Source organism: Mesoplodon mirus, assembly GCF_964341445.2.
Source record: "Mesoplodon mirus genome assembly, chromosome: 7".
In the NCBI taxonomy this organism is placed as follows: Eukaryota; Metazoa; Chordata; class Mammalia; order Artiodactyla; family Ziphiidae; genus Mesoplodon; species Mesoplodon mirus.
Window position 1 is genome coordinate 7316102 of NC_138983.1, and position 68568 is coordinate 7384669.

Below are 68568 nucleotides of genomic sequence, written 5' to 3' on the forward strand. Positions count from 1 at the left end.
TGACAAACAAAGCTGCTATGAATATCTCAGTATAAGTCTTGTGTGGACATATATCTCCATTTCTCCTGGGTAAGTATGATCCATGTGTTTATATGACATTCTGGAGAAAGCTAAACTCTAGGGATAGCTAAGGGAAGCTGTCAAGTAGCAGGTGAAGAGATGAGTCTTAAATCAGAAGCGAAATGTACAAAACAATTTAAATAAAAAAAAGCACAACCCCAAAGAAAAATTGGCAAAAGACCTCAACAAACAGGATATCCAGATGGTGGATACACACATAAAAGATGCTCAACCTCATCAGTGTGTGTGTGTGTGTTGCCAATTAAAACCACAAGATTTGGGGGTGATGGAAATAATGCCAATTAAAAAATGGGCAAAAGATGTGAATAGACATTTCCCCTCTAGGAAGATACATGGACGACAAATAAGCAGCTCCATAGCTTGCCTGTGGTGGCAGTGGTTACAAGGGTGTGTGAACGTGTTAAAACTCACTCTTACTGTAAATTATACCTCAATAAAGTTGACTAAATAATAAAGGAAAAAAACACAAGGAGATACCCCTCCTCACCCACCAGACTGGCTGAACGTTCAAGATGACAATACTGACTACTGGAGCAGCCAGCAGCCAGCCACGGCGGGTGAGCACCGAGCACAGCGCCTGCCTACGACCCGGCCTGTCAGCTCCTGGGCGCGTACCTGGGTGTGCACGCCGAGGACATGTGCAACACCGACCACGCAGCACTGTCTGCAACAGTCCCGAACTGGAGACCCAAGTGCCCATCCGCTATGGTATGGAAAAGTCAACAGTAATAAATTCACATGTGGGAACACCCGAGAGCCTCATGAAAGACCAAAGCACTGCCACCTGCAGTGGGGACGAGGACGGAGGTCACAGACACAGGGCTGAGCGCGAGACACCGGGAAGAACAGAACACACTGTGGGAACCCACTGCCCTAAGGCTCAAAACCAGGCAGAACGACTCTGGGGTGACACAAGTCAGGATGCGGAGGTCCCTTGGTGGGGGGCTGAGAGGGGCCTCAGGGGTCTTTCTTAATCTGAAAGGTGTTACATTGGTTTCTTTGGGGAAATTTGTTGAGATTAAGAGTTGGGGGGGGCTTCCCTGGTGGCGCAGTGGTTGAGAATCTGCCTGCTAATGCAGGGGACGCGGTTTCGAGCCCTGGTCTGGGAGGATCCCACATGCCGCGGAGCAACTAGGCCCGTGAGCCACAATTACTGAGCCTGCGCGTCTGGAGCCTGTGCTCCGCAACAAGAGAGGCCGCGATAGTGAGGAGGCCCGCGCACCGCAATGAGGAATGGTCCCCGCTTGCCACAACTGGAGAAAGCCCTCGCACAGAAACGAAGACCCAACACAGCCAAAAATAAATATAAATAAATTAATTAAAAGATTACTATTAAAAAAAAAAAAAGAGTTGGGGGGCTTCCCTAGTGGCGCAGTGGTTAAGAATCCGCCTGCCAATGCAGGGGACACAGGTTCGAGCCCTGGTCCGGGAAGATCCCACACGCCGAGGAGCAACTAAGCCCGTGCGCCACAACTACTAAGCCTGTGCTCTAGAGCCTGCGAGCCACAACTACTGAGCCCATGTGCCACAACTACTGAAGCCCGCGCGCCTAGAGCCCGTGCTCAACGAGAGAAGCCACCGCAATGAGAAGCCCGCGCACGGCAACGAAGAGTAGCCCCCTCTTGCTGCATCTAAAGAAAGCCTGCGCACGGCAACCAGGACCCAACGCAGCCAAAAATAAATAAATAGATTTATATGTTAAAAATAAGAAGAGCTGGGCACTTTTCTGCATGTATATTATAATTCAATAAAATGTTTACCTAAAAAAGAAGTCTACGGAATTCCTTGGCAGTCCAGTGGTTAGGACTCCGCACTTCCACTGCAGGGGGCATGGGTTTGATCCCTGATCGGGGAACTAAGAGTGATGTAGAAAACATGATGTCATCACCATAAAGGTTGGGATGGCCGAGTGTTCAAAGACGAGAGAGGGAAGAGCTAGGACAGGGAGAGAAGCCCCTTGCGAGGCCCTGGAAAGGGGGCCCAGCAGGGGAGACCTGGGGAGAAGGGCAGGAGGCGGGACGGGACTGCAGGGCCCAGGAGAGGAACCTGCAGGAGCGAGAGCAGGCACCCGGCAGCGGGTGTGGCAGGGCAGAGGCTGCTGGGGTTGGAGCAGTGGGGGCAGCAGTGGGAAAGCAGGCGCAGAGGGAGCAGCGGGAGAAGCCTGGCTGTGGCAACGACCGAGGGAGCCCGCGTGGGCTGGTCACACAGCACAGGGCAGCCCTCCACCAACCACTGTCCCACCACCTGGCCAGGCCTTCCGAACCCGCAAGGGTGGCTCCCGGTCAGCAGGAGCCGGCCCCCTGGTCCCCAGGCCCTCAGCAGCCCTCTCACCTCCCTGCCACCCAGCCTGGAGCCTCCAATAGTCTGGGACCCCCTGAGCCCACCCTCCCCGACCCCCACCCCCACCCCCGGTGCAGGCAACACCAACCACTACCTGCTTGGAGTAGATCTTGAGGAGCTTATTGACCGGCGTGCCCTCATTGTCCCCGTCGAACTCCAGCCACAGGACAGACTCCTCCTCCTCGGGAGAGGTGTGGTCCCATGACAGCTCCTGGAAGCGCAGGCCCAGCAGGACATGCTGGCCAGCGGGAGACACACAGCTTGGACTCCTCTGGGCAGAGGCCTGCTCCCCTGCCCCGTCCCACGCAGGCATCACCAGGAGGATACACCTGGCCAGGCTATTTACCTCCAAGGCTGAGCCTAAATTCAGGTGTCAGTTTCTCTCAGGAGAAGAAGCCCCGCTTCCATCAGACCCTCAAAGGAGGCTGTGGTCCAGGGAGGGCAAGACCCCCTAAACCACGCACTTATCAGAGGGTCAAGCTCCTGACAGCTGAGGCAGTGACTCGGGGGAAGGAAGGTGGGGAGGGGAGGCCTTGCCCCTGCGATCAGCTGGTTAGCATCTCAGCAGGATCTGGGCCTGGCATATTGGGGCACAGATGCCCAGGAAGGGCTGGGATCCCTCTCTGGGGACAACCAGAAGTCTCCCCCAAACTCCTCTGCTGGCTTAGCAGGGACCCCTGCCCAGGTGCAGAGAGGCCCACAGGGCAGGCTGCCGACACCACCTTCTATGCAGGCAGCCAAGACAACCAGCACCAAATGCGGGAGGCGGGGCAGGATGCAGCCAGCTAGGAGGGCTCCCAGTCGCAGGGCTTCTTTGGAAAACCACCAGCTAGTCTCCAGCCACTGGCCCGGCAGAGCAGCCAGGCCCTACCAGACTCTCTCCACCTGTCTCCAGCTGCAGCCTCCCCCTGTCCCGGCCACCACCTGCCTAGCAGGCTGGGCAGAAAAGCTGACCCACAGCAGACCCAGGAGAGCCCCCAGGATGACAGTGGAAGCCCCAGGGACATCTGAGGGAAGGAGGCCAGACAGGCCGCCCAGCCTGCTCCCAGGCCAACCAGAAGCCGAAGGGAACCAGGAAGGCCTGGGTAATGAGCCCACTCCCTTCCTCTCCAATGAGGCCCCCACCCCAGGTCCCACCCTGAGGAGCAGCAGGTACCTTCTCTCTGCTGTCAATGACATGCACGCCCTCCAGACTGATGGCCACAGACACTGGCTTTTGCCCGCCCCGGTGCAAAAAGCCCTGGGCTGGTTTGTCAATCTCGCCGTGGAAGAAGGCAGACCTGGGGAGGGAAAGTGGTGTTAGGCTGTCCCCTCCAGCAGTGAGAACAGATGGCCCAGGGTCTGGGTTCACCCACCAGGGAATGCTCTGGCGAGGCCCTGTCCCAGGCACCTGAGAAGCTTAAGCTGTTTGGGTGACGGAAGGTTAAATGGAAACCCACCCCAGGGGAGGGACAAACTGAGGGGGCGGTGAGAGGGAGGCTTCGCGGAGGTGGTGGCATCTGAGTTGATCAGGCAGGAGGAGGAACTGGGTGGCACAGCAAAGGGTGGGCACTGCAGGCAGAGGGGAGAGCATGAACCCGGGTGTGGGACAGAGCAAGTTACGTTCAGGGAACAGCCAGGAGCCCAAGGCCTCAGGGTCTGGGGGCTGTGGTTGCTGGAGGTTGGGAGAGCCCCGCTGCCCACCGTCCCCCAGGGGCTGCCCAGGCAGGGAAGCAGCTTCAGGAATCGACACCGAGAAAGGGAAAGGGTGCATCAGCCTTAGGACACCCACCCGCTGAGCTGTCCCCCCTCCATCCTGCCCTGCCACGGCCTCTTCCTCTCCTCTGGCTGCCCTGGGCCTTTGCCCACACGCCCCCTCACCCCTGGCTAAGCCAGAGCCCCAGTTAAATCCTGCAGCCCCGGGCTTCTCTGGTGGTGCAGTGGCTAAGAATCTGCCTGCCAATGCAGGGGACACAGGTTCGAGCCCTGGTCCAGGAAGATCCCACATGCCGCTGAGCAACAAAGCCCGTGCGCCGCAACTACTGAGCCTGCGCTCTAGAGCCCGCGAGCCACAACTACTGAGCCCGCGTGCTGCAACTATTGAAGCCCACGTGCCTAGAGCCTGTGCTCCGCGACAAGAGAAACCACTGCAATGAGAAGCCCACGCACCGCAACGAAGAGCAGCCCAGGCTCACTGCAACTAGAGAAAGCCTGCACACAGCAACGAAGACCCAACCCAGCCAAAAATAATTTAAAAATAAAACAAATTTATATAAAAAAAAAAAATCCTGCAGCCCCGAGGACAGCACTGGAGACAAGCACGCTCTACCTTCAGTTCCAAGAGCAGCCCTGAGCACGGCCCGGTGCTCCCACTCCAGGAAGACTCCCACAGGCTTGGTTCAGGGCTGGGACTCCTAATCTGCTGAGGAAACTGAAGCAACCCAAAGAGCGGCCACTTGCCTGCTAAAGCTAAAGACCTTTTGCCGCCCCACGCCCACACTGCTGCTCCGCCTCTGGGCCCCATCTCACAGCACAGCTCCTGAGGAGCTGGTTACACTCACTGATTCTTTTTCTCATTGTCCTCCACCCACTGCTTCCCCCAAGATGCTGGAGCCAAGGTCAACTATCAGCCACTGGGGACCTGTTGAACTTGACCTTGAAGCAGCAGCACCTGAGCGTCGGTCACTCCCACCTCCTCAACATCTCCTTTCGCGGGGCTGGTGTAGACCCTCCCGCTTTGCTGGCCGGGCTCCTTCTCTGCCTGGTCCACACTCACTTCCTGGGGCTCCTGGTTTCAAACAGCACCTGCACGCTGATGACTCACCCATTACCCAAGTCTAGACTCAGAAACCCAAATGCCCGCTAGGATCGCCACCTGGGTCGCTGGAGAGCGTCTCAAAATCAACACATCCAAGGACAAGCCCCCAACCTTCCCTGACCTGCCCCCCGCAACACACCATCCTGTCTCAGCTGATGACAATGCCACCCTGCAGCTGCTCAGGCAGAAACCCGGAGTCCTCTCTGCCTGCTCTCCTTCACCTCCTGTACTGCATGCACATCTTGCAAGTTCCTTCAACTCCACCCTCAAGGTCTCTGGAATCTGGCCGTGTCTCCCCTCCTGCGGTACCACCATGCGGCCTGAGCCACAGTACCCTGTGGAGTATGGTCACTGTCCTCACGGGCCATCCTGCTGCTCCCTTGCCCCCGTTCTCTGCTTCTACTGCTCGCTGTCTCTCTCGCCACTAGCACGGCCTCTTCACGGGCAGGGACGGCGGTCTCTTTTGTTTACTAAGGTGTCTCCAGCACCTAGAGGGTGCTGGCGCACAGCAGGCACACAAGAGCTATTGGCTAAACGTGCCTGCATGAATGAGAGCTGGCTGAGGGGGAGGTGGGCAGGTCCATGGACCACGTGGCTGCGGCAGGAGGAAGGAGAGGACCTGTCCGGTGTCCTAGCCCGTGATGGGGAAGGGGGAGGACGAGTGTCCAGCCTGGGACCCGTGGGGCCCAAGGTGCTGGTATCCGGACACACCTCGCGTGAAGACAGAGCTCAGCGGGAACGGAGATGGGCTCACGGGCCGCGAGGGAGGGACAGTGGGCCTGGGGCTGTGGCCACGGCCAGGGAGCCGCTCACCCGTAGAAGGGCAGCTCGTGGCACTTGAGGAGGTAGGCACGGTAGTGGGGGCTGAGGGAGGCCTCGTGCCCGCTCTCGCTGCCGGCCACCTCCTTCACCCTGCGGTAGGCGTTCAGCAGGCCCTGCTCGCCAGTTCCGGCCTTGGTCCCAAGGCCCCGGAGGGCAGCGAAGAGCCCGTGGCCCCGCTTACAGAGGTGGGCAGGGAGGAAGGAGTCCAGCTTCTCCCTGTGGAGGAAGGAAAACGGGGCCCGGCATGAGGACGGCTCCATGCCTGCGGGCTGGGGAGGCGCCGAGGTTCCCAGGGCGTGGGGAGGGCAGGGGGCGCCCTGCACACGGACCCCCAGAGAGCCCAGTGCCGAGATCCCTGCAGCATGAGAGGCCTGAAGAAGTCAGGAGACCGGGATGAGAGCTGAAACCAGGCCCACCCCAGAAGCAGACTGTGGCCAGAGAAAGGTTTCGATTTCTAAACTGGTGATTTTACAACCAAGAAATGGTCCAAGTGACCTAGAGCTATGAATGTTCTGTTCTGCCAAATAGGGAGGTAAAAAAGACCACCAACCTACAACTCATCAGCACAGGTTCACGAAGGTAAGGGAGTTTTCAATCACACACACCGAGTCGGGAAGCATCCTGGCATGACCGCACTGTTTTTCCCCCTCAGGCAGCCCCCTGACTCTGGCCAGGCACTGGCCCTTCCAGGTGGACTGCAGCCGGGGCCCAGCCTACGAGCAGTGAGCGCCTTCTCCAAGCCTACGTCTCCACGTTTAAATAAGGACACGGATCCCTACTCACATGGACGGGCACCGGCATGTGCCTGGCAGGTGGTGGGTGCCAAACAAATATGGCCGAGGTTGTCACTGTCACCGAAGAGGGGAGAGGTCCCCGCAGGGGCTTCTGGAGGACCAACACCCCAGGCCATGGGAAAGGATGGCTGGCCCTGCAGCAGGGCTGACGCAAGGAAGGACCCTGATGCCCGGAGAGGCCCAACTGCAGGGCGGCATGAGGAGGGGCATCCAGGGGGCTGCCCCCACTTCTCAGGTCTGCCGTAGGCACCTTCATCATCTGTCCCCCAACATCCCTGCTTCCAGCCACAGCGCCCACTCATCATTGGAAATCCCGCCTTCCCACTGTCAGTCCACAGCGTCTGTGCAGGCTCATGGCAGGTCCTAAGGGAGGATCTGGGCCTCAGCCAATCAGCACTCTGGCCACGCTGTCTCCTTTGGGTGGACCTGGGCCCAGTCACCAGATGAGTCTTAGGACTCTGGTCACGTGAGGGACGAGGTCTCTCCTTGCCAACGTGCAACTATTGTGGCCACCTGGGCACCACGAGGCAAGAGCCTGACTGAGAGCTGGCCCAGAGGACACAGGGCTGGGCGAGGAGAGTGAGGACAGGGTCTGGGGTTGGGGGTACCCAACCGGAGCCCCTGCACCTCAGTCACCCCAGACCCGTCCATTTCTTGACAAAGTCCCTCAGCTGGATTCGCTGTCACTTGCAATAGGACCAGACATGCCCATCACGAGAGCCAGGATTTCTAAGGCTGCCAGCCTCCAGCCAGCTCAGCTGGGATCACTCAGGCTCCACTGAGCCCAGGGTGGCCCCTGCTGGGCCCTGACACAGGGCCTGTGCATCCTCCCCCCTCAACACAACTGTACCCTGAAGGGCTGGTGTGGGTTAGAGCCCTGGGTCTAGGACAGGCTGTGTTCAAAGTTCATCTTCAAGGCTTCCCTGGTGGCGCAGTGGTTAAGAATCCACCTGCCAATGCAGGGGACACGGGTTCGAGCCCTGGTCCGGGAAGATCCCACATGCCGCAGAACAGCTGAGCCCGTGCGCCACAACTGCTGAGCCTGCGCTCTAGAGCCCACGAGCCACAACTACTGAGCCCGTGCGCCACAACTACTGAAGCCCGCGCGCCTTATAGCCAGCGCTCCGCAGCAAGAGAAGCCACCACAATGAGAAGCTTGTGCACCGCAAGGAAGAGTAGCCCCCGCTTGCCGCAAGTAGAGAAAGCCTGCGCGCAGCAACGAAGACCCAATGTAGCCAAAAATAAATAAAATAAATAAAATTTTTTTAAAAATTAAAAAAAAAAGACTACATAACTGTTACCAGTTTAAAAAAAAAAAAAAAGTTCGTCTTCTTTGGAAATATCTCTAAACCTCAAGATCATTGTCCGGAGGTCAGAGACAGCCTGGTCTGCTTCCAGGGTGACTCAATCGTCACGACCCCAGGCCCTGCCAATTCATACAGCAAAGAGCACTGCTTCTAGAGAGACAGGTAGGAAGCACAGAGCCGGCATACTGGAGCATCCAGGAAATGGGGCCTCGTCCCTGCAGTTCGAGACTAAGTGAGACTGTCACTGACAACTGGGACCCAGTATTTGGCCACTCCCTGGCTGCGACCCCCAAAAAGAACAAGCCCAACTCCCCCTGACCTCACACGGAGGCCAGGCTCCACCCTCACACACCCCTAGGGGTCCTCTCACGGACGTCACTTACCCCGTCTCCCACTGCCCAGGCCCCTCAGCCCAGAGCAGACCAGGAAAAGGAGGTTCGGAGAGGTGGGGTGACTCACCCAAGGTCACACAGCATCAGGGCCTCCTGACTCCAGGACCTGGCAAGACCACTTGTAACCAGGATTCCGAGGTCACCCTCCCCACCTCGGGGCCTTGCCTCAGGTCACGCTGGCCCTCACCTCAGGGCACAGGCAGTGGGCTGGCCAGGCTGGTAGGGCCCGAGCTGCACGCGGCACACCAGGGCGCCCAGGGCCTCGCAGTCCTCCACGTCGCATGGGTACCGAGCGGCCAGCACATTGCCCTTGGCCTCCTCGTAGAGCAGTCGCAGGACCTCTTTGTCGTGGATCTGCAGGCCGGTGTGGCAGGGAAGGGTGGCTCAGCTGGGAGGGGCACCAGTGTCCAGGGGTTAGGACAAGGGGAGGCTGGACACAGGACGCCAGACCTGGGTGGTACCGCCTGGGAATCCCTGCCTCACCTGGAGCTCCCGCCGTTTGGGGAAGAACACGTTCCTCCGGAACTGCAGGGAAGGCTCATCTGGGGAGAGAGGAGGGGGTCACCGGCTGGCCGCCCCATGCAGCCAGCTCTGCCCTCTCCCCGACTGGCCCAGTCTCCAGTCCCCAAGCCTCGTCCACCACCACTCAGAAAACCCCCGGGGCTGTCCAGAGATAGGGGGCGTGGCTCATCTCAAGCTGCCCACTGTCCCCCCAGCCCACCCCTCCTGGGCTCCTCTTAGGGATCCCTCCCTCCTCTGGGGGAGATGCCGGCCCTGCCTCTCAGCCAGGGCAGCTCCACCTGCCAGTGGAGGCCTGGCTGGGCCCGGGGTCCGTGCTCCAGACCCCGGTGGGCCCGAGACAGAGACGCACAGGCAGCGGCACTGACCCACGGCCACATCGTCGTCCGGAGCGTCGGTGAATCGCAGCAGCAGTTCCTGCCACTGGCGGCCTAGCTTGTAGGGCTGGTGCTTGGGCTTCAGCTGCACCTCTGCAGGACGAGAGGGGAAGCGGCCATGAAGCCCTGACCAGCGCGACTGCCACCCACTAACAACAATGCACTGATGACGCAGTCATGACCAATATTAACTGGAGTAGGTACAAAGTGTCCAGAGCCATTTCAAGTGGTTAAAGGCAACTGCCCTGCGATAACCCTCCCCTCATTTCATCCAATGAAAACGAGGCTCAGAGAAGTTAAGGTGCTTGTCCAAAATCACACAACAGGGACTTCCCTGGCAGTCCAGCGGTTAAGACGCCGCGCTTCCACTGCAGGGGGCGCGGGTTAGATCCCTGGTCTGGGAATTAAGATCCCGCATGCCGCAAGGCTCAGCCAAAGAAACAAACAAAAAAAACCCCAAACAAACAAAAAAACAAGCCACACAGCAAGTGAGAGGGGGTCAGGTTCCAGGCAGAGTCAGTCTCTGACTGTTCCCTACGGTGGCCAGGATGGGCTGGAGCCGAGAGGCTGTGGCAGACGGAAGGTGCTGGGGCCGTGAGGAAGCAGAGCCCAAAGCTGGTAACTGAGGCCCAAAGGCCCAAGGCGTTGTTCTGCCCTGCTCCCGGCCCTGCCTGGGCCTCTCCCCGGCTAGCCTCCACCCCAGCAACTCCCCCAGGGGCTCCGGGCTCCAGCTGATCTTCCATCCTGCAAGCTCCCTGCCTCAACGCCATGCCACCCAGCTGCCGCCAGAATCAGTGGCCCCACCAGGAAGCACTCCTGGCAACTTGCTCCTGGCAAGCCTTCCCAGCACACTTTAGACCGTGAGTCCCCTGAGGGCAGGGACACTTTCACTCCTGTTCCCCACGGGACCCCTACCATCTAGCTCTCTGCCCAGCACGAGATTGTGGGCGGGCTGCTCTGCACATACTTGCGAGACGAATGAGGTAACTAGCTAGCTGGGACCCCGGGACACTGTCCACGGTCCCCAGCCAGCCTCACCCCCTGAGCCCCAGCAGCTCAGAGGACTCCCGTTATCAGAAGAGGACTGTGCTGACCCTGCCGTCCCACGCTTTCAGATGGGGCCTTCCTGCCTGGAGGCTGTCACCCCAACGAGACTGACAGTCCCTGGAGCCCTGTTCCATGCAGAGTGACAATGGCATGGAGAAGGTCAAACCCTCCCAAACATCCAGCTTGAAGGGCGGCTCCGGCAGACGGCACCCCGTCCCTGGGGCATATGTCACCCACTCCGGGCGTGGCGCGGGACCAAGAGCTCTGAGGGCCCGAGTCAAAGCTGAAGTGGCCTTTCAGCCTTCCTGAACCCAGCCTGGGAACAAAGTGGGCGCTGACTCCGTGCTGGGGCCTCTGGGATGGGGCGGTGCCCCAGGGTGACCCACGGGCCACACAGGCAGCCCATTCACGTTCTGGTGAAGGGGGGAGCAGGAATGCGATGACGAGGGAGTGGGGGAGGAAATAAGCTTCCCCACTGCAGGCACAGGGAGCCCGAGGCAGGGCACAGGCCCCATGAAACCACCCCCAGCTTTCCAGAGACACAAGCCAAGGGGCCCGCAGTCCTGACCAACAGCCAGAAGGTTGAAGGAGGGGCAGCTGAGCTGGGTGGGGAGCGGCGGAAAGAGACCGATCAGCAGGAAGAGGGTGGGCGAGAGCAGCAGCTGGGCAGGAAGCTCCCACTAGAGGGTGGGGGTGGGGAGACAGGCACTCCCTCTCCTACCAAGCGGGCATACCCTCCCTCCAGGGCACAGGCACAAACTCCTAGGGGCCCAGGGACCAGGCACACCCTTCTTGCCCCTGTTCCTCTACAAGGGAGGAGAATGAGTGCAGGAAACATGCCTGGTCCTGGCACCAGCTGGGGCATCCTCTCCTGGCCCCTCTCCTGACCAAGCCAGCAGGCTAGCAGCCCTATTCTGAGGCCCCAGGGAGCTCCCCGTTTCCCCCACCTCATGTCCCCCAGGCCTGCGGGCTGGAGGGCTCCCACTGCCCTCACTCCTACTCCACCCGCCCGCCTTGGGATCTCAGCCTGAAAGGCCAGGACAGGGTGATCACGGGCCAGCAACCAGGCTGGAGGCCCCCTGCAGAGAAGCTGGGTTCCCACTCATCCTCCCCACCCTCAGGAAAAGTCCCATCCTCAGGGGTCGCTGCTTCCTGGGCCGGGTCCCACCTTCCTCCCTGCCTCCACGGAGCAGGATGTAGCTCAAGGAGGCTGGCTGGGGGCCACCCAGGCTTCCATTCTGATCTTGGTCCCACCACTCACTGGTCCCACGGCTCCAAACCTCAATTCTTCATCTGCGTGACCAGGCTGGGCCATGAGGATAAGGTGAAACTCTGCTTGCAAAATGCCAGCTCAGGCTGTGGCACAGACCACGTGCTTGGTGAACATGCGCCCCCCTCCCTCCCTGTTCGCCGCCCCCACTCCTCCTGATGTGCAGGCTCCAGCAGCACTGAGGCTGAGGGGTAGGCTTGGCCCCTCCTCTGCCTCCAGCACAAAGAAAGGAGAGGTGGGGGCAGAGGAGCCAGGCCACCTCTCAGGGCTCTGGGTCCTGAAAGCCATGGCCAGCTCCAGGACACAAACAAGTCCCACCTTCCCCTGATGTATAGCGGCCAGAGGTTCCAGAAGCTGCCCCTTCCTTCCCCACTGGTCAGCGCCCTTCCAGCCCTTCCCCCTGGGCTTCTCACTGCCAAGTCTTACCTAGCAGAGGGGAGACAAGCCAGAGCGCAAAGGCATCCAGGGCAACATCCGGGAGCTGCAGGACCTCACGGACGGCCTGATGCAGCTCGTGGGCAGTGACCGAGGGCAGGTTCTCCACGGCCAGGGGCACCATTGTGTCATCCGCCAGGTACACCAGCACGTCGGCTGCTGCAATGGAGGCCAGGCAGTGTCAGATGGGCCCACTGCCCAGGCATGCCAACCAGGCACCCTCCACTCCCCGCTCTGGGGCTGCAGCCCCCACCCTGCACCCCTTGGGGTGACCAAGGCTACATTCCAGAGGCAGAGCCCCAGCATCCCCTAAGGACCCCGTGAAGAGTGCTGTCTGTTAGGACTTACTGAAGACCCTCAAACCACCCAGAAACCCAGCAATTCCAGCCCAGGGACCAGCCTAGACCCACCCTAACCCCCAAAAGTTCAAATTAGGGCTGGCTGCTGCACCCACACACACTCCCCTGGCAGCCCCAAGGACTCTGGTGTGCTTCTCCCCCGAAGGAGAACATTCTACAGGTGGGACTGAAGCAGAGATAGATTGAACCCATCCTGAGGTTACCGTAGTTAGTAAATCAAGCAGGGAGGGAGAGAGCTATTATCCTTAAGCAAATCACTATCTCCCTCTGGCCCAAGCTAACATGGGGACAGAGGATTCTCAAGGCCACCCCAGGGTAAAGCCAGTTCCAGGGCTCAGCTTCCTTAGGACCCTTTAAGACTCAGGACTCAACACGATGGCCTTTCAGTGTTAAACAGAAGTACAATCCAAAAAGTTGAGTGTTCCCTTGTGACAGCCTGTGGGATGCCTATTTGGAGCCTGGAGCCAAAAGGAGACCCTTGAAAGAGCAGCCAGATTCAAATCTCCATCACTGGAACCACAGGTACCATGAAGAAGCACTCAGCTTCGAGGCCAATATACTCGGGTTCCAATCCTGCCTGGCCTCTGGCTAGTTGACTGATTTCAGTAAGTCAGTGTGTCAAATACCTCAGGTGCAAAGTACAGCTAATACCATCCCTCCCCCCGCCACACACAGCTTCTGTGAATCAAATAAGATGAAGCCTGTGAAATGCAAAGGTACCGTTTATTACTAACACAAATGAAGGTGCTTTTTGGATCCCCAGTCTGTCCTGCTCTAACAGCTACTCCCTTGAGAGATCATAAAATAATGTCCAGGAGGCTGAAATTCAAAGGGAAATCTGGGACAGTGAAGGCTCCAGTATCCTGTCACTTAACCTCTCTAGGGCCCAATTTCCTTCCTATAAAATGTAGATAATGATCCCTGCTTTCAAAAGGCTATTTACCAAACAAAGAAAGTGAATGTGTCATTTTTCATTCATGAGATTTCGTTTGAATTTCATGGCTATCTAAGATTTTACAAGTGAGGAAATATTCAAGAAGGGTACCCAACTCAGCCAGTAGCCTAGTGGCAGAGCCCAGGTCCCCGGACTGACTTGTCACTTTTCTACACCTCAACAGACCTTATTTGTTAATTAATAAATAAGATTCTCTTCACTGAAAGAGATGACAAGGTCAGGGCCACTTCCTCAGGGCTGGGGCCCTAGGAGGGTACAGCGGGGAGAAGACTGGGGACAGGGACCCACCTCGCGCTCCCACGGAGGACACGCTGCTTCGATGGGACCGATCAGCGGGGCCGGGTTGCCCAGCACTGCCTTCTGTCCCGTCCATCTGCGGAGGGAAAGAGAAAAAGCAGCTACTGGAGAGTCCGGAGCCCTTCAAGCTCTCACTGAGTAAGGAAAGGGTCCCGAACTGATCTACGAAGGTGAACAACCAGGGCTGGAGGCACTGGTGTGCTGACTAGCGGGGTGAGGGGTGGGAGTCCCCAGTCAACTGGAGGCCGGGGCAGGTGGAAGGGGTCGGGGCCGTGGTGGTCAGAAGACGGGTCAAGTTCGGTTCGCCGGGGTGCCCAGGCACGGCACGGCGCACCCCTGTCCGGAGCGGGGGCCCGTGCAGGGCGTCGCCGCTCTCTCACCTCGCAGGGACGCAGCGCCCGCCGCCTCAGTCCAGGTTCCTGCCCTGACCCCGGCCGCCAGCTGCGGCCCCGGCCTCACCGCCCGCCGGCACTCTGAACCCCACTTCGGCTCCAGCTCCCGGGACTGCTACGCGGAAGCAGAGGCGGAGGAAGCGCCGCACACAGCCCCGCCTCTCCGGCCCGCAGGAGCCAATCGGAGCTCGGGGCCGCCGCGCACGCGCCCTGCCTGCCGCGCACGCGCTCCCGCCTCTCGGCCGCTCGCGCCGATCCCGGCCTCACGCCTCCACCTTCTTGTGGCTGCGTTGCGAAACTAGCTGGCCACCTACTCGAGTGACTGGGGCGCCAGTGGCCCACACAAACAAGGGTCCCGTCTGTTGGCCGGTAACAGGGTGTGGCCAAGGTTCAAGGAAATCGGGAATGGGGGCGCGAGCTCTGGTGCTCAAACGCGTGTGACTTTGGGCCGGTCCCCTCACCTGTAAAAGGGAGATGCTTCGTGGGTGCGTATCATGGAGCCACACCGTGCTGGGCGTTGGGTAAAGGTGACGCAAGCCGCCGCCTGTACTGCAGCGCCTCGAGGCCGTGAGGGGTGGTGATAGGCTCTCCGCGGTGGTCAGGGGACAGGGTCCCTGTTCCGGCTCATCCTGGACAAGACCCTTCGCCTCCGGGCCTCAGTTCCCTGCTGTGTAAAATGAAGAGGTTGTACTTGATGACCTCCAGAGATCCTCAAATTACATGTCAGAAATCCAGGCTGGGCACACCTGTTATTCCAGGGAGCAGTCACATGAGCCTTCACTATCTTGGACACACAGCCTGGGACACCTTGCGTCGTTCGCAGGCTGGGAGAGGCATTGGGGCCCCGAAGAAGCAGGTGTGAATCCACTTATCCCCAGGGTTATGTCACTAACATGTATGTCCTGGCAAAGCCAGTATGTGTGTGCCTGAGGCGTAGAGGTGCCTCAGAGAGAAAAACAGGTCCATACGGCGCCTTCCTAAGCCAGAGTAGCCAGAGGTTGTTCTAAGTGACAACAGTGGGCTGGGGGATCAGGAGGGTGGGGGGTGGGGGGGGAGGTAGAGGGCTCGCCCTGCCCTGATTCCAGCGCACTGGAAGGCAGCTCCAGCTCCTAACCCAGTCCAAGTTTCCTCAGTATTTGAAACAGCTCTTTGCCTGACCTGCGGGACCCACACTGCCCCCCAGTTGGCCCATTACATCATGTCTTCCTTCCCAGCATGACCTGAGGACTCAAGGAAGCTCAGACGTGAGCAGTGGGAATCGGCATCTCCCTCCAGGTTCTCAGCTCTGGGACAGGCCACGGTGGCTTGGTGGCCTCCCTAAACCAGCTGGACTGAAGTGTGAACACAGTTCAGTATGCTGAGTGCTTACTGGGTGTGTGGCCTGGGCTGGGGCAGGGGATGGAGGCCTGGGTGAGATGTGGCCCCTGCCCTCAGGGGTTTCACTGGGGAGTGGAGGGAGAGACGAGAGGGAAAGGAGCCCAGGAGAGATGCATGTTTATTTATTTAATTAAATATTTATTTATTTGGCTTTGCCGTGAGGCATGCGGGATCTAGTTCCTTGACCAGGGATGGAACGAGGGCCCCCTGCATTGGGAGCGTGGAGTCTTAACCACTGGACCACCAGGGAAGTCCCGAGAGATGCATGTTGAAAGCTACATAAGATGACAGAATTGCCTTAAGAGCTATAAAATGTCACAAGCAGGAAGAGCAGCATCCTCAGTTCCTGAGCACCTGCTGTATGCTGGGCCCTTTCCCGTGTGTTTCCTCATGTCATCCTCATGGACCTTGGGAGTGGAGATGAGAACAATAGTAGCTGCCATGGGACTTCCCTGGTGGCGAAGTGGTTGAGAGTCCGCCTGCCGGTGTAGGGGACACAGGTTCGAGCCCTGGTCCGGGAGGATCCCACATGCCGCGGAGCAACTGAGCCCGTGCGCCACAACTACGGAGCCTGCGCTCTAGAGCCCGCGAGCCACAACTACTGAGTCCACTCGCCTAGAGCCCGTGCTCCACAGCGAGAGAGGCCACCGCAGTGTGACGCCCGTGATCCACAGTGGGGAGTGGCCCCTGCTCTCTGCAGCTGGAGAGAGCCTGCGTGCAGCAACAGGGACCCATGCAGCCAAAAATAAAATTAAAAAAAAATAAAAATAAAAAAATAAAAAAAATAGTAGCTGCCATTTGCGGAGCATATACAATGTACCGGACCCTTTTCTAAGTGCTTTAGTCTTTATAACACACTAAGAGGTGAGTATTATATTTCCATTTTATGAGAAAACAGGATCAGAAAGGTTCAGTAACAAAATTTCCTTGCCGTTTTCAGCTCCTAGAGGCCACCCGCATCTCTTGGCATCTGGCCCCTTCCTTGCATCATCTAACCTGTCGATCCCGTTTCCTGGATCCTACTGCTCTGATTTTCCACCTCCCTGTCTAAGGACCCTTGTGATTTCATTGGGCCCACCAGATAATCCAGGATAATCTTCCCATATCAAGTTCCTTAACTTAATCATATCTGTAAAGTCCATGTTGCCATACAAGGTAACAGTCACACATTCTGGGCACTAGGACGTGGACATCTTTGTGGGGAGACCTTATTCGACCCACCGCAGATGGATGTACCAGTCTCAATGCATTTTCAAGTGTGGTGGTGGTGAGGAGACTGGAACCCAGATCCAGCGAGGAGCGGCGCTGGAAGAGATTCCTGAAGGCATTCCAGGTAACGGGAGGTGTGGGAGCATGGTTAGGACACCAGGGAAGCCCTGGGCCATCAGAGCACAGCAGGTGGGAAGGTGGCGTTGCACCTGGAGCGGGGGGGGAGCGGGCATGAACACCAGGGGTAGGGCTGTGGTGGGTTTAGCAGACAGGCCATTTTGGAGGTCGTGAGCTACAGAATGTCAAGATCAGGGCTCTTCTCCGGCAGACAGAGGGTCACGCTGGTGGAACTTGCTGGAGGATTGGAGAAGAGCTAGTCAGGGGTGGGGCTGCCCTTCTGCCAGTTCTGGGCAGTGGCAATGGGTCTCCCTTGAACTGGGGAGGTGTGGTGGGATTAGAGAGGAGAACCATAAACAAGACGAAAAGACAGAGAGGAGAGTGGGACCCATTCTGAAGTGACAGAAGGCCTTCAGAGCCAAGAGGCCTTAGACTCAGCAGTCTGCTGGGCTGGTCCTTTACTTTTGCAAACAGTAAAGGGCCACAGAGGGATTGCCCAGCATCACTCGGGAGAGAATGAGCTGCAGAGCTAGGATAACAGCCCAGCCCTCCGCGAGAGACCAGTACTCGGGAAGGTGTTTGGGGGCAGCCCTAGGGGCCCTGGGCAGCTCTAGCGGGAGGGGGTCAGAGATGGAACCCTGCTTCCTAGAACCTGTCCACCCGCGAGAATGTGGTGGGGGTGGACGTGTTCTGCTTGGGCAGCAACGGGAGAAGAGAAGCATCAGCAGGACTGGTCCTTGGGCATTTGATGGGAAACTAAGAGCTGTAAGAGATCTGGAGGGGCAGGTTGCGGGTATTTGGAGGACTTCACATTCTTTGGGGCCCTTTGGAGATGGGGACAGAGAATTGGAGACCCGGGGCTGGCTGCAGGACAGCTCACTAATGCTGTTCCCTCACTTGTCCACTCGTTCATTTCTCCTTCATTGCCTACGCTGTGCCACACACACATAGTTCTAAGCCTTTAAGATAACATTAGTGGACAAAACAGCCAGAGATCCCTGCTCAGACAGACAACAAGTTAATTGCATAGTGTGTCAGAAGGTGATGAGTGAAAGAAAAGGTTGGACCAGGGAAGGGACACCTGGAATGCTGGGCAGGTGGGGCAGATGGCAGTATTCAGCGAGCCAGTTAGGGCGGGCTCACCGCACAGGCGATGTCTGAGCCCAGGCAAGAGGAGGCCGACCGGAGGAGGGAGCAGCCAGTGTGAAGGCCTGGGGGCGGGAGCCTGTTGGAAGAAGAGAAGGAAGCCAGGGTGGCCGGAGGAAGTCAGAGAGTAGGGGTGGCACCTCGAGGCCACCTGGAGCCTAGGAAGGCTTTGGGTTTTTTGTTTTTTGGGGTTTTTTTTATGGCGACGCGTGGCTTGCGGGATCTTAGTTCCTCGAGTGGGGATGGAACCCGTGCCCCCTGCAGTGGAAGCGCGGAGTCTTAACCACTGGACCACCAGGGAAGTCCCTGGAAGGCTTTGGTTTTGAATCTGAACAGGATGGGGCCATTGCAGGGTGTGGAGCAGGGCAGAGACACGGTCTACTTCAGTTTCAACTGTGTCATCTGACTGCTGTGGAGGACAGACTGGAAGGGGAAGTGGGTGGGTGGGAGGGACAGGGTGGGGGCAGGGAGGCCAGCTGTGGACAGGAATCCAGGTGGAGGTGATGGTGGCTGTGGGCCAGGGCAGTAGCAGTGGAGGAGGTGAGGAGGGGTTGGACTCGGGATCTGTTTGGAAGGTAGCATGAACGCAGTTTCCTCACGGAATGGTGGTGAGGTTGAGAGAAAGGGAGGGGTCAAGGCAACTCCAGGGGTTGGTGACACGTTTGGGGACTTCACAGCTTTCTCTGGGCAGTGGTGCCCGAGCCCTGGATCTCCGTGCCCTTGAGAGAAGACCCCCTCCTCCTCAACCCCACCCCAGGCCCCAGCTTCCCAGCATTCCTGAGAATAGAAATCTGACGGAATATTTTATGGCTGTTGACGTGAAGAACGCGTTACATCTGTACGCCACCATTCTCTCCGCGTTTGCAGCCCAACGTGCAGTCAGCACCTTGCCTGCCTCCACGGGTCTGCCCCCTTGTCCTGCCCCATGTTCCGGTAGCACGTGTGCATCCCACCCGGCCACCACACCCCCACCACTGCTGTCTCCCGGGCCTTACGTCATAGGAATCAATGTGAGGTTGCCAGAGAAAGTCAGAAACATGGCCCTGGATGATGTCCTGAACGTGGACACTAACAAAAGAAATGCTCACATACTGAGGTGTGGGGAAGTCATGCTGGCTTATACCTGAGTTAACTTGAATTTGATGCTAACTGGAACAGCCTGTTTGTGGCCTATCAAACATACACTGAATGTCTGCTTTAATTATTAGAGAAAAGGGTACATTGACCAGAAGTAAAGAATGTCCACATTAAAAGTAAAGATTAGGGGGCTTCCCTGTTGGCGCAGTCGTTGAGAATCTGCCTGCCAATTCAGGGGATACAGGTTCGAGCCCTGGTCTGGGAAGATCCCACATGCCGCGGAGCAACTAGCCCCGTGAGCCACGGCCGCTGAGCCTGCAGGTCTGGAGCCTGTGCTCCACAACAAGAGAGGCCGCGATAGTGAGAGGCCCACGCACCGCGATGAGGAGTGGCCCCCACTTGCCGCAACTAGGGAAAGCCCTCACACAGAAATGAAGAGCCAACACAGCCATTAAAAAAAAAAAAAAAAAAAGGCAAAATTCCTTAAAAAAAAAAAAAAAGATTAGGGACTTCCCTGGTGGTCCAGTGGTTAAGACTCCACGCTCTCCATGCAGGGGGCCCGGGTTTGATACCTGGTCAGGGAACTAAATCTCGCATGCTGCAGTTAAGAGTTCACGTGCTGCAACTAAAAATCCTGCAGGCTGCAACTAAGACCTAGCACAGCCAAATAAATAAATAGATAGATAGATAGATAGATAAAAAGATTAAGTGCTTCTCTTCCTGGGACGCCAATGCTGGTGCTCCTTCAATGATAAATCTCACTTCCCAGGCGCCAAGGCCGTACTGACTCTCTGTGTATGTGCTGATCAGTTTTTTTGAAACCATGAAGGAATGTATCCCTGACTTGTTTGATGTTTTTTGTTCTGACAAGGCATAAAACTGTGCTGAAAACCATGCTTCTCCAGAGCAGTCCCTCAGAGTTATCTGAGAGACTGTCTTCCGGGCTATAGTCCTCAGTTTGGCTCAAATAAAACTCTTTTCAATTCCTGTTATACATTGTGTATTGATTATTTTCCTCAATAACACCTGGAAACCCCCTTTGATGACCTCCCAAGCCTCCCAAATGACATGGGAGCAGAGAACCTCGAAGTGTGTGCCTGGCCACAGATCACCCGGCTGCCCGGGGCTGCTGAGACTGGAACCCGGTTTAGAAGATGCCAAAGCCTGTGCCGCTTCCACTCCATGTACACTGCCGCCCTTCTGGGGCAGAGAAAGGTGACAGAGTAGGAAAAATAAAAGTACCAGACACTTCACGGAAAGCACAACAGGTGAGCAATCATCTGATTTATAAAAAGAGGCAACAAATTTTTTCTTAATTGAAGTATAGTTGATTTACAATGTTGTGTTAGTTTCTGGTGTACAGCAAAGTGGCAACAAATGTTTGAATGATACAAAATAGCATTTTCAAAACAAAGAGTAACTGTATTTAACCAAACTCAGCTCATAACAGAGCAAGAGGGTGAGTGGAATAATCATTCATGCCGGGGCTTCCCTGGTGGCGCAGTGGTTAAGAATCCACCTGCCAGTGCAGGGGACACGGGTTCGAGCCCTGGTCCGGGAAGATCCCACATGCCGCAGAGCAACTAAGCCCATGCACCACAACTACTGAGCCTGTGCTCTAGAGCCTGCAAGCCACGACTGCTGAGCCCGCGTGCCACAGCTACTGAAGCCTGCGCGCCTAGAGCCCATGCTCTGCAACAAGAGAAGCCACCGCAGTGAGAAGCCCGCACACCGCAACGAACAGTAGCTCCCGCTCACCACAACTAGAGAAAGCCCGTGCGCAGCAATGAAGATCCAACGCAGCCAAAAATAAATAAATTTATTTTTTAAAAAATCATTCATGCTATAACACTTGTTTAATGAACTGGCGACGGAGGAAGTTGGTCTAAGGAAGCAGAGAGGAAGGGAGGGATTCAGGTCCCTGTCCTGTCAGTTTGGGTTGTTGTCCGAAGAGAAGTGGGAAGTCATAGCCCGGTCACCGCCAGGCAGACAGACACACCACCCTTTGTACACCGAGTCCCCAGCCTCCCCCCAGGAAGAGGCATGGGGAGGGGAAGGCGAGGGAGGCTGTTTCTGACACACGCGGGGGAGTCAGTCGTAAACAACCCCTGGAGAAGGCGGCTTTGGGCCCCGGTGAGTCACTCCTCTCTGCTGGGCCTGCCTCCCCGTGGCCAGGCCCCACCGCCGCAGGCCTCGCTTGGGCCGGGCCGGACTGGCTCCTTAAACCCTGGCTGACTGAGGCAGCCCTGGAGGGGTCCCACCAGGGCCTGAGCCCAGCTGCCAGGCCTAGTCACACTGCGAGGCCATTGCTGGCCGGCAAGGGGGGTCAGGCCACCGTGGGCCATCCTCCCTGCCCTGTGAGGTTTCACGCTCCGTACAGCTCCAGGCCACCAGGCCGCCTGCGTTGGCTCCCTTCCCATCCTGGTCTTGGCACTGGGCCCTCACCAGGGTTAAACATTACTAGCAGATTATCAGTCCAGGGTCAGGGGGAGGGTGGAATTACACTTTCACCAGCGTGCCCTCTGCTGGAGCCACCAGTGCCCGTCCCTGCCAGACAAGGCCCGTGGAGGAGTTTGTGGCCGGCTGGTCTCTGGTGAGACAGTTTTCTTCCTTCTGTCATAGTAACCCCAATTACGGGTCATTTCCTGGGGAAGGTGGGTGACATAGGAGGAGCTGAAGCCAAAGTCCTGGTGGCCTTAGAACACCCAGAGCCAGCCATCCTGGAGCCTCCTGGGAGTTGCTGGAGAGGAGAGGAGAGGTGGGTGCTGCTGCCCAGTCCCCAGGCTGCCCCCCCAACAACCTGGATACCTGCCAAGTGCCCAGGTGCCGTGCTGAGCACTCTCCCAGACTCACCTGCATTGCCGGAGCCACTCTCCAGGGCTCAGAAAGGAAATTCACCTTTGACCTCACCTGCTGTCCTGCATTCCCCTTTGGGCCTCTGCCCTACCTGGCAACGTGCCCTGAGGCCAGCTGTGCTGTGGACCCAGTCCAGCGTCCGGGTGACATTTCTCTCTGGAGAAAGAGACATCCGAACCTGCCTCCCAGGGCTGTGACCTCACCGAAAGCTCAGGGACCAGCGTCCGCTATGTAGGGCAGGACCAGGAGGTGGGGAGACACTGGGGGCTGGGCCCTCCTCCCCTGGTGCCAGTAAGACTCTTCTAAGGGGGCCTCCCTGGTGGCGCAGTGGTTGAGAGTCCGCCTGCCAATGCAGGGGACGCGGGTTCGAGCCCTGGTCCGGGAATATCCCGCATGCCGCAGAGCAACTAAGCCCGTGTGCTGCAATTGCTGAGCCTGCGCTCTAGAGCCTGCGGGCCACAACTACTGAGCCCATGCACCACAACTACTGAAGCCCGCACATGTAGAGCCCGTGCTCCGCAACAAGAGAAGCCACCACAGTGAGAAACCCGTGCACTGCAAGGAAGAGTAGCCCCCACTCGCTGCAACTAGAGAAAGCCCGCGTGCAGCAACAAAGACCCAACACAGCCAAAAATAATTAATTAATTAAAAATAAATTAATTAAAAAAATAAAAGACTCCTCTAAGGGCTCCCAGCCCTGCACTGCCGGCTACAGGGCAGAGCGCTGGGAGGGCCGGTCCTGCATCAGGGCCCTGCCCTGGACAGCAGAAGGAGGGAGCAGAGCTGGCAGCGAGGCAGGAGCCCCGGAGTCCCCAGTCAGATAAGTCAGCAGGATGCCCGGGCAGTCAGGTCTGGGCGAGGACACTGGGCGTCTGGGGTTGGCTCCTCCCCTCTGCCTGCGCGCCCTCCAGGCAGGGCCAGGGTTCTCTCCGCTGTCCCCTGTCCCCACACCTTCCTAACCCAGTGCCTGGAGTGGAGAGGGTGCAAGGGGCAGCTGGCGTTTCTTTGGAGTCTGGCAGGCAAGCCCTGCCCCGCTTCCTCCTGCCTGAATCCCGCTCCCCTCTGGATACAAACTTGCTTCCTCGGCCTGGCCTGAGGGTCCTCACTCATAGCACCTTCTTGTCACCACAGGAGCTCTGGGCTTGGTCCTGGGACACCCCTTTGACACTGTAAATGTGAGTCTAGGGGAGGCACCCAAGGAATGAAAGACGTCGCCTGAACCAGACATCAGGGAGAGAGCAGGGCCTGGCTGACGGAGGCTCTCTCCCGCTTCTCCTGCCCTGCCGGCATCCTGCTCAGAGGGGCCGAGGGATGAGCTGGGCAGGATGCCCAGCCTGCCCACCTGCTCTGTCCTCCCTGTCCAGGTGCGGCCGCAGACCCAGACCACATACCGGGGCATCATTGATTGTATGGTCAAGACTTACCGCCACAAGTCGGTGGGTGGCTGGCTTTTTGGGGGGCTTTGGGGCGGGACACCTGTGGGCAGTCCTTCTCCCCTCCCCACCCACAGAACTCTGCTCATGGAAGAGAGAAAGAAGACCCAAATCTGGGGCCACTGGGGAGCTGAGCAGTAGCTTAATGCCCCCAAAGTGGAGCTGAGGCCACCCCCAGCCTTAGCCTCCTTCCACCTCCCTGTGGCCAGGCCCAGGAGCAGTTTCCAGCCAGAGGAGGCCCTGCCAGGCCCAGAAAGGGCAAGGGTGAGGCTCCCACAGCACCGACCCAGCTAGCATCCCGTGTCTCTCTGCAGCTCCTGGGCTTCCTCAAGGGAATGAGCTTCCCCATCGCCAGCATAGCTGTGGTCAACTCTGTCCTGTTTGGGGTCTACAGCAACGCCCTGCTGGCACTGACAGCCGGCTCCCACCAGGAGCGGCGGGCCCAGCCACCCAGCTATACGCACGTCTTCATTGCCAGCTGCACAGGGGGGTTCCTGCAGGTGAGGGGACGGCATGGGGGCACGTGCACACACTGGGGCAAGCGCACACATTCGTGGTCACATACACAGGCACAGGCACAGTGATGGCCAGTTCACTCCTTTCCCTCCCAGCCCCCTCTGGCGACCCACGGCTGCAGACCCCAGGCCTTCCCGAGGGGAATACGAGTTGCTGTGGGAGAATGGCCTGCTCCTGGCTGTTCCCCGAGACCCTGACTGGCTGAGCTGTGGCCTTCCAGGCTGCAGGTCTGGAGGGGAGGGTCATGGAGAACAGAGGGGGCAAAAAAGGTAGAGAGAGCTGGGGTCGGGGGGAGACAGTGCCAAGAGGACGTGATGGAGAAGCAGTTGATGCCGCCCTCTGAGGCTGGCAGGGCTCGCCCACTTCTGGAGGGCTCTGCTTCCACCTGTGAGCCTGTCCACAAATCTCGCTGGGAGAGGCTCAGGGTGTTATAATCATTAAGTGACTCTAATCATTTGGTTCTGGTCTTTGTTCTCAGTGCTTAAAAACTGGGCTTTCGAGGGGTGGGGTGGAGGGAAGAGGGGCCTCCAGGCACCAGGGGGATCCCCAGCTAAGTGAGGGCCTGAGCTCAGAGGCAGAGGGCATGCGCCTGGCTACATCCCACAATCCAGCCAGCGCCCTAGGTCACCCTCTACTCGACACCTGCCCTGATGCCCCTGTACACGTCCCAAGGCACAGAGCAAGGACAAAGGACAGAGTTAGGAGCTCACTAAATGAATTAATCATTCATGAGACCCAAAAGGCCCTGGCTTGGCTTCTGCCCTTGTGTGGGGCTCATGCCTGCATATTTCCCAAGCCCTGAGACCTGCACCCCACAAAAACAACGAAGAGCAGGAGCCCCCAGGCTAAGTGGCCTGAGTCAGGCTCAGCCGGGCCCAGCTCCTCCGTCCTCCTCCCCTCTGGCTCCTTGGAAAGCAGAACAGATGGCAGAACTGGGCCCTGTCGGGTCACTGATGGGGATGGGGTCCAGGGACCAGCTGGAGCCCCGCTTGCCACCAAGCGCACAGCTCTGGTTAACAGGGTCTTGGAACGGAAAATGTATTTTCACGTGGAGGTGGCGAGGAAGGCTCTGTAGCACGGGGCAGGGAATGACAACCTCCTTTGTGTACAAAAGTTGCTTCTGACACGGCTAAGGCTGACACCGTTGTACAGAGCAGCAACGTCTGATGTCCCCACTGCCCCTGTGGGCACAGGATGGGAAGGGGAGGGGCCGTAGCCCACCCAGCCATTTTCTCACCCCCAGGAGTTACCCCCCTGGAGCAGCCCTCAGCTCAGCACTGCCCGCAGGCTCTGCTGGGAGGGTGCCATCAGGGCGCCATCTCACAGTGGGGGGACCCCAGCCCACTGCCCTTCCTGCAGGGGAGGAAATAAGCAAACTGCCACCCTCTAAAGATCACCGGAGCCAACCGCCAGCCTCCACCGCCATCAGCCAACTCCAGGGCTGAGGAACTGAGCTTCTACGAAAGAAAAAAAACCAAAACCACATAAGTCCATAAATGATATGCTAACCTCAGCTTGGACCTCAATTCTCACCTGAACTTTCACAGCTGATCTTTTTTTTTCTGCAGTACACAGGCCTCTCACTGTTGTGGCCTCTCCTGCTGCGGAGCACAGCCTCCGGATGCGTAGGCTCAGCGGCCATGGCTCACGGGCCCAGCCGCTCCGCGGCACGTGGGATCTTCCCGGACCGGGGCACGAACCCGTGTCCCCTGCATCGGCAGGCGGACTCTCAACCATTGCACCACCAGGGAAGCCCTCACAGCTGATCTTGACCTGGTTGCGTCCCTGACCCACACCTCGGCCCCTCCCCACAACCTCCCTCCACGTCCCCAGCACCAACATTACCCCGAATCTGTGTCCTGTCTGCCCCAGCCAGGTGATAAAGTTCAAGGACCCGCAGATCCCACCCTGTCACCCACTTTCTGCTGGGACACTAGTGCTTGGGGGTTTGCGAGAGGCGCTTCTCCACTCAGGAGCCTCTGAGAGGTGTCCTGCAGGAGGTGGGGAAGGGGGAATCTATGAAGGTGAGGTGCCCTCCTTCCCCCTGGGGAGAGGTCTGTCCCCTGCTGTTTCGTGGGCACAGACTGAAAGACTGAATCCTTTTTTTTTTTTTTTTGGAACCTGAGCCACTGCAATGAAAGCGCCGAGTCCTAACCACTGGACTGCCAGGGAACTCCCTTTCTTAAGCACCGCGTGCATGCCAGCAAGTTCGGCCGAGGGGAGGGGCAGTGTCCCTTGCTGTCAGGGGCCTGGTGCTAAGGGAGGGGGCTCTGGCCCATCCCCCACTGCGCGTGGGAGAGGCTGAGAGCGGGCGAGATTCTGAAGGAAGATGCTGCCCTGTCTGCCCACTGCCTCCCCCCTGTTAAGATCAGAGGGAGGGACTGTTCCCGTCCAAAGCTCCACCCAGGCCCTTCATGCTTCTTTCCCTACAGGCCTACTGCTTGGCCCCTTTTGACCTCATCAAAGTCTGGCTACAAAACCACACAGAGCCCAAGGGGAAGTCAGGGAGCCCCCCACCCCAGTACCAGGGGCCCGTGCACTGCGCGGCCTCCATCTTCCAGGCTGAGGGGCCCCGGGGGCTGTTCCGGGGAGCCTGGGCCCTGACGCTGCGGGACAACCCCACCCTGGGAATCTGTTTTGTCACCTACAAATGGCTGTGTCGCCAATTCACACCGGATGGCCAGAACCCCAGTAAGCGAAGGGGCATGAGAGGGTGGAGGACAGAGAGGAGTCGGGGTGGGGGGGGAGCTGGACTGAGCCCTGGAGGATGGGGAGGGAGCCTGCGGACGCGGGAGGGTGCTTCGTTCCTCAGTCTGACCCCCCTCACCCCCAGTTCCTCTACCCCAGGCTCGGGCACAGTGCTGGTGGCAGGGGGCTTTACTGGCGTCACCTCCTGGGTCACAGCCACCCCCTTAGACGTGATCAAGTCCCGGATGCAGATGGCGGGGCTGAGGCAGAGGGTGCACCGGGGGCTGCTGGACTGCATGGTGAGCAGCGCCCGGCGGGAAGGGCTGGGGGTCTTCTTCTGGGGGCTCAGCATCAACAGTGCCCGTGCCTTTCCCGTCAACGCAGTCACCTTCCTCAGCTACGAGTACCTCCTCCACTTCCTGGGGATGAGCCTGGCTGGGTGATGAGCTCCCCAGTGAGACCACCACCCACCTGCCCAGATTGGAGGCCAAGTTGAAAGCACCAGCTTGTGATTCTGATGCGAGAGGCTGAGCCTCTCTTTATCAAGGCACCTCCAGCATGCAGAGGGGGCAGGGGAGACGCCTCGGGGAGCAGGAGGCCTGGGGACCTGGACTCCACCCAGATTCCAAGGCTGGCGTGGGCCTCCCAGCAGCACGTGCCTTGATTCCTTTGCTTCCTCAGTCTGTGAAGTAAACTCACAGCCAGGGGCGCTGGTGACATTCCAGCCCGCACACTCGCAGAGCTTCTGCTTGGCTGCCTGGTACTGACCGCCTAGCTCCCTGGATTCCGGTGACACATCCTCACCTGCCTCCCCCTTCACTTCCTTTCAGACCTCTCCCCGCATGACTTGAGGGTAGCCCGGTCTCCTCTAGTCCAGAATCCTTCAGTGGCTCCGTCACCCTCGGGAAAAAGCCCAAACTCCCTCTCTTCCTGGCCTACCCTTCCCCCCAGCTTGCTTCTCCCTCTGTTCTCAGGCAGCCCAGTCCTGCTTGAGGTCCCTGAACAAGCTGTGCCCTCGCCTCCCACCTAGAAGGTCCATTCCCTCTGGGCCAGCAGTGGGCGGTGCCTGCAGGGTGACTCCCGCATCCCTGGGGCTGAGTGGCTCCAACCCAGGCTGAGCACTGTCTCCCGGAGCCCTTCCTCTGCTCACCTCCTCCTGCCCAGATCTGACTCTGGGCTTTAAAGACCTCTCTGCTCACCCCCATGCCTTGATCATAGCCCTCGCCTATGCTTTATTATGGCTGTGGGTTTACTTCTCAGCTTCCCAGTTAGACTGGGTGCTCCCTGAGGTCAGGGGTCATACTTCTGATCGTTTCCCAGCACGGAGCCCAGTGCTCAAAGCAGCCCAGTAAGTGCTTGTTAAATGAAGTGCACTCCCGACCTCTGGCCCCGAATCCAATCACCACACCCCCATCTCCACTGAGAGGTTTGCCTGTCCGGGCCCCTCTCGGGGTCTCCAGTGCAGTAGTGTCTGCCTTGCCCATCAATGGCACTTGTTTTCTTTACCCGTCTTAACTGCTTAATGGGAATTAAAAACTGGCTGAAATTGTTCACTTAATTGGCAATAAAGGGGGCAGAGTTTGTACCCACTCATGTCCTGATGTGGTCTGAGATCAAACCGGGCCCCCCTCATGGTGACCTGAACGTCTGGAATGCCTGCCATTTACTGGGACTCCAAGCATCAGGATGTTACCATCACAGTTCACACAGGAGGCAGCCTTGGCTCAGGGGCAGTATGTAACCCACCCCAGGTCGCACGGCTGGTATGTCACACAGCTTGCCTGGATGCATCTGAGCCTCCACCTCCAGAGCCTCGGTGCTCTGCTACCCTGCTCTAGCTGGGGCTTGTGACAGTCCCCCACAAGTCACCTAAGTTCAATTTCACACGGGCTCGACGTACAGCATCAGCCTCCCCACGTGCTCCTCGGAGCTCTTGTTTACTGGATTGTGTGTCACAGACGGTGGCATTCTTCCCTGTTTCCATGGTCATAGCGTGGCCGCAGGGCATGTGGCTGCTGAGCGAGGCTACGTTCCCCTCAGTGGGAAGCTGTGCTTGGGTTCTTGCTAGAGAAATGTGAGCAAAAGTGTCGCTTGCAAATTGCCCATCGCTTGCTTAAAAGGAGATTCCTGACTGTTGGCTGGAAATGGTGACCCCTGGGGGCCACTGCTGAGGATACAGGAGGCGCCTGGAACCCAGGGACTCTGGGAGCACAGCTGACTATCCACCCTGGGCTGTTGCCTTCTGACGTCTCTGTAGCCTTCACCCGAACTAACACAGTAGGTAAGGGTCTGCCCATTTCGAGGTCAGGGGTGATTCCAGCGTGGTCCATGGAGCAGTAGCATGAGGACTTCCTGGGGGGTTAGTAATGCAGAATCCCAGGCCCCACCCTGGATTGACAGAATCAGAATCTCTGAGGTTGGGGCCCAGGAATCTGCATTGTACAAAGCTCTCCCTGTGACTTTTACACAAGTTAAAGTTTAAGAAATGGTGTTCTGCACTCTATGACATAAATCACAGCAAGATCCTTTTTGACCCACCTCCTAGAGAAATGGAAATAAAAACAAAAATAAACAAATGGGACCTAATGAAACTTAAAAGCTTCTGCACAGCAAAGGAAACCATAAACAAGACGAAAAGACAGCCCTCAGAATGGGAGAAAATATTTGCAAATGAAGCAACCGACAAAGGATTAATCTCCAAAATATACAAGCAGCTCATGCAGCTCAATATAAAAAAACAAACAACGCAATCCAAAAATGGGCAGAAGACCTAAATAGACATTTCTCCAAAGAAGATATACAACTTGCCAACAAACACATGAAAGGATGCTCAACATCACTAATCGTTAGAGAGATGAAAATTAAAACTACAATGAGGTATCACCTCACACCAGTCAGAATGGCCATCATCAAAAAACAGGACTTCCCTGGTGGTGCAGTGGTTAAGAATCCGCCTGCCAACGCAGGGGACACGGGTTCGGGCCCTGGTCTGGGAAGATCCCACACGCTGCGGAGCAACTAAGCCCGTGCGCCACAACTACTGAGCCTGCACTCTAGAGCCCGTGAGTCACAACTACTGAAGCCCGCATGCCTAGAGCCTGCACTCCGCAACAAGAGAAGCCACCGCAATGAGAAGCCCAGGCACCACAACAAAGAGTAGCCCCTGCTCACTGCAACTAGAGAAAGCCTGCGCACAGCAACAAAAAAGACCCAACGTAGCCAAAAAAAAAAAAAAAAAAGAAAAAGAAAAAAATCTACAAACAATAGATGCTGGAGAGGGTGTGGAGAAAAGGGAAGCCTCTTGCACTGTGGGTGGGAATGTAAACTGATACAGCCACTATGGAGAACAGTATGGAGGTTCCTTAAAAAACTGAAAATAGAACTACCATACGACCCAGCAATCCCACTACTGGGCATATACCCCGAGAAAACCATAATGCAAAAAGAGTCATGTACCACAATGTTCATTGCAGCTCTATTTACAATAGCCAGGACATGGAAGCAACCTAAGTGTCCATCATCGGATGAATGGATAAAGAAGATGTGGCACATATATACAATGGAATATTACCCAGCCATAAAAGGAAACGAAATTGAGTTATTTGTAGTGAGGTGGATGGACCTAGAGTCTGTCATGCAGAGTGAAGTAAGTCAGAAAGAGAAAAACTATTACCGTACGCTAACACATATATATGGAATCTAAAAAAAAATAAGATTGGTTATGAAGAACCTAGGGGCAGGACAGGAATAAAGATTCAGAGAATAAAGATGTAGAGAATGAACTTGAAGACACGGCGAGGGGGAAGGGTAAGCTGGGATGAAGTGAGAGTGGCATGGACCTATATACACTACCAAATGTAAAATAGATAGCTAGTGGGAGGCAGCCGCATTGCACAGGGAGATCAGCTCAGTGCTTTGTGACCACCTAGAGGGGTGGTATAGGGAGGGTAGGAGGGAGACGCAAGAGGGAGGAGATATGGGGATATATGTATACGTATAGCTGATTCACTTTGTTATAAAGCAGAAACTAACACAACATTGTAAAGCAATTATACTCCAATAAAGATGTTAAAGAAAAAAAAAAGAAATGGTGTTCTGGATGCTTCTTTTTAAAAAATATTTATTATTTACTTTATTTATTTATTTTGTCTGTGCTGGGTCTTAGTTGCAGCACGCGGGAGCTTCATTGAGACATGCGAACTTCTTAGTTGCGGATGTGGACTCTTAGTTGCTGCATGCAGGGTCTAGTTCTCCCACCAGGGATCAAACACGGGCCCCCTCCATTGGGAGCATGGAGTCTTACCCACTGGACCACCAGGGAAGTCCCTGGATGCTTCTAATAGAAGAAATACACTGCCCATTCTAGCTGAGGAAGTTATGAGTCTGATGGAAGTTGACTCAGACTCCAGTTCTGGTGGCCTCCACTCCTGCACAGATCCAGGAAGCCTACGTTCCTGGTGTGAAAGAACAGGGTCTGTCTGAGACAGTCACTGCCCTTTCTGTGCCCCATTTTCCTCTGAGATCCCTTCCAACTGGTCCATCTTTGGGCCCCAGTGGCCAGTCCAGGAGCACCACGGTGTCAGGGATTTTAGGCCGGACACAGCAGTGCTGGGGAGCAGTCACTGGAACATCTCAGGGGAGTTGGTGGCTGGTTCAAAGGGAGAAAGCAGTATGCATGTGAAACAGAAGGTGGCTCTTAGAAACGGGGCAAGGAGGGATCAGGAGGTCAGAGTGATCCTCTGTAGTTTATTTCTCACCACATTACCCGTTAGCAAGAGAATAACATTTTAAAATCCTTTTTTGATTTTGTTTTAATTAAATCCTTTGGGGGGCCGAAATGACGCCTGTAAGCTTGCCTTTGCACTGCTGGGCATGGGTTTCTGTCTCCTCTCTCTGGTTCTGTCCAGAGGCATCTGTGCAGGGGCTGGAGCTCCTTTTCTTTATGCACCTCATTAGAACCAGAGAGAATGGCCGGCATCCCTCGGGCCATGCAGTCCCAGGTCTGAGTTGCTTCTACTGGCCTATGGCAAGGGCTGCTAGTTGGGCCCGGAGAACAGTGCTGCAGTGAGGTGAGGGTTAAGCGTGGCACGATCAGTGAGAAAACAACTCACTCCTCTTGGAAAGGAGGATTGAAAGACAAAGATCAGGCAGGAAATGGCCGAAGATATTTTAAAAAGCCAGATGTTTTTACATCAGCAGGGTCTCAGAACACGCCTGTTAAATTCCTTAAGGAATTAACAGATGTTATTAGAGGTCATCATTATTTGAGACTCAGAGAGGAGTCCCTGAGAGCTAGGAAATAGTAAATGAACCTGCCTTGAGGTTGAAAATGGGGGTGGTGTCTGAGGGTCACACGTAAAGGTTTTTTTTTTAATACATTAATTAATACATTAATTAATTTATTGGCTGCGTTGGGTCTTTGTTGCTGTGCATGGATTTTAGTGCGGTGAGCGGGGGCTACTCTTTGTTGCGGAGCACAGGCTCTAGGCACGCGGGCTTCAGTAGTTGTGGCACACGGGCTCAGTAGTTGTGGCACATGGGCTTAGTTGCTCCGCGGCATGTGGGATCTTCCCGGACCAGGGCTCGACCCACTGTCCTCTGCGTTGGCAGGCGGATTCTTAACCACTGTGCCACCAGGGAAGTCCCACATAAAGGGTTTATAAGTTGGGCAAACATGTTAAATAGCGTCTCATTGGATTCGTGTCATCGAATGTTATACTTATTTTTACAGCACCGATCACAGTAGGAGAAATTGCAGGAGACTAATTTACATGTATAGTGACACGAGGGCTACATGTGTCTAAAGCAACTAGATTCCAAACGATTATAACATGATTTTAAAACCATTGCTGACTTTGCAAGAAGTAAGGGAACTTCCCAAAGTCCCCTTCAAAACAAGGAAGTGAGTGTAAACCGCGTGTTTGAACTGTGCAGCCCTTGGGGCAAATGCTAACACTGCAACCTTGAAGATTAAAGAAACACACAGAAGACGAGACTGTGGCCCAGACATTAAGGTAGCTGAACCCAAGATTGATAAATTAAGTCAAAATCCTGGAATGGGCTATACCTTTAGTGAAAGAGTAGACCAGAAAATCTCCACCCACCAGTAAAGGGAACCTACAAAGAAAACTGCCTCTCCCTGTGGTGGGAAAAATTAAGAATAAGACGGGCTCCTGTGAACCATGGCACCTGCTACCACACTGTCCTTCAGCTCCCCCGCCAGAAATTAATTTATCATGGTGTAGCGCCACCTTGTGTCTAGAAGGAGTAACTACAGGCTTTTCTAAAGGAGCGCCCCCAAATCAGGATCTTCAGGTTTTCCAGGAATTAAATGCAACCAATAAAAAAATTCCCACGACAAAAAAGCGACCAGACCCACAAAGAAAAAAGAGTCACCATGAATTCAGGAGAAACAAAAGCAACAGATTTATCCCCCCAAAGACTTCAGATGTTAGATTTATCAGATACAGAATGTAAAATAACCGTGCACAAAAGATCTAAATATATAAAAGAATTGAGAAGAAACAAGACAGTATAAAAATGACTATATATATATATATATATATATATATATATATATATATACATATTTTTTTTTGGCCGTGCTGCACAGCTTGTGGGATCTTAGTTCCCTAACCAGGGATTAAACACGAGCCACAGCAGTGAAAGCGCCAAGTCCTAACCACTGGACCACCAGGGAACTCCCTGATTATGTATATTTTATAAAAAAGAAAAAGAAAAAGAATTGTCACAGCTGAAGAGAATTGGGAGGTAGATTGGGAGAAATTAGAGTGCAATGCAGAGATTTAAAAAGATGGGGAACCAGTCTTTCTGCTTTGGGGCTCTCTGGATCCCGTTCATCATCTTCTCAAGACTGATGCTGCTGATGAATATAATAATAATAATAATAACAATAATATCTAACCTATATATAGTGCTTAAAATAGCACCTGGCAAGTAGTAAACATTTTATAAATATTAATTTGTTTAATTCTCATGACTGACCCATATCATTTCTGCCTCTTAGGAACAGGGACTGTGTCTTATGCATCTTTGCTGCCCTGGAGCCTTGAATGCCTTCTGAACACAGAAACTTATAAATCAACTGAAATAATGCACATAATTTCTTTGTCCCCTATTTTGCATGCGGCAACACCTGCACAATCGGATAGGACTGCCTGACCTTGATTAAAAACATGAGGTCTGCTGGGAGTAGCCGAAGTCCTCTTCGCCCTCTCTGGCTCCTTACACCTTATGCCCAGTGCGTGAGGAAGTCCCACCAACCGCAGTAGCTTCCTAACTTACTTGGTTTTCCGGTTTCTACTTTTGCTCCCTACCTTGCCATGTATTCTTCACGCAGCAACTAGAATTAGATTTTTTCAAACGTAAAACATATCATGTTCCTCCTTTGCCTAAATGTCCCCACTCTCCCCCACCGCCCCACCCAAAAGAAGAATCTTCCTGTCTCACTTCCAATGAAATGTCAGTGCTGCCAGTTCAGAGGCCCCTGCCCACTTCCCTGCCCTCCTCCTCTGCTTGGGCTTCTCTCATTTTCTGTGTCTTAAACCTGTCAAGCGGTTTCTAACCTTAGATATTTGTACCTGCTGTTCCCTTTGCAGAGAACACTCTTCCTTTGGAAGAATGGGTGCTCCCTTCTTATCAGTCACAACTCCCCCCAACATTTCCCTGACTCCCCTCTCCCAGTCACTCTCTAGGACATGGTTGTTTTATTTTCATCTTGGCACTTATTGCTGTCCAAAATCACCGTGTTTATTTCTTTACTTGTCTTTTCTTTATCCCCTCTACCAGAAAGGAAGGGTTTAGCGAGGAGGATCCTCTCTGTCTTGTTCAGCACTAGCTTCAGGTCCCAGAACAGGACCTGCTCCACAAGCAAAGCGTTCAGTAAATACGGCTTGAATGGTCCCATGGAGCCACCCACCAAAAGGTAAGTACAATACACGATATCAGTGCAAGAAAAGAAGAGATAACTGGTGGCTTTTTCTTTACGGCTGCACTGCATGGCTTGTGGGATCTTAGTTCCCTGATCAGTGATCAAACCTGGGGCCCAAGCTGTGAGAGCGCTGAGTCCTAACCATTTGACTGCCAGGGAATTCCCTTTTTGGGGGGGACTGGTGGCTTTAAAAAAACAAGCTCTGGAAAGAAGTCAGCAAGAAAAACCTGTGCTCTATCCCGCTCCTCCAACAGGAATACGACACATCTGAGAACAGATTGCTTATCTGCCTCTCGGTTGCTTTCGTCAGGCCTTTAGAGATCATGTAACTTTTGGCTTCAACATTTAAAAAGAGATGTGTCAGAACTGGAATGACTTCAGAAAAAGGACAATTTGAATGAATACAGGTGGGACTTCCCTGATGGTCCAGTGGTTAAGAATCTGCCTTCCAATGCAGGGGATGCAGGTTTGAGCCCTGGTCGGGGAACTAAGATCCCACAGCCCTCGGGGCAACTAAGCCCACACACTGCAACTGCTGAGCCTGCGAGCTCTGCAGCCCTTGCTCCACAACTAAAGAAGCCCGCAACGAAGACCCAGCACAGCCAAAAAAAGAAAGAAAGAAAGAAAAAGAATATAGGTAGGAAAGCAGAATCTGTGGGGAAAGGCTGAATGATTTGGGACCTTAGGCAGAAATGGAAAGCCAGCAGGCAGCTTCAGAACTGTTTAAAAGTGAGTGGACAATGACACACCTTCGTCTCACTGTCGGGCTGCCAGGTGTTGAGGTGGCCAGTGAGGACGATGAGCCACCCTGAAAGAACAGTCGGTCTTATTCACTGACCGCTACTGTCCGAGAGGCAGAAAGAGGCATCAGGTCCCCAGGGGCCCATTTTCCCCAATGGAGCAGCACTGGGTAGGGTCAGATGACACGGTCTCCTGCCTCTTTATGGACTGTGGGAGTGGGGTGGGGAGTGGGGGAAGGGAGGGAGAGAAGCGCTGGGAGTGAAAGATATTACATCAAAGAGGAGGAAGGGGGCTTCCCTGGTGGCGCAGTGGTTGAGAGTCCGCCTGCTGATGCAGGGGACACGGGTTCGTGCCCCGGTCCGGGAAGATCCCACATGCCGCGGAGTGGCTGGGCCCGTGAGCCATGGCCGCTGAGCCTGTGCGTCCGGAGCCTGTGCTCTGCGATGGGAGAGGCCACAACAGTGAGAGGCCCGCATACCGCAAAAAAAAAAAAAAAAAAAAAAAAAAGAAGAGGAAGGGTCTCAGCCCACACCCCCAGTAAGGAGGTGTTGGCAAAGCCCCTAGAAAGCACCTGAGCTGAGGCCGCACAAGGAGGTCCCTGGGCTGGTCTGAGTCCTTGACTGTGATGCTCCCCAGAAAACCACACCGCCCTGGCTTGTGATTCTTGCGGTCGGCCTGAAAGGCCTCATGTAGGATTTCGGCCTGGAGCTGCACTCCTCAACAGCCAGAGTCTGTCTGCGTCCAAAGTCCTGGTCCTTTCCAGGTGGGCCGTCCTCTTTCCATCCTGCTCCCGTAAGGGATCTGGCTCAGGCCTGCCCATCTGTCACTGGGACCAGTGGGAGTTTCTCTGCCTCTAGGTCTCATGTTTTGACCCACCCTCCACATCTGTGTTCTAGAACCTCACAAATGACCTGTCCCCACCATGAGTGAAACCCTTTGGGGGCGCCCCACCACCAGGCTTGGGGGGCTACAGGCGCCTCCTGCTCTCCGGGCCTCCCCGTGCTCTCTCGGGACTGCTGCATCCTCGCCTGCCGCCCTTTTGCCAGGACTATCCTTCCCACTCCTCTGTCTGTCCTTCTGCTGTAGCTCAAAGCTCACCTCCTCCCGAGGCTCCCCAGGCTCCCCAGGGCCACAGCACTGTGCACACGCCTTTAGGACGACCCTTAATCACACTCCACTGTCACTGTCTGCAAGGTCCTGCCTGGCAGGGACACCATCTTTGCAACCTTGTCACGCAGGAGGCCTTGCTGAAGAGATGTTGTGAAATGATCACATGAATGAAAAGAAAAAATGAATGGCTATTCCAAATCCTAGCTCCTTCTTTTTGGCCACTCGGCTTGCAGGATCTTAGTTCCGTGCCAGGGATCGAACCCAACCCTCGCCCTCTCAGCAGTGAGAGTGCAGAGTCCTAACCACTGGACCACCAAGGAATTCCCCTGGCTCCTTTTTTTCCCCTAGAATGTCCCTAGCCTGTCCCCTCCTTTCTCAGACACCACCCCTAACATGGCAATCTGAGAGAGAAATCAGAGCAGCAGAATGTCCTGGGCAGTACTTGGGATCTGCCTGTTTGCCCATGAGGAGTCCCCACGTCCTGGGAGTCCCTCCTGCCAGAAGAGGTTTCACTACTGGTCATCCGCACACAGCTCGGACAGCCGCGTTGCAGCAACCCTCGGCAATTAATTTTAAAAATCTGAGGTGAAAGTTTTCACCCTTCTCCCATGAAAATAACACCCTGGCCTCTTTTCTGATTAAAAACTTTATTTCCAGAAGCAGAACTGTTTTTAACACGGAATTCAAGGGATCGGCCTGTCTGTAAAGCCCGAATTCCACCTTCCCAAGTCCCTGACTCCACAGAGGTTCAGAAACCATGCAGCCTAGCTTCACTCCCTGACACCCCATCTTTAGACCCTCTTCTCAGGGCTTGGAGAACTTTCGCTCAGAGCTTAGACTTTTAGTCACCCAACTTGTCTCCCTTCAATGCTTTTCACAAAAGCTCCATTTCCACGGGAAAGAGACCAGCCCCCAATCTGCCTTCTGAGAGAGGGCGTTTCCATGGGAAACAGGAGAGGAGGGTCTCCGGCTGGAAGGGCCCTTCACAGGCAGCAGAGTCGCTCCACCTCCTCCTCACAGGCGTAGAAATTTGCAAAAAGCTCAGGGCCGGTGCCCTTGCACTCAATCCACCTCCTCAACGTGCCCAGAGCCCGGAGGGCGTCGGCTTTGGTGGGCAGGGGCTCCAAGCCGTCCTCTCCGCCCCCCTCCTGGTCTTCGGTGCCCACCTCCTCTTTGCACACTCCAGACACAGGCTCCTCACCCTCCAGGTCCACAAAGCGGGAAAACTCCTCGAGGCTCAGCCCACCGGGGACGGGTGGCATCTCCGAGGCCTTGTGCGGGGCCGGGGCCGTTTTGCCTGGAGCCAGCCCTTCCTGAACAAAGCTGCTCACAATGAGCTGGAGAGGCACCTTGGCCCAGGCCGCTGCTGCCATGTGTAGAGCATCCAGCACTGTGATGCCTGCCCCGGCCTCAGCTAGCGAGGTGCCAGCCCTCTCGCTCTGGATGGCAGCCAGCTTGCCCAACAGACGGCGCCGGTAATGGGCCTTAAAGGCCTGGACCACGGAGCTGGGCAGGGAAGGCGTGGTGCTAGCAGCGGACAGAGGCAAGAGCTTCACGTGGCCGAGCCTGGGCAGGCCTGCCAACTCCTCCACCACTCGGGCAGCCAGCAGCAAGGCTACCTGTCGGCCCTGCCGCCCCATGTCCCGATCAAACTGTGCCAACCATTCTGACCAGGGGATGGCCAGGTCAGGGTGGTAGGAGGCGGGCAGGGCCTCACTGCTGACCCCAAAGAAACATCTTGGAGCAGCCTGGAGCCCACTGACCAACACCCGCCGTTTCTCTGTGCCCCTGCTGTTGGCACACAGCAGCACCTGTACCCGATCACACACACCCACTCTGCCGGGCACTGCCCGATATAGCAAGGGCACTTCAGCACACCCAAAAATGTCCTCTGGGGAGAAATCTTTAAGAGAAAGGGGCAGCTGGGCCTGGGGCGTGGGAGCTGGGGGAGGCAGCTCAGGGGTGAACGGAGGCGCCACTACGTGGCGGGCCCCGAAGCCCACGTTGTTTCGGCGTTTCCAGCGGACCAGCCAGCCAATGCTGGGCACAAAGTCCTGGCCCATGATGTCGGCCAGCTCCTTGGCTTTGTGGAGCAGCATGGGCCCCGTCACGTCCCAGGCCTTGGCCTGGGCAATGTGGTACCAGCAGAGCAGAGCCTCATCGATCCCGCTGTACTTGGATTCCCGCTTGCGCTTGCGCTCCCGGTTGGCCGTGCCACTGCACCAGTCCGCCAGCAGCTTCTCCTTATTCTTGCAGATGCGGGAGATCTGGGGCTGGGAGACCTGGAAGCGCCGGGCCACCTCCGACTGGGACATCTTGGACTCATCCAGGAGTTCCAGCACCTGGATCTTCTCGGCCAGGGACAGGGCGTGAAGTTTCTTCTTGCTGCACAGCTCCATGGCGTCTCCACAGCACCTGTGTGGGGAGGAAACGGTGAGCGGGGGCAACGGTGGAGGCCACTCGTGTTGGGAGAGGAGGTCAGTAAGAAAAGAGATATATGAGGCTGGGAGATAGGCTGGTGTGGGGGGAGAGGCCAGGGAAGACTGGACCAGCTGGAAGAGGGTGAGGGTACCCTGAGCAGGAGATGAGAAGGCTGGGCTCAAAGGAAGGGAAATGGCCAGGCTGAGTGAGCAGTGGGCCGGGCACTGATGGGGAGAAATGACAGAACAGAGCCCAGAGGAAGTGGCCCCCCAATCAGAGGGAGAAGGGAGTCTGGGCTGGGGTTTGGGGAGAAGGATGAATACAGCCGAGGGGACAGTGCAGAGGGGAGGAATCCCCGAGAGGGGGAGGGGGAGGGGGATGATGGCCTAGGCTGGATTTAGATGAACATGTTCGGGGCAGGGTGGTGGAGTGAATGAACAGAACTGAGGTGACAGGTGTACAGACGACAAAGAGGGACGGATTGGGGGCTGAAGGAGCAAGTCTAATTTGGTGCTGGGCCCTGAGCAGGTAAGGCTGGGCCAGGGTCCTGCCTGGAAGGGGAGTAGGAGCACAAGGCCGAAAGGGCAGGTGCACAGGCGACAAAGGGCCAGAGGGGTTAGGAGGCCGCGGTCAGCGAGAGGGGAGGGGTGTCCTCAGCCGGGAGGGTCGTGGCCTGGGAGGGGTACCACGGCGCGGGGACGAGCGTCCGGGACCCAGGCAGGCCGGGAGTCGGGCTCCGCAACCCGGCCGGCCTCTCCCCACGGTGACCCGGGGTCCGTCGGCAGGGCGGACCCAGTTATCCGCCCGCCGGGCCTCCAGGCCTCCCCGCCTCCCCGCCTCCCGCTCCGCACCCACCTCAGGCACTCGTCCCGCGGCTCCCGCCCCGGCCCCGGCCCGGCTCCCGAGCCCCTATCCCGGCGGCTACGGGAGAGCAGGGGACGGACGCGCGGAGCGGACCGAGGGGCTGCGCGGGTGGCGGGCGCGCGCACAGCAGGGCCCCGGGCGCGCCGCCCGCGCCGGGCCCTTTCCCGACAGGGAAGACCGCGGTCCGCAGTTCAGCTCCCACCGCCTCAGCCCCGCCCTGGCCCAATTAGATTGGCCTTCGGTGGCGCCCGTCCCGCCCCTGGCTAAGTCTCATTGGACATCGCGAAAGTGGCGGGTCGCCGGGTCCCCCGGGGGACGGAGCTTCCAGTGCTAAGGGACGGCGAGGCGGATCCCGGACGCGGCGGGAGTCCTGGAGGCGCCGCCAGCCTCAGGCGTCTCGGCCCTCGGGTCCTAATGAGACTCTGGGCAGCGTGAACGCCAGAGGTCTTCCTAGCTGTGACCCTAGGCAGGCAGCTTCCTCATCTGCCGAACAGGTCTAATACCCCTCATCGAGTGGTTTTTTAAAAAATGGAAGGTTTTAAGCTACACAAAAGATGTTACCGTGGACAGCACGGGCCTCACGTCTATCAGCCCGGCTACAATAAACTACTTGCTTGGGGCCAGTTCTGGTTTAGGGTGAGAAAAGGCTAATTTTTTTTTTTTTTTTTTGGCCATGCCACGCAGCATGCGGGATCTTAGTTCCCCAACCAACGATTGAACCCGTGCCCCGGCATTGGAAGCGTGGAGTCTTAACCACTGGACAGCTAGGGAAGTCCCAAAGACTAATTTTTATTTAGTTTTGGTACCTGTTGGCAAGATTCTAGTTCCTAAACTCAAGATTTAGTATTATTCCCTTCCTTGGTAGCCTTCAGTTCTTTGCAATCAAGTAGACTTTCTAACCTGGGGCCTAGTGCTCCCCATTCAGATCTAGCCTGCTTTCCTCTCCCTTCACAGCTCTGATTGGAAGGTTGGGGCCACAGATTAGTCCGCTTTCTCACAGGCTTCCCTTCCCATCCCAAGCCTGATCCCTCTTCCATCCTTCTGGATGCCATCCTAAATCCACCGCCTGCAAACTTTCCAAATTTCCTCTCACTTATGCCTGTTAGTGTCCTCATCAGCATTCTCATTTCTTACATTTTTCTTTTATCTGTTCCGGCCTTAGACTACTGAACCACCAAGGATCATTTCATTGCTTTCCTCCCTCTGCTCCAGGCCTACTTCCACGTAAAGGCATGAGGATGGGGGCTGTGCTGTCCCTAACACAGTTCCCAAACTAGAGCACCCTGCTTACTTAACTGAACACAAGGGCCCAGGCCACACCTTTCAGTAGGAAACAGTGGCTTTCAGACTGTCCCAGAAAACCTTAAAGATACTTCAGGGGGTTCATAACTGATTCAAATCTTTAAAACGGCTGCAGGAAAAGGACACTCATTTTTGTGCACGTATATATGCCTGCAGGAAGGCTACAGCGCTGCGCTGTGGGCCGAGTTCATGCACACTGCATACAATGAAAGTACGTCAGGCAAGCAAGGCTGCGGTGTCTCTCTGCTCATGTTCATTACTCGTGCAAAAAGGTTTCATGTGTTTCAATGTGATGTCATTAATTTTCCTGTCATTATGATCAAGCTTCTGGACCTATTTTTAAGTATCTGAAATCGCAAGGTTAACTGTTACAAACCTGTCACCACTTGCATATACAAATCCAGCAGAATTTCCTCCAAACCGACAAAAATACAGAAATAAACAGGATTTTAAAGTTATCTTTTAACCCAAATTTTGTATTAATCAAAACTTCATTGTTCTTTATAAAAAAATTGTTATAACCTAATTTACATAAGAAATTAAACAAATACCCAACTTTATATCAACTTAATCTATTGAGCTTAAGCAAAAATTTTAATTTGGGTAAAAGCTATGCTTCAAAACATTTAAAAGCCACTGCCCTAAGGAAGAAAGTTTTAGGATGAAGTGGCTTTAACCAGGGAAGGGAGTCTGGAGATAAACAATCCAGCAGAGGGCTCTGTGTAAAAATGTTTATTTGTACTAATGCTTAGAATACAGGAACTAAAGAAAGAAAGAAAAAAAAAAAAAAAAAAGACACCTCAACTCCAAAGTGACAGTGAATTAGGGCCTGCCCACAGCCAAGGGGAAGGACACTCCAGGGTGTCCTGGCAGGGACTGTCCCCGCCCCACTACTTAATGTGTCACCAGGCAGAAAATTGAAGAATCAGGGTGCGAAGACCTTACCAGCTGCTAGCGAGTGTGCCAGGGAAGAAAGGGACGTCTATGTGGCTTCCCCACCACCCAGGAGCCAGGATACACAGAGCAGGAGGCAGAGGCTCCCAATTCAGTTAAGGGCAGGAGCTGAATGCCCAGGTCCAGGAAGAACAAAAAGGGGTTTCGGAGGTAGGCTTTTTCATCGAGTTAAAAAACAGGCACATTATCCAACATCTCCCTGTGGCCCCCAAGCTGTTGGCCTGGCCCCTCTCCCCACAAAACCAAAGGGAATAGGAGGGGAGGCAGAAGACAGGAAATAACAAGGGTGGGGAATGCTTCAGTCACTAGAGACCAGGGCCTGTGACAGTGAGCCAGGCAAGCACAAGGAACAATCAGGTGAAGCTGCTACTCCCCCTTGGGTGGAGTGGTGGGAATGGGATAGAGCCAGGAGGGTGACCAAGAACATCCTGGCTCAGGCAAAGGATCCTGGGTAGCAGGAACAGAGAGCCGCAGAGAGCCACTCTGGGGGAAGGAGGCTGTGAGGCTAAGCAGCACAGAGGGCACCGGAAGCTTCTTGCAAGCTTGCTCAGTTCTCACTCCCAGCTGCTCTGGCAGAGGCCCCAGCCTGGCTCACCTCCAGGGGAAGGGAAAACCCTGGGGACCATAGTGGAGGCAGAGCTGAGAGAAGTGAGCTGCTCTCCCACTCCTTCTCGGAGGACACGGTTTGAACCCTGTGAATACCAGGGCCGGGGCCCAAGGCAGACAGAGTGAATGCACTTCATGGAGAACAGTGAGAAGCTGGGCCCACAGGTATGCCTTGGGGCAGTGTGATGCTCCGTTCTCCCTGAGGGCCTGGGGCCAGAGGCGGTCAGAGCTGCCACCTCAGCTTGCTGCTGCCAAAGGCAGGTTGGCACGACCTCCCCGAGGTTCTCTGGACTTGTGAAAGAGATTAGGAAGGGAAGGTGGGTATGAAAAACAGGAGAGAAACAGCCCTAGATGTATGGGGGATCAAGGGTGGCCACATCAAGAGGAGTTCTGATTCTGGTAGATGGAAGCTTTCTCCTTCAGCAGGTCCAGACACAAGTGGCAGCTCCAACTTCCTGCAGAGAAGCGTAACGGGGTTAGGAGGGGCCCCGCACAATCCTCATCTGCTCTTCTTCTACTCCCCACACCTCACCTCCAGTAGCAGGATTGGCTACAGGTAGGACGGGAGATGTTCTGCAGTAGCCAAGTTTCACAGTTATCCTGAGCAGGGAGGAACTCTAGGTCTTCAAGTATCATGAAAAATAATTCTCAATGGAGATATAAGAAATAATCGCCTGGACGCCTATTTCAGAATACAGACGCCCAGGCCCTCCTGGCCTATTAAATCAGAATCACTAAAGAGGACCTGGGTAGATATAACTTTTTTAAAGCTTTAAAAAGCTTTAAACTTGTGATTACAGAAGAACCAGACTTCATTCTCAGGGCCCCAAAGGTTAGAATAAAGATCATGAATAGAGGCTCTAGAGAAACCCATATTGATTCCACATAAGACAGCTTTCTGTGAAGACCACGGAAAGATGAGAAGGGCTCCCCACCATCACTAGGTGCCTGAGCAGAGGCTGAGGACCCAGAGGAAAGGGGGCCAACTATGATGACCCAACTTGTTGTGACCCAAGTCTGGTTTCACAGAAAAACAGGAAATAATGTCCGTTATAAGAAAAATAACTAGGGCTTCCCTGGTGGCGCAGTGGTTGAGAGTCCGCCTGCCGATGCAGGGGACACGGGTTCGTGCCCCGGTCTGGGAAGATCCCACATGCCACGGAGTGGCTGGGCCCGTGAGCCATGGCCGCCCGCGCGTCCAGAGCCTGTGCTCCGCAATGGGAGAGGCCACAACAGTGAGAGGCCCACGTACCACATGCATGCACACACACACACACACACACACACAAACAAAAAAAAAAGAAAGAAAAAAGAAAAAGAAAAATAACTAGCGCGTACCTTGTTTATTAATATTTGCTATGGTTGGATTCTTCTATGCTTTTTTTTTTTTTGAGAAACAAAATTAGCCCTTAATGCCTTGAAGTTATAAGCATAATTGTACATATGTGTATTCGAACATTATTCTGGGGGAAAGAATCCACAGCTTTTATCAGCTCTTCAGAGACATGTGACTCTCAAAAAGGTAAGATCCTTTCTGACCCAAAGGTAAATATGCAGCAGCTGATAAGCTTTTCTGTAAGTAGCCAGAGAGCGTTAACTACTTGAGGCTCTGTGAGCCACATACAGTCTCAGCCATATCTTTAAAAAAAAAAAAAAAAACAACTCTATTTAAAAATGTAAGTCATTTTTGGCTTGTGAGCTATATATACTAGCTGCAGCTAGGTTTGGCCAGAGGGTCATAGTTTGCAAACCCCTGAGCTAGAGCCTAGACCATCTGATGGTTCTACGGGGTCCCCCCGCGAGCTGCCTGCAACTCTCCACTACCTCAGTGTCTGACAGCACTTCAACAGGAAAGCCTTTCTACAGTTAATGTAGAATTGTGCCTGTGAACTGATATTTTATGGTTAAAAAACCCCAAAAAACACACTACTTCTCCTCAAACATGGCATGACAGATGAAACTTATAAACGAGGTATGACAGATGAAAAAGCTGAGTGCTCCCCTGCAGCTGCTAAAGGACCCTCAGACTTTGTTAGTGGCCTCCTTCTCTAGGGGGTGACAGCGGTCTGACCTACACTACAAGTCAGCCCACGTCACACAGTGAGCTACCTTCTCTCGCCTGTAGTGCCGGCCCACATCCTTTGTCACAGTAACAGCTACTAGGCATTTGTGTCCTCCTGAGTCAGCTTCTGAATTTCTATAAAGGAGGGGCTTCGGCACAGACACCTGGCTGGAAGAGGACTTGCAGCGAGGCAGCCACTTTTTGGTGTCATCCCTGGTTTTGTCGAAGACCCTCCATAAACCTGAAGCATCGTTAAGCACTGCTGGAGAGCCAGAGCGACCCACTCAGGCTCCAGGTTCAACTCCCTCCCCCACACTGGCAGAAACAAACGCTCACATCTGTCGAGAATGGAGTGCTAAAACTAGTCTCGCGTCAGACAAACTACGAACTGAGTTTCTTAGACGTGTTGGAGGAAAACAAATCCCTCCTTCTGGTAATTATTCTCTGCTCAGCAACTGTTTTCTCTCAGGCTGTCGATTTTCTGTGTTTGTAAATGTTATCTGGTGATAATGTACAAACATTAAAGCCTCAAAGTTGCAATGCTAGGAAAGCACTCTGAACTGAGTGAAGGCAATGCGCCTACTCCCTAATCTGAAAGAATGTATCACTGATACGAGAACTCACTTACCATACAGGTGACTTTCCAAGTTACTAATAAAATACTTGTTCTGAGTAAGAGATCAGGGAAACCTACCTTCAGGAGGCTCAGACATAGACGGGGTGAGACAATACATGTGGTAGCCACGATCGCAGTCATCACAGAAGAGCAGCTGGTCCTAGAGAAGGCAAGATGGAAGAGGAAGGGGGGAGGTGAATGACTAACGGGCCTCAGTTGGGCCGCTGAGGACAGGCAGGAAGGAGGGCTTTCTGCAGACACGGCTGCTAATTCCAGGAGGGGCAGGATAGACGGCAGTAAGAACAGACATGGGACCCTCTGGACAGAAAATCACCCAGACAGAGTCACTCCTGTCATCCCACCTGGACGCCACCAGCCGCCTAACGGATCTCATGGCCTCCACATTGTTCCCTCCCCATCTGTTCTCCACAGAGCAGCCAAAGTTACCTTTTTAAAATGTAAGACAAACCACATCACTCCTGATTAAACTCTCAGACCTGATGGCACCTGCCTTCCAGTCTCATCCTTTACTTGCTCTCCCACTGCAGGAGGGCTCCAGCCGGCCACAGTGGCCTCAGTCCACCCAGTGTGCCCACCTTTAGGCCTTGTGCTGGCTACTCTCTCCTGGGACTACTCTCTCTCCAAATCTTCTTGAACTGTCTCCTCTGTATCATCCAAGCCTCAACACCAACATCGCCTCCTCAGAAAAGGCCTATCTAAATCAGTTATCCCGTTACTCTCTCCACATTACTGGTTTCATTTTCTTCATGGAATAGTATACAAACGTCACCCACTTCCTTGCTTCTCGCTTGTTCCCGCAGGAATGTAAACCCCATGAAAGCAGGGACCTTGCTTGTCTTTAGCGTGCTTATTGCCTGAAACAGTGCCTGACACCAAGTCGGTACTCAGTGAACACCTGCCGAACGCATCACAGTGCCCACGGGCGGCCAGTACAGGAGAGCCGCGCAGGGGCGTGCGGGGGCGGGGCGGGGGCGGGGCGGGGCGGGGCGGCACGCACGTCGTTCTCGGAGGTGCCACAGATGTTGCAGCACTTGCATTCGATGCACTGCCAGCGGTAGGTCTTCACGGCCGCCATCATCACGGGGGTGAACTGCAGGCAGGACGGGTGCCCTGTGGGGGGGGCGAGTGAGACCGGCAGCCGGAGGCCGGGGAGGAGCGCGGTGAGCTGGTTGACTGCCACAGCCGCCGGATGCCGGCAGGCCACGAGCCCCTCGCGGACTGGGTGCCGGCTAGGGCTGCCCTGGCCCTGGGGTGGAGGTACCTGAGCGGCCACAGTCAGAACAGGACACCAGCTCCTCGGGCTGCCCTGTCTTCTTGTTGATCTTCGAGTCCCCCAGGCAGAAGTCACAGTAGTTGTTGGGCAGGGCCAATCCATCGGGACCCTTCTTGGCTACAGGGAGAAAGGGAAGAGCTTTCACGATACCCGTGTGGGCCTCTGGGTCTCTCAACATCCCTGCAGGGAGGGCTTTTCAGAACCGGGCCAACTCCTGTTTGCCCCACCTCTGACACCAGCTTACATTTCTGCTCCTCGGACCTCTGGGAAACCGGGGTGGGTGGCTGCGAGTCTTCCTTGTCCTCGCCCTCCTCCTCAGCCAAGTGGGAGTGGGCATAGTGGTAACTGAGGCCTGGTCGGTTCTTGTAACGCTTTCCACAAACTAAGCGCGGAGAAGATTGCAGAGAAAGGTGTGAGGATCCCAGAGTGCCCCATCCCTGCCCCTCTAAGCTGTGGGCTCCACCTGAGGCAGAGGTAATCACCCCCATCAGCTCTGCTCAGGGACAGGCCTTTAGTGACAGCCGCCTCCCCATGGCCAGGAACATCAGGCCTGGGGCTCTCCCGCTTCCATGGCTCTTCCCTACTAAACCCCAGCCCATGGCCACCTCTACTCCTCCGCGTAGGCTGTCTGGGAGGCTGAGCCCTTGCCCCATCACCACCTGCCCTGGGAATAGTCTGGGGAGCTCCAGGTCAGGAGGGAGAGGAAATCTCTATAGTCTTGCAATATGGCAGGAAGGATGAAAGGTAGCAGAGACTCCAAACTTTTTTACCTCTCAGTAAATGAAGGAGGCTTATGCTACTCCATATATAACACAGCCCATCTCTGCCCAAATAAAGGAGCTAGGGGGTAGATCTCTTGGGGGTAACCTACCAACTGAGCCTGCTGGGGTAGCTGTCTCCCAGAGAAACTCAAAGACACTCCCACATCAGTGCCCTGCCCAACCCCCCGCCCCCCACCCAGCAAGGAAAACAGATCCCCATGAGGCGTCTCACAGTTTTGAGCAGTGATACCGAGAAGAGCAGGGGCAGCAGGAAAGGAACAGGGAAGGGATGGGAGGAGCGGGTGGCGGGATGGTGGGGAACGTTAGCTGACCACTGTGTGTCGGTTTTGGGGAAGGGGAGCGGAGGGGTCTGTTTGTAACGGGTTCCTTATAATGCTCTTGAAGCCACCCCATGCAGTGGGCCCGAGCCGCCCTAGGAGCAACTTTGTGGGAGACAAGCAGTGGTAAAGGCAGCTTCCAGGACCGTGAGGAGTGGAGCACAATAGAAGGCCCATTGCTCCTGTCCCCATGCCATTCCAGAGACTTTAAAACTAGCATCACAGATGAGAAAGGCAGGAACAAGGGAGGAGGGAAAAAGGGATAGGAAAACCAAAAGTCTGAAAAGTTGAGAGAGCTACCTCTCTGGGGCGCTTTCGAGGTATGCTTTTGTTTGAAACTATCTGAAAGACAGAAAGAAAAGTCATGAGAAGAAGGCCTTGATACACTTGAGACAGGTGCGGCAGCAGCAGGAAAGCGGAGCAAACGAGAGAGAAACCCCAGCGGTGATGGTGCTCCCAGGGTGGAGGGACAGAAGTGGGGCAAGAGAGGGAAAAGGCGGAGAGAGCACAGACATTGAGGACGTCAGTGGTGGACTCCTGGGGCCTTGACTTGACTGGGGCCAGCAGACCTGGATGCCACCTATTTGAGGCCAACCCTGCCTGCTGTGTGTGCCCCTCACGGGTACCCCCACCCCGAGGACAGCAATCTCCCCCAGAGCATGCAGGGCTCACCCAACGTGTAGCAGAGGGGAACCAGTCAGCAGGCAGGACAAGAGTCCAGGCTTGTTTTACCACTTTGAACAAGGACACAACCTTCCCTCCTCTCATATCCTGAGGAGCTGGGTCCAAGGCAAGGACTACCCACCCACTCGTGAGGCACTCACTGTCACAGGCATAGGGTTTATCTCGATCCTCCAGGATGGAAGCGTCCAGCTTCTTACGGGCACTGCCCACACCTTTACCCTGTGAAGAAGAGCAAAAAGATGCCCTTAATAAGGTGTCTAGGCCTGAGGAGTTAGACTCTCCTGGAAGCTGGCTGCTCATCTCACTCAAGAGGGAAAATGGCAACAACAAGCAATAAAACAGTGGGACTCTGCAGGTTACCTGAGCCCCCAGGCTGCAGGTAGCACGTGGCCCCTCACCTTGGACTTCCCCTTGCCCCGACGCTTGGGAGTGTCTTCTTCATAGTCCTCATCATCGAGGTCATCCAGGAAGTCATCCGGTTCTAGGATCCGCTGAGTGGACAGGAAGATTAGGATGGGCAGAAATAAGGAACATCCAAAAACTCCCCCGTGATGGGACTGGCCAAGGCCGCCCAGAACCTCCTGTGACCTGGCCCCTCCACTCCAGCCTCACTCCTCACTGCTGTTCTTTCAGTGCTTTGGGCTCTCCTTCCTCTGCACCTCTCTTCATGTTGCTCCCCTAGCCTCGAATGCCTTTCCCATCACCTCCAAGTGGCCATCTCCCCATGTTTTCATAAAACTTTCCCTGATACCCCAAGTAGCTGTGGCCTCTCCTGCCTCTGATCTGCCACCTTAGGTGCATGTTAGTGGTGGTTCCCTTCTGACACCTCACTTCCCAGATTTAACTTAGAGCCTTCCTGCTTACGTGGGTGGCCTGGTGGGAAGTTTTTTTTTTTCCCACTGATCTGCTGCAGCTTCCCTATATGTGAAATGGGCAACAATACCTATTTCGTAAGGTTGTAGAGACTGGAGATGATAATGGAAAAGCACTTAGCACAGTGCCTGGTATATTTTTTAGCTCTTATTATTTTTATGTAGTTTTATTTTCCTTGTTGGCAGAGACCAGGTCTGCATCACCCATGTAACCCCAGGCACCAAAAAACTTTGGTGGCAACAGAAGATGAATGAGAGTCTGTAGTTAGAAGGAAAGGAGCAGGAAAGACTGGAAGGTAACAGTGAAGTTCTCATTAAGGAATGGAGCAGGAACAGAACTCCAGGTGGCTGCCTCCAGGCCCACAGCTTCTACTTCTATTCTGATTACTGGGTGGCCTCTGATGAAGAGAAGACTGATTTCCATCAAAGTTCCCTTAACCACAGTGTTAATCTTGTACCTTCCGTGCTCGACTGTTCGTCACAGGAAACTCGCCCAGGCTGTCATCATCAACTCGGGGATCTGGGGCACCTCGCTTCTCCAGGGGGTCGGTGCGCAACAGAGCCTCTAAACTACTGCCGTCCTGAGAGATCAGCCCCTCCTTCTTCAGGGTCTGGTCTGTGTCTGCAGGCAAGGCCAGGAGGAGGTGAGGCTCAGAAGGGCTGAAAGCAGACCTCTCCGGGTGTATACAGTGCTAGACCAGCCACTAGCCAGTCACTGTCTTCTGGTCTCTGGCTGCCCAGGAACCAAGATACCGTGGTTCACTTGGCACCATAACTTATCCGTTTACCTGTCTCTTCTATTCGACTGAGTTCTTTACAGAAGGAATCACATCTCATTCATTTTAGTATCTTTAGGATCTAGCATTGGGCCTGGTACGTAACAGGTGATTGGCAGGCCTCCTACTACACAGCAGGCTATGCCCCTGCTCAGGGAGGAGTGTGCTTTACCTGGTTTAATAGTTGGGAAAGAAAGTCTTGGATCCTCAGGAGGGTGGGCTCGCCGCTTTTTCCGCCAGCGCCGGGCAGGATAGGAGTACAGCTGCCCAGAGGCCAATCCTGTGGAAGGGAAAAAGAGAGAAGTCAAGACCTAACCCTAGAAAATAATACCAAACACTTTCTGCATGAGTAGGCCCTGACTGAGTTCTAGAGCAAGGGAGGAATATGGACAGTGAGGGCCTGGGGACAGGGTGGGGACAAGAAAAACAGATGTAAGCTCAGAGGCCTTGGCTAACACATAGCTCTCCAGAAGCCCAACAAGAGCTTCAGCAGTGCAGCCCGGCAGGAAACAAAGATGCTTCATCCTCCCTGGGCTTCTAATCATGGGAAGACTGTAATCATCCATGGGTGGAAAGCAGTAAGGAAAACCCTTTCAGCTGGCTCATCACCTAAGATGAGCCAGCTTCTTCCTCCTTGTGCTCCTGAGTGGACCCTCACCTGGACCCCGGTGTCGCTTTTCCATCCAGATATAACAGTTGCTCTGTGCTACTCCAGTCTGTGAGTCCAAGAAAGGCAGGCGCACGCTGCGCTCAGCACAGAGGCGGGCGTTGTAATTGTGGCACTGCTCCATTGCATCTTTGTAATACTGCTCCCCAAGGCTGCAGGAAAGACAAAGATCAGGTGTGTGTGTGTCTGTGTGTGTGTGTGTGTGTGTATGTGTTGGGCTGGTGCTGAGCTATCCCTTTCACTTGCCATCTGCTTCTCTAGAAGGCTCAAGGGACTTGGAGAGTGTCGCTCTGCTTTTATTTGCTACCATTTCTGCCTCATGGGACACCAAGCCCCTTCACTAAGCCATTATGAGGAAAGGTACTTTACAAATAAATTACCATCAGGAACACAGGATTTCATCATGTGTCTAATTGGACCTAAGTCTAACCCACAAAGAGGGGAAGAAAATAATGTTCATTCTGTGCCTCTCAAGAGTATAACCCTGTGCTAGCTAGGATGCTATTTCTCTTAACCCTCAGGATTCTGAGAAGCAGAGGTTAGCTCCTTTTTACAAATGAGAAAAGAATTCAAAAAAGGTCTGGGGGACTTATGAAACTATATTTAGCAAACTCTATACAAACTCTATCTATACAAACTATCTATACAATGAAATTCTACTTAGCCATAAAAAAAAAAAAAGAAGGAAGCTCTTCGTGTACTAACATTAAACAATCTCCAAGATAACTAGGAAAAAAAAAAAGTACAGGGCTGAGGAGTGTTATAGGATGCCACCATTTATGTAGCCAATTGGAGGAAAAGAAACTGTAGGCCTCCAAGGAGAAAAACCAGGTGACTAGGGGACTTTCTCCTATGTGCCATTTTATATCTTCTGAATTTTAAACTAGGTGTTTAGCCAACTAACTAATTCTATATACTAATTTTACAATCAACGGAAAACATCAGAAAATACTTGAACACTCTCGAAGCCTACTTTCTACTGAGTACCATTACACTGATACAAAACCTGTTTGCTCAAAGGCCTATCCTAGGCCCTTCTCCATTCTCACACCACCAAATTTTTTAGGAAAGAAACTTCCTGGACTCAAAAGATTCAATTTGAAATCTGATTTTTTAAAGTGCTTTAAAAAGCTGCAAAGCTGCACAGTGCCAGGAGTTATCTGGTTCTAAGAAGCATGTATGGGCTTCCCTGGTGGCGCAGTGGTTAAGAATCCACCTGCCAATGGAGGGGACATGGGTTTGATCCCTGGTCCGGGAAGATCCCACATGCCGCAGAGCAACTAAGCCCGTGCGCCACAACTACTGAGCCTGTGCTCTAGAGCCCGCGAGCCACAACTACTGAAGCCCGTGCACCTAGAGCCCGTGCTCTGCAACAAGAGAAGCCACCGCAGTGAGAAGCCCACGCACTGCAACAAAGAGTAGCCCCCACTCGCCGCAACTAGAGAAAAGCCCGCGCACAGCAACGAAGATCCAATGCAGCCAAAAATAAAAGTAAATAAATTAAGAAGCATGTATATAGAACCAATCTTGTTCTCATGCTTCAGAGTTTAAGAAGTACTTTAGTATGGGAACCTTAACTATATTCACATTTATATATCCAATCAATCTCAAAATAAACAAAATGAGGGCAGAGATGATTTCTTTCCCACAATATCCTCAGTACCCACGATGGTGTCTGAAACATCTTGACTAAGGAGTAAAAAGACCTGGCTTGGCTGCAAGGCACCACATAAACGTGGACATTTAATCAACCTACATGGACCTCAGGTTCCTATGCTATTGACTGGGGAGGCTGAACTAGATAAGCTCTGACATATTCTACAAGAGGGAGACTCCTAGCAAGAGAAGCTGAACCGAGGTCCTCTGCTGTTTATGTCCATAACTCACGCTACAGCAACAAACCCTTCTGTGGAAGCTGAGGGGGGCTTTCACTAGGCAGCCACAATAGACCACTTAGGCACAGCTTAGCACATTCCCAGCAACTGAAGAAGACACACACTGCACACACATCCTGTGACACCACAAGACAGCCTGGCTTGATTCAATGCACCGTAGTGACTGTAATTTGAGGTAGGCATGAATCCTGTATTGAAGAGTAGAGCGAAGGGAACAGGCTCATATTTGCTCGCCTTTAGGAGGCAGCCATGTCCTCACTAAACAGAGGAAAACTGGATAAACAAGGCTGAGTGCAGCAGCTCCTTTGTTTCCACTGATGGGAATTGACACTGACACTGTAAGTCAAATGGAAGGAAGGGCTAGACAGGCTGAGAGCTGCAAAGTCAGAACAAGGAAGCTGGAAACAGCTGGCGGGGATGGATGAGAGATGTTCTATCAAAGCTCTTGTGAGTTAAGTGGGATTTCGAAAGGTGGGGCAAACTGTGTCAGTGAGGAAGAGAGCTGAGAATGAAACACCGGTTGGAGGAAGAAAGCATCTGATGAGGATAGAGCGAGGGAGAAGGAGGGAGATCCTTAAGAATCTAAGGCTCCTATTTCAAGAAATTTCAAGGTAACATCATTCTCCAGATCTCGTTACCTAACTCAGAGGATTTCAAAACCAGTCAGCAACCATAGCTATTTTATACTATTATTTTGCCCTAGTAAGACCCCTTAAAGATTGTTTCAATTCTGACACCGCATTTGGGAGGGACAGAAAATTTATAAACAGGGAAATTCTTCTCCCAGAACAAGATGCAAGTCAGAAAAGATGAGCCGGTAGTCCTGACCTCGATGTATAACCTCATTTGTCAGAGGACTAGGCACACCACCATCAAGAGAAGCGCCAGAAAAGCTCCTCTGTCCAGGATGAGAATGGTACAGGAAGACTGCAAGTCCCTTCTTAAAGGGCAGGTTCTGTAGGGAAACGTATTAACTGTGGTCCACAGCTCTCTACAACTAGAACTGAGGAGGAGAAAGTTGGTTTCTCATTACTGGTATTCAGGAACCAGTGGCTGGTGACCCTCACGATCTCTACAGTTCTTTAAAGAGAAGTAAGAAGTCATGCTCTATTTAAATGGCCAAACCCTCATTTCTAACATCACACAAAAGGGTTGCTAACCCTATTTCCCAGATGAAAGTCTTCCAACATAAAGAATCTCGTTACGTGTAACTCTTAAACCTAGGCTAATCTGACATTCCCCCAGTACAGTAAGGTTTCCAAGGTAGAAGCTTTGATTCTTTTTCGAGAAGCATGAAACCTGTGTAAAACCTCCCCTTACAATGGGACGGGGGGGAGTCAACAAAGAGAAAGGTAGGGAAACAAAGAAAGAACATCTGAGTCAGGAAGGATAACTATATAAGGATCAACAGCATCATTCCTAAATTGAGGGAAATGTCAGCTTGAAGAGAGAGCTGGGGAAACTGGAGTGGGCAGATCAGAGAGAAAGATAATAGTGCTGGGAGGAGGGGTGGCTGAAAGAGGCGGCAGGATGGAGCTGAAAGCAAGTTAAAAAAAAAAAAAAAACAACCCACAAGAGGAGAGGGAGAAAGCACTCAGCTTAATGGAAGTGGGAAAGCATTCTCAAAGAAAAGGCTCCAGGCAGGGGGAGGGAGAGAAGCAAATGTACCCTTAAAAAGGGCTCTTGGCAAGAGTGGGGCTCAGCCCACCACAAAGACAGATGAGAAGCTGTGGGTCCTTTAGAAGAGTTCCCAAACCTTTACCTTGTCATTCAGTCAAAATCCAAAACTAGACACCTAGACAGCTCTCAATTTTCCTACCTCTGCAGCCAGCCGAACTTACCCATTAAAGGAGCTTGCGGTATTCGCCCACGGGGGGCAGGAACCCATTGCAAAATTCATTCAGATTCTTCTGCAGGGAGGAGGCTGGGTTACATCAAGTCCCAAGGCATCTTTAACTCACAGCGAACAGGCCATTCTCCATTTACCCAACAACCATTAACTTTAACCTTGCTCGAAATCTGCCTAGCCCAAGAGTACTGCAGAGCGAAGACGGCCGGCCTAGAGGCCCCTCTGGGCGGCAGGGCGGCCTGGACCGCGTCCGTCCAATGCCCGCTTTTGGATGGCTGGGATTGGGCGGCGCAAAGGCCCTATTCCCTGAAGTTCTTTCCCTCTGTATCTGCTCCTCAACAAATTCTTCCCAAGAATATTTTTGGTCTCGGGTACCTGATACTCAAGGACCACCCGCTCCCCGGAACATCACGGGGCTGTTTAGAATAAAACAGCCCAGAGTGCTTAACAGCGCCAGGGCTGCCGAGCCTGCTCCTCCAGGGCCGGTTGCGTGCAGCCGATGAGAAGGGGTCGGCGGCCGGGCCACTCCCGGGTCCGCCCTCTGCCCGGCTCCCCCGGACTGAGGCGTCTCGGGAGCGAACCCGGGACCGTCTCTCGTACGTAACAGGGGCGCCATACTCTGGAAACCCTCAGCATGAAGGCAGCGCCCAGACCGCATAGCCCCACGTTAGGGGCTCCCGTGGGCCACCCTCAGGGCCTCCACAAGTTTCCAAAGAAGCGCAACGTCTTCTCTGGAGTCTCCTGTTGCCCTCCCCACTAGGAGTCGCAACAATGCCTTCCCGGGCACGTCCCTCTCTCCGCCTCGTCCCTTCGCATACCGCCCCCTGCTCCCAGGCCCCTTACAAGACCTCCCGGCCTAGGAGAGATCGAAACGGCCACTCACAGCTTCACTACATTTTCCACCACAGCCGCCATCTTCCCGGCTCCTCTCCCTCAGGCCTGGAGGCTCGGAGCCCGCAGCGCGCAGGCGTAGGGGCCACACGGGGAACCAGTTTCCTCGTCCTTCTGCGCAGGCGCCGCCCGGGCGCGCGCGCCCGAGAGCGAGCGACGGAGAACAAGCAGCTTGCGGGCTCTCCCGGGCCAGGGAGACGAGGGACGAATGCGCAGGCGCGACGGAGACGAGCGCGCGTCCCGAGACTCAGGCTCCAGCTCTCCCTCTTCCACCTGGTGGAGTGGGAGGAGAGAGGGAGGGTCTGGGCCCGTCCAAAAATGAGAAGGTGAGAGGTTGGTGAGAACTGGCAGGCCCAGAGGTGGCCTAGATAGAGTTCTTGCGTCCTGCTACCTCGCCGACCTTTCTTTAACCTCGTGGTTAACCCTTTACCCTCACTTACAGGCCAGGGGTTGGTGGGTACTCGAAGATAAGAGGAGTGAACAGTCCACTTGGGCTGCCAAACATGTGCCCATTTTAGGGAGGGCGAATTTAACTCTCAGAACCTGACAGATCTTTGGCCTGAATATTGGGGGTCTGACAGAAGTTCCCCCACCTTCCTGCCACCATATCAAGCCACCAACTTAATTGATGCCCGCCTCTTCTCCCTTGCTTCCTACTTCCAAGCTCGTTCCCTCCATGAAGAACTTCCCTCCTGGGCTTCCCTGGTGGTGCAGTGGTGGAGAACCTGCCTGCCAGTGCAGGGGACACGGGTTCGAGCCCCGGCCTGGGAAGATCCCACATGCCGCGGAGCAACTAGGCCCGTGAGCCACAACTACTGAGCCTGCACGACTGGAGCCTGTGCTCTGTACCAAGAGAGGCCGCGATAGTGAGAGGCCCGCACACCGCGATGAAGAGTGGCCCCCGCTCGAAGCAGCTAGAGAAAGCACTCGCACAGAAATGAAGACCCAACTCAGCCAAAAATAAATAAATAAGTTTATTTTTTAAAAAAAAGAACTTCCCTCCTGCAACTATCTTCTGTACGATTCATTTCTCCTTCACTATTGAATCATGCAGATTCATCAACCAATATGGCTTAGTATCATCTTTGAAAAAAATCAGAGCCCTTCCTTAAGCCCATTCTGCTTTTGATTGTCACCCCATTTCTTTTCACCCTATAAAAACACATATTCTGTTTATACTCCATATCTCTGTTGACTTATTTCCAAGTCTCTTTCTGCCCAGTTTAATGGGGATTTTGTTCCCCCAGTTCATTGAAACATCTAACAAAGACACCACGACCTCCATTTCAACAGATTTAGAGATTTCCTCTCTGTCCTTATCAACCTATCAACCCCCATGACACCAGTGACCATTCCCTTCTTTTTCAAACTCTTCTCCAGGTCTCTGAGACACACACTCTTCTGGCTGTCCCCCTATCACACGGGCACACCTTCACAAAGAGGCTATCCTATCCTATCACAGAGGCTCACCTTCAGCCTCTTTTGCTGGCTCTCCATCCTCTCTTCCACCTGTAACTGCCAGAGCCCCCAGGGCTTGGTCTTTGGTCCTGGTAATATATCTTATTTCAGCAATTCTAAGATGCACCTATTCCCCACCCCGCCCCCATTTTAATATTTCAGAATTAGGACACATCTTACCATCACTGTGCCTTAAAATGGTGTTTGGCAGATGAGAGTTGAGAGGTATTTTCATTGCCTACCCTGCACCAAACTTGCAGAACAGGCATCAGCGGCTTGGAAGGACACCCAGCAACAATCCTGGTGCACTCTTGTACCCCCAAATGACTGTGGGTATCACAGGTGACTCCAAAGCAGGAGTCAAAAGTATGCATTACAGCCTGAATGTTTGTGACCCCCAAATGCATATATTAAAGCCCTACCCCCAGTGTGATAGTATTTGGAGGTGGGGTCTTTGGGAGGTTATTAGATTTAGAGGAGGTCTGAGGGTGGGGCCCTCATGATGGGATTAGTGCCCTAATTAGAAAAGGAATCCAGAAATATCTCTCTCCATGAGGAAAAGCCATGTAAGGACACAGCAAGAAGGCAGATGTCTACAAACCAGGAAGTGGACTTCCACCAGGAATCAAATCTGCTGGCACCTTGATCTTGGACTTCCCAGCCTCCAGAACTGTGAGAAGTAAATGTCTGTTGTCTGTGGTACTTTGTTACAGCAGCCTGAACTGTCTAAGACAGTGTGCGAGCCCTGAAGCTGAGCACACACATACCTCATGACTGAGCAATTCTGTCCATGGATACATATATGGGAAAGCCTGTATGAGAATGCTCACAACGCATTAATTGTAATAACCTCAAACTGGAGCATCCCAAATGCCCACAGCACTAGAGTGTATTAAACAACATTGAAAAGAACAAACTATTGCTACACAACAACACGAATGAATCTCAAAAAATTTAATATTTGAATAAAAGAAACCAATTTTGAAAGAGGACATATCGTATGATTCCATTTATATCAAGTTATGTAAACAGACACACTAACCTATGGGGATAGAAGTCAGGAAAGTGGTTCCCTGTGGAAGATAATAACAAGGAGGGGGGGGCACTGTGGCTAGTAATGTTCCTTTTCTTCATCTGGGTTACACAGGTTTATTCACTTTGTAAAAATTCATTGACCTACACAAGATTTGTGCACTTCTCTGTAGGTATGTCTCAATAAAAATTTTTAAATAAAAAATATTAGAAATGATAAGTAGGCTAGTTCTCTATTATTGGAAAGGCAGTTTATGAGCCCAGCACAAATGGCTTTCCATTCTTTTAGGATTCTTTTAAGAAATACTCCATCACTGAACAACAGATACTCCCTATGCTCTGAACCAGTGACCGATATATATATAGTGTTACTCTTACAGACAGGAACCAAGGAGTGGAAGTCGGGGTGCAGCCTCTTGCAATCTCAACTAATGACTCTTTTGCAAAACGTTTGTTTTCTGTTTCTGCCGCTCAGGGCTCTGGCTAACCTAGAGCCTTTAGGACCCAATGAAGGAATGCTTCCACCAGGGGGCGCAAAAATGTTTTCTCTGAATTAGGATCTGAGACTGCCAGTGGGCTATTTTGAGTTCCACCTGCCACTGGGCAAAGTAAAAAGTGGGTACCATTGTTGGCTGGGGTGACTGATTTTAACTCTCTAGGGTAAATAGGATTGCCGTTACCCAGTGGGGGCATGGAGAAATATAAACAAAACCCAGGGGATCTGCTTAATATTATGTTCAGGGATGGGAATACCCTGACGATCCAGTGGTTAGGACTCGGCGCTTTCACTGTGAGGGCCCGGGTTCGATCCCTGGTGGGGGAACTAGGATCCTGCAAGCTGCGTGGCAAAAAAAAAAAAAAAAAAAAAATTACATTCAGGGAGACAGGCTCCTGATTGGGTATTTTTCAAAAAATTATTTTCTGGGGCTTCCCTGGTGGCGCAGTTGTTGAGAGTCCGCCTGCCGATGCAGGGGACACATGTTCGTGCCCCGGTCCAGGAGGATCCCACATGCCACGGAGCAGCTGGGCCCGTGAGCCATGGCCGCTGAGCCTGCGCGTCCGGAGCCTATGCTCCGCAACGGGAGAGGCCACAACAGTGAGAGGCCAGCGGACTGCAAAAAAAAAAAAAATTATTTTCTTTCTTTCTTTCTTTTTGGCTGCGCTGGGTCTTCGTTGCTGCGCGAGGGCTTTCTCTAGTTGCAGAGAGCGGGGACTACTCTTCGTTGCGGTGCGCGGGCTCTAGGCACGTGGGCTTCAGTAGTTGTGGCTCACGGGCTCAGTAGTTGTGGCTCGGGGGCTGTAGAGCACAGCCTCAGTAGCTGTGGTTCATGGACTTAGTTGCTCCGCGGCATGTGGGATCTTCCCAGACCAGGGCTCAAACCTGTGTCCCCGCATTGGCAGGCGGATTCTTAACCACTGCACCACCAGGGAAGCCCACCTGATTTTTTTTTTTTTGCCCACCTGATTTGTTATTTAATTCCAACCTTCCCACTGAATACAAACTAAAAAAACAGAGGAAGTGAAAAAAAAACTTAAAAGCATTGACAAGCTAGTAATATAGTGATGAATTCCTGAGCTAAAATTTAAGAGGTTGAAGCCCAGAGCTATAAGCCCAGAATTCAAGGCAATTTTTGTCCTGGGGACATTTACTGATCTGGAAGATATAACTGTGAAGCTAAGCTGTTGTTTGGTGGTCTTTGGTGGGGAAGGTCAAAATCAAAACCCAGAGCCTGCCCAAGGTAGAAGTCAGATACCCTACTACCAATACATTAACACTTTAAGATGGGATCCTAACTTCTGTGGACTAGTAGGTCCAGAATCATATTATCCAGGTGGTCCAGGGAAGCTCAAGCCTTGAACTTGGATTAAGTGGACCCATCCTTATAATGCCCCTAGTCACCTAGCAGAAAGAAGCATATTTGGGACCAAGCAATATCCTTTCTGAAAGAATGTACTGTCATCCAAGGCCTCAAATTATTTCTAAAAATACTTTTTCAGATACAATATCCAGCTCTTAGTCAAAGATAATCAGGTACACAAAGAAACAAGAAACCTTGCACAAGAACTGACTGCAGGCCTTCCCTGATAGTGCAGTGGTTAAGAATCTGCCAGCCAACGCAAGGGACACGGGTTTGAACCCCAGTCCAGGAAGATCCCACGTGCGGCAGAGCAAATAAGCCCATGTGCCACAGCTACTGAGCCTGCACTCTAGAGCCCGGGCTCCGCAACAAGAGAAGCCACCACAATGAGAAGCCCACGCACCGCAACAAAGAGTAGCCCCTGTTAACAGCAACTAGAGAAAGCCCGCATGCAGCAACGAAGACCCAACACAGCTAAAAATAAATAAAATTAAGAAAGAAAAAAAACGAACTGCAAACAATATAAAGCACAGATTGACCCACACAGATTTAAGATGCTGGAATTATCTGATACCAACCGTAACATAACACTGCTTATTGTGTTTAAAGAAGATAAAGACAAGTGTAAAAATATCTGCAGGCCACAAATTTCCATTAAGAAGTGTCACAACAGAATTTTTAAAGAACCACGTAGAACTCCTCCAACTGAAAAATACCAACACCAAAATTAAGAACACAATAAATTGGTGAAAAAGCGAATTAGGCACTGCTGAAGAGAGAATGAGTGAACTACAGGATACATAGGAAGACATTGTCTTGTCCTTAATACAGCATGGAAGACAAAAGAAAAGAAAATACAGAATTAGACTAGAAACATAGAGGATATATAGAGAGATCTAAGGTACATTTAATTGGAGTCCCAGAGGGTAAGGAGAAAGAAAGGGGGTAGAGGCAATATTTAAAGAGAAAGTGATCAATAATTTTCCAAAAATAATGAAATACACAAATTCACACGTTGCAGAAGCCAAATAAAGCCCAAGCAAGCTAAAGAAAGACAATGGAAATAAATACTGAAGTGTCATGATGTCTGCAACTTACTTTCAGAAGGTCAGAAAAAACGTTTTTATATTAAAGAGATAGAGCAAATGAGGCAAAATGGTAATAACTGGCAGATCTAGATGAAGGTGTACGGGTGTACGCTGTACTATCCTTCTAATACTTCTATGGGTTGGAAATGCTCCAAAATAAAAAGTTTTGGGGAAGTGTCTATATAGGGAGATCCTCCAAGAACTCAAATTCTTTAAAAAAGAAGGTTTAGGACATGTCACCTGGTAAAGAAGCCTGAACAGGCAAGATGCAGGTTGAAGGCAAAGGTATCAAGAACTGGGTAGTGAAGAAGGGAGGTTATTCATACCAGACAAAGCTTTGTTGTAGAAAAGTCTACATATATTTCTTTTCTTGTTGTGTCAAGTGTATTTTTTATATATTTTAATTCTCCCATTCTTCTCTCTTTCTCTCCACTCTTGTGTATAGGGTATATTGGTGGTAATTAACTTTACAGTGTAGTTTATAGTTTGCAAAATATTGAGATGGGCTGGTAAAGGAATTGCAGGGGGAATGGACATCATCTCAAAATCCTGGACTTGGAAGTGGATGTGATCATTGACAAGATTGTGAGTTGTCTCCCTTTGGGAAATGAGTGAATGTATTTTGGACAGAAAGAGGCATAGATGTATTATACCAGGGATGATATATATATATATATATATATATATATATATATATAAAATAATACCTATGATATTTTTAAGAGTAAATACTGGACGTTAGACATCTAAAACAGTGGACTGTAGGGATATTTGTCTTTTTTTTTTTTTTTTTTTTTTTTTTTTTGGCTGTGCCGTGAGGCTAGCGGGATCTTAGTTCTCTGACCAGAGATTGAACCTGAGCCCGCAGCAGCGAAAGCGCAGAGTCCTAACCACTGGACCACCAGGGAATTCCCGTGGCATATTTGTCATTTTTTTGGCTGTCCAGCGACAACTTGTCCTCCTATTTGTGGGAGGTGGTACCTGTAGGATATGTATAACACTATCCAAGTTGAAGAGGGAAAGTCCTTCACTCCGCCTCTGGCTGCCTTGGTGAAGCAGGTATCCCGAGTTTAGTCTGATGCTTCAGTTTCGCCATCTAGTCCCCTTTCTCCACCCAGACATGGCAACCCTGAGTGGTTTCCCAGGGTCCTTGGTCTGATGCCTGATGCAAGGTAGGTGGGGAGCACTTCCAGGGGACCCGGGACAAGAATGTCCCTCTTTCATGGCCACTCTGTCCTCACCTCAGGTCCAAGCTGAGGTGCCCTCTTCCAGCTGGGTGAAGCTATAAGGAAGGTGTCCTTTTTCTTGTCTTCCCCTCCTGGGCAGATGGGGACAAGCCACTCAAGCACTGAGGGGGAACCTGCAGGTAAGACGGTGCTGGCCTTCAGCTCCCCACCCTTTGCCTTCACACTTTACCAGGGTCTGAAACTGAACCCCTGTTGGGGGAGAGGGTTGCAGTTGAGTACAGGCTTTGGGGTCTCACAGTGGGTTCTAAATCTCTAAATGATGGCAAAAATTTCAGATTAAAAACAAAAATTTTGGTGGAAACGTAAAATGGTGCAGCTCCTATGGAAAACGGCAGTTCCTTAAGAAATTAAATATAGAATGATCATGTGATCCAGCAATCCCACTTCAGTGTACACACCCAAAAGAAATGAAAGCAGGGACTCAAACAGATATGGGTACACCCACGTTCAGAGCAGCATTGTTCACAATTGCCAAAGACAGAAGCAACCCAGGTGTCCATTGATGGATGGATGGATAAACAAAATGTGGAATATACAAACAATGGAATATTATTCAGCTTTTTAAAAAATATTTTTTATTTATTTAATTTTGGCTGCGTTGGGTCTTTGTTGCTGCGCGCGGGCTTTCTCTAGGCGTGGTGAGCGGGGGCTACTCTTCGCTGTGGTGCGTGGGCTTCTCATTGCAGTGGCTTCTCTTGTTGCGGAGCACGGGCTCTAGGCGCGTGGGCTTCAGTAGTTGTGGCTTGCGGGCTCTAGAGCACAGGCTCAGTAGCTGTGGCGCACGGGCTTAGCTGCTCCGCAGCATGTGGAATCTTCGACCAGGGATCAAACTCGTGTCTCCTGCATTGGCAGGTGGATGCTTAACCACTGCGCCACCAGGGAAGTCCTCAGCTTTTAAAAAGAATGAAATTTCAACACATGCTACAGCACGGATAAACCTTGAAGACGTCGTGCTAAGTGAAATAAGGCAGTCACAAAAAGACAAATAGGGAATTCCCTGTGGTCCAGTGGTCAGGACTCGGTGCTTTCACTGCCCTGGTTCAATTCCTGGTCTGGGAACTAAGACCCCATAAGCCATGAGGCTCAGGCAAAAGAATAAAACAAACCCCCAAACTCAATACCGTATGATTCCACTTGTATCAGTTCCCTAGAGTAGTCAAATGCATGGACACATAAAGTAGAAGGGTGGTTGCCAGGGGCCGGGGCAGGGGGTGTGGGGAAATGTGGAGTTAGTGTTTAATGGGTACAGAGTTTCACTTCGGGAAGATGAAAAAAGTTCTGGAAATGGATGGTGGTGATGGTTGCAGAATAATGTGAATGTACTTAATGCCACTGAACCATATGCTTAAAAATGGTTGAAATGGGGGCTTGTCTGGTGGCGCAGTGGTTAAGAACCCGCCTGCCAATGCAGGGCACATGGGTTCGAGCCCTGATCGGGAAGATCCCACCTGCTGCAGAGCAACTAAGCCCGTGTGCTCTAGAGCCCGTGCTTCGCCGCAACTAGAGAAAGCCTGCATGCGGCAACAGAGACCCAACACAGCCAAAAATAAATAAATAAATAAATAAATTTTTAAAATGGTAAATTTCGTGTTATATATGTTTTACCAGAATTAAAAAAAAACGCATCACCTTTTAAAAAAAAAATCAGTGTAGTCAAGAAAAATGCCTCCTGGTCTAATTCTGCCTCTGCCTCTGGTATGAAATCTCTGCCTAGAGGTAGAAAAGGCGGGGGGTGAGGTGGGAGTCTGAGATTTGTAGGGTCAAAAGGATGGAAAAGAACCAGCAGAGAATGGAAGAGGGGATCACCGAGGGCGGCATTGGCCTCCAGCTGCCCACGTGGTCTGTACCAGTCAGACACCAAGCCCCACCCCAGCACCTTCCCCTCCTCTCGGTCCCCACTGTCCCCACGCGGAGCCAGCCCTCTTCCTGCAACGGCTCCTTCCTCTTTGATCTTTGGTCCGTCTCCCACTCGGCCTGGCTGGTGACCCTTCTAAAACCTGGGTCTGACCCCACGTCTCTCCTGCTTAAACTCTTTCAGCAGCTCCCATGGCCTCAGCTTCAGTCTTGCAAGCAGAACTGTTCTAAGCCGACTCCGACCCAGTTTTCCAGCTTCACAGTCCTGCCTTTCCCGAGCCCCGGGTTCCTTTATGTCTCACACCATGACCATGTTTGAATACCTTCCGTGTGCAAGCTAATAAACGTTATCCCTGATTTGCTTAACAACCCTGCAAGGCTGTTAGGTAGGTATCACTGACTGCATTTTAGAGACGGGGAAACTGAGCCTCACAAGGCTAGGTTGGACTCAGAGACCTTTGCTCTTTTTGCCACGTGTCAGATCCTCTCTGTCATTCACTCTGGTGCCTCAGTGCCTTTGCTTATGCATGAGCATAAGTCCGTCAGCCCTCAGGTTTGGCTCAGAATCACGACACCACTGCACCCTTGCCCCAGACATTACCGATCTTGGTGTTTTCTTCATAGTGTTCAACACTGTTGGAAATTTACTTGCTTACAGATTTGATATCCTTCCCCCCACTAGACTGTGAGCTCCGGGAGAGCAGAGGTTGCATCTGTCTGGTGCCCCAGCACTTGGAGCATGCCTGATGTACTGCAGGTGCTCAATAAGCAGCGCTGATGAGATGGGTCTGCTGATGAGCAAGGCTGATCCCCCTCAGCCCCAGGCCCAGCCCGCCCTCCTGTGTGCTCCCTCAGTCCTCTGACGCCTGAGAAGCTGTTGGTTCCACTGCACCAGGCCTGTGGTTATTCCTTGGTTCTTGGGCCTCCCTGACAAAGCCCAGCCCCCAGGGCCAGCTCCTGGCCTACTCCGGTGCTTGGCCGCCTCTTGTCAAACACCCGAATTAATGTCAGAATATCCCCAATTGGCACTTGGTTCGTTCCTGCTTCATTCTCACTATGGGCTAGGAATGAGGTACCATCTTCCAGAAGGCAGGCCCCGCCCTGTTCAAGGCCCTCTGGGGCTGGGGTCTCCCCCAGGGTCAGCCCACAGCTCCCAGAGCCTGGCCTGACTTCAAGAGGAGCCTAGGGGCAGGGTACGGCAAGCACAAGTACCAGCAGCAGCAAGTTTTATTGCAACCAGAATCCCCTGGTCATGTGGGAGGGGTGGGACGGAGGGACGTGGGTCACTGATGCCATATTCCCAGTTAAGGACACAGAGCCAAAGATCCAGCTGGCTGTGCCCCACGTCTTCCCTCACCCTCCGCCTCCTAGCAGGGCGTTGATGGGGCTGAGGCAGAGGGAGGTGAAAAGCAGAGTCCATTTCAGCAGAGCCTTAGTCCAAGGGGTCTGAGGAGCCATTGGTGGTGGGGGTCCGGGTGGCCCAAGAGGCACAGGGCACTTTGGGCTGACGTCTACACATATCCTCGTGGGGCTTAGGGGAAAGCAAAGAGGCCACTCTGTCCACGGGGAGAGGGTGGGAGGGAGGGAAACAAAGGCTCAAAGTGAGAAATCACTGGCCAGCAACCACGCAGGTGGGACCTTGGGACCCCAACTTCTAGATCAGGGCCGTGTCCACCAACTGCCTCTGGCATTCACCCCAGCCTGGCCATTCTTGGGTCCTATGTGGGGATCTGCAGGTGGCCCAGGTCCTGGTCCATGATCTGGAGAACGTCGTCCAGGATGGAAGGCCCCAGGTCTACGTGCAGGGAGAGCAGGGAGCTGGCGTGGGACAGGAAGGGCTCCTCAGCCCCAGGCTCGGGGCTCAGCCCACTGTGGGCCGAGGCAGCCTCTGGAATCCGCCAGATGTCCACACTCCCTGCCTCCTGCGGGGAGGGCTGTGGGGAAGGCTGAGGGGTCTCCAGGTGCAGGCGAGGGGGTTTGGGTGGGGCTTGGGCGGCAGGCAAGGTGAGCGCCTGGGGCCCGCCGATGACCGGGAGGGAGATGGCGTTCTTGAGCAGAGGGGACGGCCCGTCAGGGAGCTCCCGCCCATACAGGGTGGCCGTGCGCGTGAACTGGAAGGGCAGCTCAAAGCCACCATCCTCCTCGGCCTCCTCGACCGCCGTCCCCGGCAGGAGGTGGAACTTGCCTTGCAGGAAGGAGATGTCACCGAACATGTCACTGCCGCCACCACTGCCGATGTGAATGGTGTGGCGGAAGTCCCCCAGTGGCGGGCTGATCATGTCTGAGGACAGCAGGTCCCGCAGCTTCTCCTTCTTGCCTTTGCGGCTGCCGCGCTTCAGATAGATGGGCACCTTGGTGGACATCGCGACCTCACCACCCAGGCCGGGAGAGTCTGCTCGCAGGACCGCGGCCTCCGCTGCCTCCTCTCACCACCCTCAAGAAACCCCTAGAGGGAGGTTTCCAGACACCAAACACTTGCCAAGTGCGTGTGGTGTGACCAAAGTTGGCTCAAGGAATTTGGAAAAGAAAGATAAACGATCAATGAAGTCAGAGGATCGAGATAACAAAAATCACTTTCTCCCAAGAGGGTTGAAAACTCGTCTGAAAACTGGAAGCAGGAAGGCTCAGAGCTCGTAGGCAGTGGTGCTCTCTGGGCTCGTCCTCGCCAGCTTCTCTCTGGTCCAGGGCTGAGGAGCTGAAACATCAAGGGTACAAGTCAGGGACGGACACAGGCAGAGGCATCCGTCTCGTTTCTGGGTCTCTTTCATCAGCCCTGGGAGCCCACGTGGGGCTGCACTCCCGTGGGGAGCCCTCCTGGCCGAAGCCTGTGTTCACTCACGGGCTTGTTGCACCTCAAGGCCTGGATCAGCAGCGCCAAGCCCCTCCCTCCGTAAGTGGGGAACCGAAGCGACAGGACTGGAGTCACATACGAAGCCCTGGCTCTGGTCTCTTGCCCTGAATCCCCAGCTCTGCTCATTACTGTGGTCTGCACTCAACTGTGCCCAAGACATGACCAGTGCCAAATTGTCTGGGGGTCTCACAGATTTGTCTCAGCTCCCGACCTGACGGAGGATTGAGATCTTGTAACCTCTGTCTCGTCCTCCTAGGCCTGGCACAGCAGGAGTTCAGCCAACAGTGCCTAACGACCCACACCTCCCATTTGGCCCAATCACATCCTACTGGAAGTGAGGTCACCTGCTCAGAGCTTTCGTTTTCTCCTCCTCTCCGTTAGGAGTTCCTTATGGGCAGGGCCTAAGCTTAAAGTAGTTTCTGCCCCTCCTCCCTGCCCCAGCGCCTAAGGGGAAGATGGAATGGGGGATACAAATATTTAGGGGGTGGCAGCTCTGCTCTGTGCCTGGAATTTCGTTGAGTTCTTTGCACACACATCTCATTTAATCATCACAACCACCCTCCTATCATTCCCATTTTAAAATTAGAGCTAGGGGCTTCCCTGGTGGCGCAGTGGTTGAGAATCTGCCTGCCAAGGCAGGGGACACGGGTTCAAGCCCTGGTCTAGGAAGATCCCACATGCCGTGGAGCAACTGGGCCCATGAGCCACAGCTACTGAGCCTGCGTGTCTGGAGCCTGTGCTCTGCAACAAGAGAGGCGGTGACAGTGAGAGGCCCGCGCACCGCGATGAAGAGTGGCCCCCGCTTGCCACAACTAGAGAAAGCCCTCGCACAGAAACGAAGACCCAACACAGCAAAAATAAATAAATTAATTAATAAACTCCTACCCCCAACATCTTAAAAAAAAAAAAAAAATAATAATAATAAAAAAATTAGAGCTATCAGGGAACTCCCTGGTAGTTCAGTGGTTAGGACTCGGCGCTTTCACTGCTGTGGCGGGGGTTCAATCTCCGGTCGGGGAACTAAGATCCCACAAGCCACCAAATAAATAAATAAATAAATAAATAAATAAATAAATAAATAAATAAATAAAATTAGAGCTATCGGACATTTTGGAGGGATTCCCATAAGGCATTGCAGGGAGAGAGAAGAAAAATGAAAAAATGCAGTCTAGAAGATTCCATTTTGTGAAAACATTGACCAGCTCTCCTCCCCACTCCCTGAACATGCATGTATGTGTACCTACATATACAGGTCTGCATAGGATTATATTCGATATAGGAACAGAGAAGAATATAGAAGGCTGGCACTAGGTTGTCATATGGGCTACCTAGACTGGGGTAGAGGGCAGGGATGGGGTGTGGGGCTTGTGACATGGGAGGAAAGTTGTCCTCAGAAAAAATTAATATCGGGGGCCCATTACTAAGAAACGATATATGTAAGCCAAATATGAAAGGAAGGTCACCAAAATGTTGATGGTGGTTCTCTCAAAGTGGTAGAATTTCAAGTGACTTCCCTCTCTTTCTTGTTCATACTTTTATAAGCTCAAATTCTTTTTAAAAAAATTTTTTTTAAAGGAACTCCTTTATTTATTTGTTTGTTTATTTATTTATTTATTTTTGGCTGTGTTGGGTCTTCGTTTCTCTGCACGAGGGCTTTCTCTAGTTGAGGCAAGTGGGGGCCACTCTTCACTGCGATGCGCGGGCTTCTCACTATCGCGGCCCCTCTTGGTGCGGAGCACAGGCTCCAGACGCGCAGGCTCAGCGGCCATGGCTCACTGGCCCAGCCGCTCCACGGCATGTGGGAACTTCCCAGACCAGGGCTCGAACCGGTGTCCCCTGCATTGGCAGGCAGATTCTCAACCACTGCACCACCAGGGAAGCCCTATAAGCTCAAATTCTTAATAAGAAGCATGTATTATTTA

At 53.5% G+C, this 68568-nt stretch overlaps 5 protein-coding genes across 11 annotated transcripts in view; 1 reads left to right on the top strand and 4 right to left on the bottom strand.

Annotated features, from left to right (window-relative positions):
• Window positions 1-14322, bottom strand: part of FRMD8 (FERM domain containing 8) — a 23308-nt gene extending 8986 nt beyond the window's left edge. For both annotated transcript variants that reach the window (XR_014294728.1, XM_082628429.1), the window contains exons 1-9: window positions 14173-14322; window positions 13784-13868; window positions 12173-12340; window positions 9421-9522; window positions 9017-9075; window positions 8721-8887; window positions 6032-6256; window positions 3578-3701; window positions 2516-2659 (exon numbers count right to left, since the gene is read on the bottom strand). Coding sequence is in view for 1 of the 2 variants with exons in the window: in XM_082628429.1 (XP_082484555.1) it covers window positions 2516-2659; window positions 3578-3701; window positions 6032-6256; window positions 8721-8887; window positions 9017-9075; window positions 9421-9522; window positions 12173-12340; window positions 13784-13868 (1074 nt within the window). In the remaining variant the exon portion in view is untranslated. The remainder of the gene's footprint in view (window positions 1-2515; window positions 2660-3577; window positions 3702-6031; window positions 6257-8720; window positions 8888-9016; window positions 9076-9420; window positions 9523-12172; window positions 12341-13783; window positions 13869-14172) is intronic.
• Window positions 14323-21676: 7354 nt separating this feature from the next.
• Window positions 21677-27046, top strand: SLC25A45 (solute carrier family 25 member 45; the record flags this gene model as incomplete). Its single annotated transcript, XM_082626894.1, has 6 exons — window positions 21677-21764; window positions 23098-23141; window positions 23331-23402; window positions 23714-23899; window positions 26348-26606; window positions 26763-27046. Exons 3-6 carry the CDS (start codon window positions 23376-23378, stop codon window positions 27044-27046), a joined length of 756 nt encoding a protein of 251 aa, XP_082483020.1. The 5' UTR covers window positions 21677-21764; window positions 23098-23141; window positions 23331-23375.
• A 9726-nt stretch (window positions 27047-36772) lies between these two features.
• Window positions 36773-39779, bottom strand: TIGD3 (tigger transposable element derived 3). The gene is made up of 2 exons (XM_082628217.1): window positions 39682-39779; window positions 36773-38820 (listed from the first exon to the last, which is right to left on the bottom strand). Exon 2 carries the CDS (start codon window positions 38802-38804, stop codon window positions 37389-37391), a length of 1416 nt encoding a protein of 471 aa, XP_082484343.1. The 5' UTR covers window positions 38805-38820; window positions 39682-39779; the 3' UTR covers window positions 36773-37388.
• Window positions 39780-41709: 1930 nt separating this feature from the next.
• On the bottom strand, window positions 41710-55350 carry DPF2 (double PHD fingers 2). Of its 5 annotated transcripts, none has more exons than XM_082627029.1 (13): window positions 55250-55315; window positions 54359-54427; window positions 50614-50774; window positions 50128-50235; window positions 49638-49801; window positions 48706-48798; window positions 48448-48526; window positions 47924-47965; window positions 46769-46906; window positions 46513-46641; window positions 46249-46361; window positions 45309-45390; window positions 41710-43007 (listed from the first exon to the last, which is right to left on the bottom strand). In XM_082627029.1, the coding sequence occupies exons 2-13, from the start codon at window positions 54415-54417 to the stop codon at window positions 42931-42933; spliced, it is 1245 nt and encodes a 414-aa protein (XP_082483155.1). In that variant the 5' UTR covers window positions 54418-54427; window positions 55250-55315; the 3' UTR covers window positions 41710-42930. The 5 variants fall into 5 exon arrangements, with proteins under 5 accessions (XP_082483155.1, XP_082483156.1, XP_082483157.1 ...); XM_082627030.1 differs by having other exon boundaries at window positions 54359-54441; window positions 55250-55293; XM_082627031.1 differs by lacking the exon at window positions 54359-54427 and having other exon boundaries at window positions 55250-55350.
• A 9654-nt stretch (window positions 55351-65004) lies between these two features.
• The window catches only part of CDC42EP2 (CDC42 effector protein 2), a 6620-nt gene continuing 3056 nt past the window's right edge, over window positions 65005-68568 (bottom strand). Inside the window, exons 1-2 of one of the 2 annotated variants that reach the window (XM_082628428.1) lie at window positions 66635-66828; window positions 65005-66490 (exon numbers count right to left, since the gene is read on the bottom strand). In XM_082628428.1, coding sequence (XP_082484554.1) covers window positions 65514-66158 — 645 coding nt within the window. In that variant the 5' untranslated portion in view covers window positions 66159-66490; window positions 66635-66828 and the 3' untranslated portion in view covers window positions 65005-65513. Of the gene's footprint in view, window positions 66491-66634; window positions 66829-68568 lie in introns of those variants that run through there. The other variant, XM_082628427.1, reaches the window with a different exon arrangement.

Excerpts from the sequence above, each read along its gene's own strand:
- TIGD3 (XM_082628217.1), bottom strand. The coding sequence starts at position 38,804 with ATGGAGCTGTGCAGCAAGAAGAAACTTCACGCCCTGTCCCTGGCCGAG.
- DPF2 (XM_082627029.1), bottom strand. The coding sequence starts at position 54,417 with ATGAATTTTGCAATGGGTTCCTGCCCCCCGTGGGCGAATACCGCAAGC. Across the intron at positions 46,907-47,923 it reads CTCGAAAGCGCCCCAGAGAG|TTTGTGGAAAGCGTTACAAG; the intron begins GTAGCTCTCTCA and ends CTCCGCGCTTAG. Across the intron at positions 46,362-46,512 it reads TTCTGACTGTGGCCGCTCAG|GGCACCCGTCCTGCCTGCAG; the intron begins GTACCTCCACCC and ends CCCCCCCCACAG.